The 72,089-nt window shown below is 47.0% G+C and overlaps 1 protein-coding gene across 4 annotated transcripts; it reads right to left on the reverse strand.

The window, feature by feature from the left end:
* Positions 1-28,999: 28,999 nt before the first annotated feature.
* LOC147007721 (serine/threonine-protein kinase MARK1-like) lies at positions 29,000-54,302 on the reverse strand. 4 transcript variants are annotated; one of them, XM_085866535.1, is made up of 14 exons: positions 54,012-54,302; positions 50,251-50,337; positions 45,516-45,554; positions 42,706-42,754; positions 41,435-41,500; positions 36,604-36,677; positions 36,403-36,459; positions 33,610-33,846; positions 32,801-32,920; positions 32,501-32,618; positions 32,273-32,424; positions 30,792-30,878; positions 29,923-30,014; positions 29,000-29,632 (listed from the first exon to the last, which is right to left on the reverse strand). In XM_085866535.1, the coding sequence occupies exons 4-12, from the start codon at positions 42,731-42,733 to the stop codon at positions 30,852-30,854; spliced, it is 879 nt and encodes a 292-aa protein (XP_085722661.1). In that variant the 5' UTR covers positions 42,734-42,754; positions 45,516-45,554; positions 50,251-50,337; positions 54,012-54,302; the 3' UTR covers positions 29,000-29,632; positions 29,923-30,014; positions 30,792-30,851. The 4 variants fall into 4 exon arrangements, with proteins under 4 accessions (XP_085722661.1, XP_085722660.1, XP_085722658.1 ...); XM_085866534.1 differs by lacking the exons at positions 29,000-29,632; positions 29,923-30,014; positions 30,792-30,878 and adding an exon at positions 30,992-31,063; XM_085866532.1 differs by lacking the exons at positions 29,000-29,632; positions 29,923-30,014; positions 30,792-30,878 and having other exon boundaries at positions 30,992-32,424.
* Between the last annotated feature and the right edge of the window lie 17,787 nt (positions 54,303-72,089).

Genomic DNA, 72,089 nt, shown 5'->3' on the forward strand with positions numbered 1-72,089 from the left:
CTGGTCTGAGATTGGTCTTGGAGGAGGGTGAGAGACTGGTCGAGGAGGAGGTGGAGAGATTGGTCTGGCAGGGTGGGAAGACTGGTCTGGGAAGTGGGGGGGGGGGTTGAGATTGGTCTGGGAGCAGGGGGGGGTGGATATTACATGCAGCCTTTGGCTGCTGGTTGCATCATTGTTGGGAGTATAGCTGCGCCGCTGATGCAGTGCCTACTGTTACCAGTAAGCTGGTTCTCATTTCGCCACCCTCAGAAGGATAACAGGATTAGTCAACTTACCTGATGTTATTTAACGCCCAACAGGGGGCTCGAACTTCTGGCCCTAAGATCTTAAGCCAGTCATCTTTCCACGAAAGCCAACAACAATCTTCTTGCATGAGTAAAGACGAATAAAATGTATAACCATCAACAAAGTCTCACAAACCCTGAGAGGTCGAGTCAAAGGTATTGAAGATGAACAATTGATCAAGTTCAATTCAGGAGGCAATGCAGGTGAGGAAATGTTCTCCAAGTTCAAATCCGGAGGAGGTGCAGGTGAGGAAATGTTCTCCAAGTTCAAATCCGGAGGACTTGCAGGTGAGGAAATGTTCCCCAAGTTCAATTCCGGAGGACTTGCAGGTGAGGAAATGTTCTCCAAGTTCAAATCCGGAAGACGTGCAGGTGAGGAAATTTTCTCCAAGTTCAATTCCGGAGGACTTGCAGGTGAGGAAATGTTCTCCAAGTTCAAATCCGGAGGACGTGCAGGTGAGGAAATGTTCCCCAAGTTCAATTCCGGAGGACTTGCAGGTGAGGAAATGTTTTCCAAGTTCAAATCCGGAGGACTTGCAGGTGAGGAAATGTTCTCCAAGTTCAAATCCGGAAGACGTGCAGGTGAGGAAATTTTCTCCAAGTTCAATTCCGGAGGACTTGCAGGTGAGGAAATGTTCTCGAAGTTCAAATCCCGAGGAGGTGCAGGTGAGGAAATTTTCTCCAAGTTCAATTCCGGAGGACGTGCAGGTGAGCAATTGTTCCCCAAGCTCCACTGCTGCTCCTCTCCAGAATTACAATCCATTGCTTTTAATGAGCACAAAGTAAATCACAACAAACACGAAACGAACAAAGTGCGTCTGCTCTCAAAGCTGCAAAGCAAACGATAACAAACTCACTGTGACGTTTTAGCACCATGGTTACAAGAGCAGGTGAGATCACGATCCCATTGTGACATCATATATAAAAAAATATGAATGTAAAACATTGGGATAATGGGAAACTTCTATTGGAATACATGTTGGGTAACCCAATCAAGGTTGGGTAATTTAAAAGTTTTGTAAAACATGAAGAAGATTGTTTTTAGATTCGTGAGGATAAATAAATTAATAAATAAACAATCAAGCCAGAAATACATGAACAAAGTGGAAAAGAGGGAACAACACATAAATAGCAGGGTAGAGGGACAAAACTGAGGGACAAGAGTTCGGGGGGAAGTGGGGATACTGGTGTGGGAGGGGGCGGGGAAAGACTGGTCGGGGGTGGGGGGGGGAGACTGGACGGTGGGTGGTGGGGAATGATCTGGGAGGTGGTGGGGAGAGATTTGTTTGGTTGGGGGAGAGGGTGAGATTGGTCAGGGAGGAGGAGGGAGGAGACTGGTCTGAGAGGAGGGGAAAGACGTGTATTGGAGGAGGGAGAGATTTGTCTGTTGGTGGGGGCGGGGGTGGGGGAGAGACTGGACTTGTGGTGGGCCAGTCTGGTCTGGGGGGGGGAGACTTGTCTGGGAGGGGAGGGGAGAGATTGGTCTGGTTGTGGGAGGGAGGCAAGACTGGTCTTGAAGTAGGGGAGAAACTGGATTGGGAGGTGGTGGGGGTGCAGGAGGAAAGGGACTGGTCTTGATGTGTAGAAACTGGTGTGGGAGGGAGTGGAGAGAGGGCGGTTTGGCAGGAGGGGGCGGGGGAAAGACAGATCAGGGATGTCGGTGGGGGAGACTGGTCTGGGAGGTGGGGGGAAGAGATTGGTTTGGAAGGGGTGGATACCTATCTGGGCGGTGGGGGGGGGCGAGACTGATCTGGGAGGAGGTGGAGAGATTGGTCTGGGAAGCGTAGTGGAAGAGTGGTCCGAGAGGTGGGGGGGGCGTGGTTGAGGGAGAGTGGTCTTGGAGTGATTGGACAAGAATCTTTCAACATCGGAGTACGAACTTACGGAGTATTTTTTCAACAAAGTTTCATGTTGATTGGAAGAAAATGTGGCCGGCATTCCAAAAAGTCTGTTTTCTGTAGGGATGGGTTGTGGGGTGTTTTAGGTATCAGGAATAAACGACCTTGCTTCGCTGAATTAATTGCTGTGGAGTATTTTCTTTGTGATGCAGGAATTGTATTCCGATTATGATGTACCATGCTCTGTTGCAGACCGTCTGTGCTGCCTGGCAAGCAGGGCCAGATTTACCCAACGTGAACAGGGGCCTCCACAACCCAACACAGGCCCCATGGCCTCCACAACCCAACACAGGCCCCATGGCCTCCACAACCCAACACAGGCACCATGGCCTCCACAACCCAACACAGGCCCCATGGCCTCCACAACCCAACACAGGCCCCATGGCCTCCACAACCCAACACATGCCCCTGGGCCTCCACAACCCAACACATGCCCGTGGCCTCCACAACCCAACACAGGCCCCATGGCCTCCACAACCCAACACATGCCCGTGGCCTCCACAACCCAACACATGCCCGTGGCCTCCACAACCCAACACATGCTCCGGGGCCTCCACAACCCAACACAGGCCCCATGGCCTCCACAACCCAACACAGGCCCCATGGCCTCCACAACCCAACACAGGCCCCATGGCCTCCACAACGCAACACATGCCCGTGGCCTCCACAACCCAACACATGCCCCTGGGCCTCCACAACCCAACACATGCCCGTGGCCTCCACAACCCAACACAGGCCCCATGGCCTCCACAACCCAACACATGCTCCGGCGCCTCCACAACCCAACACATGCTCCGGCGCCTCCACAACCCAACACATGACCCGGGGCCTCCACAACCCAACACATGACCCGGGGACTCCACAACCCAACACATGACCCGGGGCCTCCACAAGTCAAGGGCTCATCCATGATTAAGCCAAGCCATGTCGGCCGACCAACACATCTGTGGAATCATTATTCAGTATTCAAAATCGTTCTGCCTTCCATTTCAATTTTCCCTTCAGTGCAAAACAAGGATTATAAAATAGGAATCGAAAGGTTGCAGCCGATAGCAGTCACTCGCCTTGAGAAGGCCAGAGCATGAATGGGTCTCAGGCCTCGAACATCTTGTTTCCCAGAAGTGATCATGTTGTTGTTGTTGTTGTTGTTGTGAAGATAAGGTGGAGGTAATATTTTTTTATGGAGGCATTCCTGTTTTTGGAGTTGTAGTTGTTGTTGTGAAGGTAATATTGTTGTGGAGCCGGGTGTCGGCGGCGAGCACGACCGCAAGATGGAGCAGTGGAGTCGGCTCCACCGAACACCCAGAATTAAAAGGTCGTCACCCCGGATAACTCCGGAGCCGACGGGTCCCTTATCGGACCGAAGATCGCCAATAGGTCGACCGTGTGGGATAGTGTCGATTGCCAATTTCGATTTACCTAAATACCCACGTCGTCCAAACTACCGGGGAAATTCACCCTCGGCGGAGCTCGAGGATAACGAGCCGTTGGCGTGCTCGAACCGTGCGTAACCCGAGCGGATGGTTACCGAGGTCCGTCGGTCCAAATGCACAATTTTCCACTTGCAAATTTCCAAACACACACCATGCTAAACCAATAAAAAAACACAGGAACGAGCTGAAACATTTTACAGGAGATTTATTTATAACGAGGGGGGGGGGCGAGGGGGAGGGAACACAAAAGGAGCAGAATTAAACCGACTAAGAAATGCAAGTATGTACAAGGAACTTAAACAATTCTACTTCAACAAGACAGACCCGTACACAGACACCCAAAACGAAAAATGACCCGATGGGTCTTCAGTCGGTCGAGCCGGCCTGGGGTACTGTCCCACCACGTGTGGTCATGCCAACCCGAACCTCCATGGTGGGACTTGAACCCATGACCTTGGCGTTGCCAGAACCAAGACTGCAGGCCGCTATTGCCACGATCCACCAGAACACACTCTTGTCAACAACCACTCACTGGCTTTGGATGCCAGGTTGGAAATGTCTCGATTGAAATGTCCTTTCCCACAAGAAATGTCTCACACACGATCACAGGCTGCTTGACAAAAAAACGCCACGATCTCCGTCTGCCGCCCTCTCCTGAACGCTGGTCCAGACAACCACACCCTCTCCTCAGGAGGGAGGGGCTTCTTCTCCTGGCCACTCGCCTCCTCATTGGTCAGACCCATCGCACGATTCCCTGGCCGTCCTCCATTGGACAGGCCCACAGTAGGCTGGGCAACTCCCACCCCTCTGGGCGGAGTCCCGAGCGGAGGTTTTGTGGCTCCGCCCCCATCCTCGCCTTCGGCCATGTGCATAATGGCGATCGTGTTGGGTCAGAAACGGGGCGGGTGAGACGCCGCTCCTTACCGATTGGCTGAAGATGGACGCCATCTCTGTTTGACTCTGCCCATGCGCGCGTTTTCCGGCGATTGCGCGCGAGCAGAGTGGTGTCGTGTGAAAGTGAAGGTGGGCGTTGTTGTCCTTGATGTAAAAAATCCTAACTCTCATAATAACTCCGCAGCGCATGAACATTTAATCCCCATTAGATTAGGGACGGGAACCTAACGACAAACACGTACTTACCGATATGACTGTTCTATCGGGACCTGAATGTTGAGTGCAGTGAACTTCCAGATTCGTAACAACATTGAGGTAAATATTTATTTCTACCTCTGCCACCGAAGGTGGAAGGAAGTTATATTTTCACCCATGTCTGTCTGTCTGTTTTTCTGTCTCTGGTTGTTTGTGTGCAGCATATCTCAAAAAGTTGTGGATGGATTCGGATTAAATTTGGTGGACATGTTGGATGTGTGACAAGGACGAACTGATTCGATTTTGGTGAAGACCCTAATCCGGATACGCAGGCCCGTAGCCAGGGCTCAGTATTAAGGGGGGCATATGAACTGGATGGGGGGGCACAATTATTATATTTCATATTTTTGATAACCCGGTATACTTTTGTATTCATGCAGCATTGACACATCTATACTGAGGTTGCCGTCGCATACGAACCAAATTGATCTCAGCTAGATTTAATATGTTCCGATGTTTTTGGCCTAAAATAATTCGAATGCAGGAGAGCCGCAACAAACTGGCACATTCACAATGCAGATATTCAATGATTAGACAATTGGCACCAATTCAGCTGCACTTATACAAGGTGTTGTCAAGAATTGGCATTAGAAAAATCAATATACCAGAGATACAATGACTAAACGGGGGAGGTTGGCACCAGAATCAGTGCACTTTGAAATAAGATACAGTAGGCTATGACCTGCGATCATCACGTTAAACTATCAACAGCAAATACGACCGGCCTGAAGATACCACAAGGTCCGCATTTAAAGCAGTCAATTACACAGAGGTAAGGTTATGCACAAAGCACTAGATATGGGATATGCAAAGCACCAAACACAACATTTAACTTCAACATTGGAAGTACAAAGCAGCCGACCACGGCAGGTGCTGACCACAACCACACTGCAACCACAACTACATACGCATCACCAGCAGTCACACACACAATCTGAACCCCTCGTATAGTTTTTATACCACTGTACTCGCTGTCAGAAGAGCTGCAGGCGACGTGTCTCGGTGTGGAATCTTCTGAGGACCTTCTTACATTCATTCAGGTATTTACGTGTGAGGTCTCTCTCGAAGACCAGCTGTACCAGTTGTGCTTTGCGTGCATGGCGCATGGACCGTCGATGGTCAGTGAAGACATTCCTCAATGTTGAGAATGAGTTTTCACACATGGCAGTGGACGCACCAAATGTTTGTCCAAGTCTCATAGCAGTCACTACACTTGGCATGGCTTCCAGCATTTTGTGGTATGTTGAGAGGAGTTTTTGTGTTGTCCATCTCTCGTTTGGCTGCTTTTCTGTCTGTGAGCGAATAAACTGCTTTGCAACCACACACTCTGTTTCACTGATGGTTGACTTTGTTCATGTCATGATGTGCTGGAGCAAGTGGGGATCCAAAAACGGGCCATTTTCAGGATTCAAGTCAGCGAGTGAACGGGCGAGTTGTGTGTCGTGCTCACTGAAGCGCTGAGTGATCTCTCCAAGCACAGTGTCAATTGCGCTGTAAAAACCCTCTGCAGTTCCGTCTTGTCATTGTCATTGTTTTGTCCTGTAGTCTCCAAAACTACAAACTGTTCCAAGTTCTGATGCATTGTGCGTCTCCGTTTTGGTGGTGCAGGTGTAGAAGTGCGAGCATCGTCGGCCTTGTTCCACAGATCAGTGAACTCATCCTCAGAAAGGAGTTTCTTCACACACTCTGTAGCACTCACCACCAGTTCCAACCCCGTTAGCAAGTCCATGTGCTCTGCCTGCAAGTCTGTTAGGGCCATCTAACAACATCAGCAGTTTTTGTACAAAGATAGCAATGAACATGAAGGCAGGCCCAGAGACTTCCTGCAAAAGCCCAATTGCCTCCATTCTCATCTCTGCACCGTCGGCGCGCTCTGCATCAATCTCCGACAGTAAGGATGTGATATCCTTAAAAGATCCTATGATCACAGACACGGTGGCTAAATGTCCCGTCCACCTTTGATCAAGAAGTCGTTTTAACCGCTCACCTTTATACTGTGCAGCAACAGTGGGCTTTCTGAAGAATTTGTACAGGCAACAACAAACCTCGAGGAAATCAGTGACAGCTTTCTCTGCTGCCAGTGCGTGGATAACTCCCAGATGGAGTTGGTGATTTAAGCAGTGCACATAGGGGATTTCTCTTTCCAATATCTCTTGCAACAACTTTTGCACCCCACCGTGCTTCCCCAGCCATTACCAAAGCCCCGTCGTACACCTGACTTAATATTTTTGATGTGTCAAGTCCTGTTTTTGTCAGCTCTGCAATTATTAGGTCTGTCAATGTTTTTGCATCTCCAGCGTCAGCTGTAGCTATTGTGAGTAGATGATTGATTTGTTGTCACATTCAGTGGGGTCCCTCGTCCCACCCACCTTGATGGTAAACCACGATGTGCCTACTTCTTCCACGATGGCATCCGTCACAACATTACTCAATGTGCAGATCAGTTCATTCTGCATTTCCGGACTAGGATAGCTTGTGTTTCGTGGGATATGGTTTATTATTTCGGCGAGCTTGGTGTCTTTTTTGAGTGTGTAGTTTAAAAGCGAGAGGAAGAGCCCACTGTGCCTGTCTGACATATCTTCAAAATTATCAAGGCTCCCTCGTAAAGGTATTTGGTTTTCGGTGAGAAATCCCACAACATCTATAAGAGCAGACACATAGTACCGGTTTCTATTTAGCTGGTCAGCATTGAGGAGTGTGGAAATCCCCTCACCACAATCGATGCACCTCTCATTCTCCTTCCACCTCAAAACACAAGTTAAATGTTCCTTTGAAGTTGCGTGTTTGTGAAACCCCCTGCCTTTCTCAACGGCATGTTTCCAATTCCGGTCGCCTCGCACTGTGAAAGTAGAGTTCACTGGGCCACGTGCGGTGTTAAACTTCCTACATGGATAGCGGAATGGTGCATCTGTGTGCACACTGTATTCCAGCCATTCATTAGTCTGGTACCACGAGGACACCAACGAGCGACTCTTGTTCTGCAACAGATGGCCAGGGTACCGCTGTAGAACAACTCGATTAGGTCTCTCACTTCCAAGATCATCGGGAAGCGGCTTGACAGTCACACCCGGTCCCGAGGCCGCCGCCGAGCCTGGAAACTCGGCTGTCTGCGCTGGGGCTACAGCCGCAGGGCTGACGTTACTGGCTTGGCCAGGTTGGCCAGCTTCTGTCGGTATTTCATCGACATGATCGTCTTTTCCTCCTCCTCCTCTAACTCCTCCCACAACATGTCTTTCATCATCTTCTTCATTTTCGTCGGTTGCATTTTTTCCTTTTCTGAGCCATTTTCGTAAATCCATCATCCACGTCCTTTTCTCCTGCTGCGAGCTCGTGCTCTGTGATTGGTCCCTCGTGGTTCGCGTCACTAATCTCGCGACTCGCGAGATTTCACGGTTGACGGTTTTATTTATTAAATGATCCATCCATCAAAAACAGGTTTTACCTGCATAATTTCAAATGTCAGCACGATTGTAAACATACATATTTTAATTTTTATTATAAAATTACTTTTGCAAGATGGAGGGTTGACGGGTTGTGAAGGTCACGTGGTGCACGTGCACTTCATCTTTAATAATGTAAATTATGTCTTTTCCTAAATCATATTATCATGTTATGACTATATTACAATTATACCTAACTTACAACCAATCAGGTAACCTGCTCAACAGGGTCTCCATATCGATTACGCTGATTGGCTATTCCTTAAAACTAAATGATCCACGATATATATATATAGAAATATAACCACCCACAACATCGACATTCGACACGAGGTCTTGGCTGCTGGCGTTGGTGCTTGCGTTATTATATTTTATCTTGTGGTCTTGGACTGTATTGTCTTGCCAATTGCTTTTGGAGATGCGCTGGGAAGCGCACACTTATCTCTTGACTGTTATTCAAAGAAGGAAATTATTAAAGAACAGTTTATCCAAGAAGGCCTTATTATTCACCACGTTGAACATCTGGAATAAGGGTTTTAGTTCACACAGGTGAACTCTCAAACAGCAAGGAGTTCACAGTGGGCGCTCGTCCTTAAACACCAAGTTGTTCACAGGGTGCAACAGGGCATTTTTGGGTGGCGTACAAGTGGGGGGGGGCACCAGATGCGCCATGGGGGGCATTGCACCCAAATGCCCCCCCCTAGCGACGGGCCTGCGGATGCGGCTTCTCCTTTTTTTTTTGTACACCTTGTCGAGGCTCGTATGAAAGCGAACACACAACGCACATCAAGGGGGCACGAGACAAGAGGGGCGGGAGTGGGATGGACAAAAGAGTGGGGAACAGGGACATTCGGTGATCTGTGAAAAGGGAGGGGCATGGGGCGGGCAACATGGGGAATACAAGATGGACATTACAGGGACTTTCAGGAAGAAAAGCAGGGAATTTGAAGGAGAGTTTGGGGTGGATTTACGGGGGTAGAAAAGATCGAGGATTTGGATGGGGGATGATAAGAGGTGGTGGCGAACAGCTATTTTGAAGGCCAAGAGGGAAGAATGGGATTGAATAGAGTGAGGGAGTTTATTCCAAAGACGGGAAAAAAGAGGAATGAAAGAGTGAAGGTGAGTAGTGATTCGTGATTTTGGTGGTTTTACCAGAAGGGGGTTGTTGGCGGACATTGAGCACCCTGCGGAAATATGGTGGGGACAAATCGCAGACAGAGCAGGGGGGGGGGCGAGTCCGGAGAGGAGATGATAGAAGACAGAAAAACCACTGACTTGCCTGCAGTGAGAGTGAGAGGCCCTATACACTCATCCTCATCGCGGGAGATGCCAATGATCCGAACTGCTTTGGTTTCCACAGCGTGAAGCCAAGAAAGGTGGGAGGCAGGAGCACCAGCCCATCGGGAGAGCAGTACTCCATCAGGCTGTGGATGAAAGCTTTGTAAGTGCTCAGGAGCTCAGGTGGGCCGAGGAAGTACTTTGCACGACGGAGGATTCGCAGTCGGTGACTGGCTTTGGAGGCCAGTTTGGAAATGTGGCTTTCCCAGGAAAGATCATGGCCGATAGTGAGACCCAGAAGCTTTAAAGAAAGGACTTCTTCCATAGGATTGTTGAGAAAGTGGATGGCGGGGGGGGGGGGGGGTTAAACGGTCCTTTCGGAGAGACATCGTGAGAGTGTGAGATTTGTCCAGATTGAAAGACATGTTCCACGTGTTGGACCAGTTTGTGATTTTACCAAGATCTCCAGTGAGCGAAAAAGCTGCTGCTTGCCGGTCTGAGGTATGACACATGGTACGGCAGAGGGTGGAGTCATCAGCAAAGAGATAAAGAGGATTTTCCAGCGAGTCCGAGAGATCATTGATGAAAACCAGAAAAATAACTCCAGGAACTTGAGGAACTCCAGCCTGGACAGGAAGAGGGGATGAGAGAACTCCATTTTTGGCCACACGTTGACTGCGACAGGAGAGGAAGTCTGTGAGCCATGAGTGGAGATGGACTTGGATTGCATGGGAAGAGAGTTTCGTGAGCAGGGCAGGGTGCCAGACCATGTCAAAAGCACATGATATGTCTCGGGTTATGGCCCTGATTTCATGTCCGGCATTGAGGACCTCCATTCATTGTTGGGAGAGAAGAAGCAGCATATCCAGGGAAGAGTGACCTGGTCTGAAACCAATTTGATGATCGGAAATCAGGCCTTTCCAGAAGAGGAAGGATTTAATGTCTGAAGTCATGATGGATTCCATAACCTTGCTGATGATTGGGAGAATGCAGATTGGTCTGTAGTTGCCGGGATCTGTTTTTGCACTTTTTTTGCAGGGCATGATGTTTGTTGATTTCCACTCAGATGGCAGATGATCTTGAGCAAATGAGAGGGTGAATCGAACAGGGAGAGGGTGAGCAAGAGTGGAGGAGCAGGTTTTACAGACACGTGGGCTGATGCCGTCTGGACCGGTTGCAGAATCTGAGTCGAGGTTTGACAGAAAGAGTCCAGGGACAGTTGGTTGTGACTGGGTAAGGTGGGTACAGAAAGCGATAGGTTTTGGATTCAAGATTTAGATACAAATGTCGAGATCAGGTTCCACCGCTGATTGAGATCTAGCAGTGTCCACACTGATCATGGTAGAAAAGAGCCTTTTAATTCACATCAAACACGGCCATGGAGAGAAAGACACAGCATACATGCAGTACACCAGCTCAGTCAAAACTCTCTGGCTTTCTCAACAGTTTCGCTTGATATATATATATACATATATACATATACATATATACATATACATATATACATATATATACATATACATATTGTTGTGGTTACCAAATTCGCAAACCACCATTCAGGTCCCTTAGGTGAGATATCTCGGTAAGTACATGTGTAGTTCGGCCCAAACCCGTTGTCTAATGGGAATACATGTCATTTATGCGTGCTGCGACTCTTCAGGATAGCCGTTTTTCTTTTGCTATCTTTATTTTGGACCAACCGCCATGATTACCACCACAACCACAACATCAACCACCAACCACAACGCCACTTCACCACAACCGCCACGACCTTCACGTCACACCTCGCAACCGTCGCATCGCCACCGTTCTTGCGCTGCCTGTGGGTACCGGTGTTGGACTCGTGCAGGGCGCGCGCCGAACAGCGTGTACAAAATCACGGATTTTGTGCTTCAAAAACGGATCAAAAACGACACACGCCCACTTTTTGCCGTCCAATCGGTGAGCGAGGGGCGATTTGGCCCCGCCTCCAGGGCGTTGGAGGGCGATCGATATATGCAAATTTATGGATCAAAAAGCATTCACGCCCACTTTTTCTCGGGCCAATGGGGAGCGAGGTGAAAGGTCGAAGGGAGGGGGTCAAAGATGAGAGGGCGAAGCCACGGGGCTGATATAAGCGACCGTGTTCGTCAGTCCAGTGAGTAGTAGAGTCGAGAGGGAACAGAGAGTTAAGACTTCGCGGGCGGTGGAGTTGGCAAGAAGGAGCTGGTCGTCGTCGTGTGCGTTGGAGTCGGAGCGGAGGGGACGGAGCTGTGGAGAGGCGGCGAGGGCAGACGAGGGGGTGCTCGCGTCGTGCAGGGAGCTGCACCCCAGGGAGGCCGACAGCGCGACCTGGCCGAGGTGGAGACGCTCGTCGCGGGACTCGAGCCAGAGTAGGAATCCTCAAAACCCCGAGCATCAGCAACCCCCTCCTGTTTCCCCCCGCGCTGAGATAGTGCGACCAAGGGGGCCCCTTTCCCACCCCCTACCAGACTCTGTCCGCGAGGCCCGCGGAGTTGAGGCACCATCGCCGCTCCGCGTCTCATCACCAGACGGGTAGGCCCGACCCGGTCTCGGCCTCAGGCCCGCCTCATCCTTGAGGGTATTCTTTCCTTGGTTTTGGGTATGTGTTGTCGGCGCCGTCTGTGAAGTAAAATTGTATAAGTGTTGCCGTGTGCTCGGTAGTCGGATAGCTCTGCATTGTGTTTCTCTTTTATATTTGCTTTTTGTGTAATATTGTGTTTTTCTTTTCTGTGTGCTTTTGGTGGAATTGTATATGTGTGCTTTCCGTTCATCGCGAATAAATGTGCTTTGTGTTGAACTGTTTCCCGCTTCGCTTCGTCATTTCCTTCATTGAATCCTCATCTTGCTTCACGTAAAGGGTTGGTAGTGGGCTGAATACGCCCGATAATTAATCGAACCGTCGAGGTCGACGATAACACCGCTCGGTTATCCCGATAGTACGGAACGGGTCGCTTAAGTGGCCCGTGTCCGAAGTCGACCTGCGGCGAGGTGCGATCGCCCGGTCTACCCTCCGCGTGGGTACTTAGGTAGGTCGAATTTGGCGAGCAACCCTATCCCACGCCGGGGCTGATTGGCTCGATCGCGGTGAGACCGAAAGGTCCACCCGTGACTGGTTCCCGGCGTTAGTCCGAGAGGGTCACGACTGGATTGTCCGTCCGGTGGGCGACGTGCCGCGATTCGAGTTACGTGGCCGTCAGCACGCCGGCGGGCGCGAATCCGCAACACTGGTGTCAGGAGTGGGATACAAATTCATCGCCCTCCTCGCGGCACTGGTATCGGAGAACAGGAAAACGGGCTCTCCTGCCTCCGGCTAAATTCACGGGAATCGGTCCAGGGGTGAGAGAAGCGACCCCCGATTCCCTCCAAATTACGAGCGATTCAAATTTACCCTTTAAGAGAAGCAAGATGGCGTCTCAAGGCGAGCGGGAGCCGGGGGTATTAGAAATGGATGTAGAATGTGTAGAATCCATGGCTCAGGATGGAATCCCCGTGCAGGAAATGTTGATTGTGCAGGAACATGAACTCGCCCAACTGAACCCAGAGCCCGAAATGGGTGCGGCAGCGGCCGCGGTGTATGACACCTCCCCCCCCCTCTCCACCAAAACCCTTCCCCAACCCCTGCCGAAACGGCTCACTCAAGCGCACCCGACATGGCCCAGCTATGCGCCATGCTGGCGGCAATGACAGCGAAGATGAATGCGAACATGAACAAGCAAATGGACGAAGTAAAAACGAGGATGGATGCGAATACACAAAAAATGAACGAAAAGATGGATGCAAACGCAAATGAATTTATAAACGAAATGAAAAGCATGGGCAAGCAAATGAAAAAAGAAATGAAAGAACTAAGGGGTGAGACGCAGAACATGGGCCGATGCCTGCAGGCGGGCATGAAGGCCGTGACCAGGGAGCTGGGAATGGCGACCCCACGTGTGGGAGTAAACGAGCTGGAAGGGGGTGCAACGGCTGACAGGCCCTCGGTGGAGGCGGGTAAAAAAATAATTCGGGGGGCGTGTTGGGCGAGGGTCGTGACGATGACCGAAAGGGAAAAATTAAATGGGGAGACCAAAACGTGTGAGACGAGACACGAGGTGACGACAAAGGAAATAATAATAGTTGAGACAAGGGAGGTAAAGGGTGAAGAGTTGGCAGAGACACGGGAGATAGGAACGATAGAGGAGAGACAACACGATGAAGACGGGGTAAGTGACGCACACACACACACGGAGGTAGTGGAGGATAGTGAGGTTGAGCTCGCGGAGCGTGTGGGGACCCAGTGCGAGCACCTGGATGGCCTCCTCCAGGAACGAGGGGAGGGAGTATGCCCCCTTGAGGCGAGTCACGACCAGGTGAGTTCGGTCGTGCTTTGCGAGGTTGAGGGGACGAGTGCTGTGGACAGGTGCTTGGAGAGCTTGGGGGGTGTAGAGGCCCCGGAGACCCTTGTGGGGACACGAATCCCCAGTGTGGTTGTCCCTGTGTGTGTGGTGCAAGGTGTGAGTGCGTCCCCGTGTGTGGAAGCGACCCCGTGTGTGAGTGGTGTGGTGGCGATGGAGCCAGAGTACGTGCTTCCCAGCACGCCGTGCGTGGGTGAGGTACCGTGTGTGGATGAGGCACCGCGGTTGAGTGCCCCCGCGTGTATGAGTGAGGCACGGTGTGTGGATGAGACACAGCGGTTGAGTGCCCCCGCGTGTGTGAGTAGTATGGTTTGTGTGAGTAGTGAGGCACGCGTGAGTGAACGGCCGTGTGCAAGGTCGCTGTGTGCAAGGGAGACCGTGTGTGTGAGAGAGCGGTATGTAAGGGAGATGTCGGTTGGCATGCGGGAGCACGCAGCCGCATCTCCCGGTGTGAATGTGATGGAGTGGACTGTGTGCGTCGTAACACGCAGGTATGCGTGTGTGAAATGGAGACGGAGACGGCGACAGAGGAGAGAAAGCCGAGTAGCGGCTGTAGCTGTTTCAGGGACCGTGCCGGGTTCACCCAGCAGTGAGCACGAGGTTCGTGCTGTGCAACGCACGAGACCGCCACGTGCTCGCTTGCGAGAGTGAAGTCCCGGTCCGGAAACGCACGCGGTGGATTTGCCGATCCCGCGGACGGACAAAGTTTAGGCAGGTAAACGGATTTGGACCGGACGGGTTCTCCACGCGATCGTGTGTGTTAAGCTCCAATGGGCAAAGCACATGTGTTCGCGTGGGGAACCCCTCGAGACGTGGGGCTTGTGTTTTTTTTTTTTTTTTTTTTTGCGCACGGTGACGTCATGGCTGTACGTGTGGTTGGAATCCGGCAGGAGGGGTATCTCTGCCGGATGGTACCGTCCAAGGAGGGACGAGGAACACGTGCAGCTGCATGACGTCACGGGCAGGTGCAAAGTGCGCGAGTTGCCGCGCAGGTGCTGCGCATGAAAAAAAAAAAAAAAAGCAAGCCTCACTTTCGGGTGCACAGGATTCCTGGGCAAGGGGTGAAAGACCCCCTTACCTGGGCACAGGATGGAAACTAGTTAGGGGGAAGGGTTAGCTTAGTTAGACCGACTCCATGGGGCAGGGGTAAGTCCTCATGGAGTCCGTGGAATGGATTAGTTAGAGGGATTTAGATGAGCTTTAGGTTGGGAAATAAAATGATTTATTTGAGGACAGTGACAGACTTGTGGATGTGTAGCGGGGACGTAGCTTAGCTACGTAGGTTAAAAGGAATGTGCTACTAGTTTAAGGGACGACGTGGGAGCACGAGTTAGAAGGATGGCAGAGTTCAGTGGTGTGTGTGTTGAAGAGTTGGTGAGTGAAGTGGAAGCATGTGCTTGGTGAGTGAGTGAGGCCAGCGGGTCTGTGTGTGTGGAGTGAATGGGGAATGCATGGTGCGATGAGTGATTGGGGGGAGGAGTGACTCCCGCTCAAGGGACCCCGGGGTCAGTATAAAGTGAGTTAGCTGGGTTAGTCAAATTGAAAAATGGAGGTCGTTTTGTTGTTGGTGGGAAAGTAGGCTCGAGACCCATTTGGAGGGGTGCAGGAGCCCTGTTGACGGGCTTGGGAGCGTGGCTGCGAAAGGTGAGTATCGCTGAGTGGGTACCCCGGGCACCAGGCTAGTCGGCCGTGGTAGGCCAAGGGCCCGTGGGGGGCCGGGATAGCGTAGTGGGCACGGGTGCGCCTGCTTGGTGCGGGGGCCCGGGGCGCCATTAGCCGTGTGGGCAGTGTTGTGGGCACGGGTGACCCTCGGGAAGGGGCCCGGGAAGCCAGCCTGCCACGTGTGCGTTTCAGGGGAGGTGCCATGGGGGGCACTCCCCGGTGTTAGGGAGCTGGTAGGCTCGGAGGCAGTGTAGTGCCCGGGGGTGCCATAGCGGGAGATTCGGCAGAGGGTCGTGCCTGCCAAAGGGAGCCACGTGTCCCAGCCAGGAGACCGTGTGAGGGCACGGAGAGAAAATTGGGGGGGGGGGCGAGGCCCGAAATTGTGAGGACACCAACACAGGCGACGGGAATCTGGGTTGTTAGAACCAATAGTTTAAGCGAGAGGCGCTTGTTGAAAGCCCCGGGGTAGTTTAACAGTTAAATGGATAGGGTAGATTAGGAAGTGTACCCCTCCACACCATCCATCCCCTCGCTGTCGTTGTGGGCCGCTGGACCCACTTTGGTTATAGATCGCTGAACTCTGGGGAGGCCATTCTGAGGCTTCGTTGGGCCTCGACACAGGACGTTAGCTCTCCCTTATTCCCCTCTGGGAAGGGAACGTAGGGGTTGGGAGTCGGCTAGGTGACAGGATAGTTTAGCCGAACAAGGACGATAAAGGGGGTGAGGGGACGATTTATAGTGGGGAAGTAAAAATAGAAACAACAAAAAAATAAGTTGGGGCTAAACTGGGGTTTGACAAATTAAGGGAGTGGGTATGTACAGTGACAGGCAAAGGCGATAGGTGGGAGGGAGACAGGTAGGTAGGTCCGAGCCCGCCTTCCAAGTAGCCAGCACCACCGCACTCCCTCTACCAACCTCCACTGAACGGCAAAGGCTGGCCAACTTCATCTGCTGGCTGCGTTGCTGCAAGGCAGAGGCCGGCCAACTTCATCGGCAGCTGTTGTTTTTGCTGCAAGGCCTGTGCCGGCTGGATCGTCAGCAGCTGCTGTGCTGCGAGGCCTGTGCCGGCCCACTTCATCTGCCGGCTGGCTGTTTTTTTCTTCAAGGCCTGTGCCGGCCAGTTCATCTGCGGGCTGTGTTTGCCTGCAGCGGCCTTCTTCTGCGGGCTGTGTTGCCTGCACCTTTGCCATGCCATGCCCACTGCCCATGTTCACCAGCCCCGTTCAATTTTTGCTTTGCCCCCCCTGTTCATTTCCATGTGCGCCAGGATCAGAAAGCAACAGTTTGCAAGCTGCGAGAACTGCCCTGTTGGCGGCTACAACACGGGCCTGCAGTGGCGGCCCGTGCACCGTTTTTGTGTCCATCCATCCATTCGTTGTGCTCATTGCGTGTGCCACTTGAGCTGGCACGGAGACTGCGTTGTGCAGCCCATGCACCGTTGTGGTTCACTGCGTTCAGTTCAAAAGGGAAGGCCTTGGACTGCGTGTGAGCAGCCAGCCACGTTCCCTGTCACCTGCATTGTTTTGAGCCAGAGACTGCATGCGAGCAGCCTGGCTCCCTGCTAACTGCTTTCTTTTTGCAGAGTTCAATGATCCTGGGCCATGGTTTAGTGTAAAATTTGTAAGTTAAGGTTAAGATGTACTGTAAATATGAGTGCGCCCCCGGCATGTCTGTCTAGCGCCGGCAATTTTATCTAAGTCGTCCGTGTGAGTGAGTTTGTTTAGGTAGTTACGCAGCCCTCAGGTTATTTATTTTGGGGACACGAATACCATGAATGTCGCACTCAGGGATCCGTAGGTAAAATGTACTAGGGGAAAACTACACATGATGGCACACGAAAATTTGACGACTCGGGACGAGTCTGTAAAAAGGGGAGGGGGTAGTGTTGTGGTTACCAAATTCGCAAACCACCATTCAGGTCCCTTAGGTGAGATATCTCGGTAAGTACATGTGTAGTTCGGCCCAAACCCGTTGTCTAGTGGGAATACATGTCATTTATGCGTGCTGCGACTCTTCAGGATAGCCGTTTTTCTTTTACTATCTTTATTTTGGACCAACCGCCATGATTACCACCACAACCACAACATCAACCACCAACCACAACGCCGCTTCACCACAACCGCCACGACCTTCACGTCACACCTCGCAACCGTCGCATCGCCACCGTTCTTGCGCCGCCTGTGGGTACCGGTGTTGGACTCGTGCAGGGCGCGCGCCGAACAGCGTGTACAAAATCACGGATTTTGTGCTTCAAAAACGGATCAAAAACGACACGCCCACTTTTTGCCATCCAATCGGTGAGCGAGGGGCGATTTGGCCCCGCCTCCAGGGCGTTGGAGGGCGATCGATATATGCAAATTTATGGATCAAAAAGCATTCACGCCCACTTTTTCTCGGGCCAATGGGGAGCGAGGTGAAAGGTCGAAGGGAGGGGGTCAAAGATGAGAGGGCGAAGCCACGGGGCTTCCGTGTTCGTCCGTGTGTAAGCGACCGTGTTCGTCAGTCCAGTGAGTAGTAGAGTCGAGAGGGAACAGAGAGTTAAGACTTCGCGGGCGGTGGAGTTGGCAAGAAGGAGCTGGTCGTCGTCGTGTGCGTTGGAGTCGGAGCGGAGGGGACGGAGCTGTGGAGAGGCGGCGAGGGCAGACGAGGGGGTGCTCGCGTCGTGCAGGGAGCTGCACCCCAGGGAGGCCGACAGCGCGACCTGGCCGAGGTGGAGACGCTCGTCGCGGGACTCGAGCCAGAGTAGGAATCCTCTATACCCCGAGCATCAGCAACCCCCTCCTGTTTCCCCCCGCGCTGAGATAGTGCGACCAAGGGGGCCCCTTTCCCACCCCCTACCAGACTCTGTCCGCGAGGCCCGCGGAGTTGAGGCACCATCGCCGCTCCGCGTCTCATCACCAGACGGGTAGGCCCGACCCGGTCTCGGCCTCAGGCCCGCCTCATCCTTGAGGGTATTCTTTCCTTGGTTTTGGGTATGTGTTGTCGGCGCCGTCTGTGAAGTAAAATTGTATAAGTGTTGCCGTGTGCTCGGTCGTCGGATAGCTCTGCATTGTGTTTCTCTTTTCTATTTGCTTTTTGTGTAATATTGTGTTTTTCTTTTCTGTGTGCTTTTGGTGGAATTGTATATGTGTGCTTTCCGTTCATCGAGAATAAATGTGCTTTGTGTTGAACTGTTTCCCGCTTCGCTTCGTCATTTCCTTCATTGAATCCTCATCTTGCTTCACGTAAAGGGTTGGTAGTGGGCTGAATACGCCCGATAATTAATCGAACCGTCGAGGTCGACGATAACACCGCTCGGTTATCCCGATAGTACGGAACGGGTCGCTTAAGTGGCCCGTGTCCGAAGTCGACTGCGGCGAGGTGCGATCGCCCGGTCTACCCTCCGCGTGGGTACTTAGGTCGGTCGAATTTGGCGAGCAACCCTATCCCACGCGGGGGCTGATTGGCTCGATCGCGGTGAGACCGAAAGGTCCACCCGTGACTGGTTCCCGGCGTTTGTCCGAGAGGGTCACGACTGGATTGTCCGTCCGGTGGGCGACGTGCCGCGATTCGAGTTACGTGGCCGTCAGCACGCCGGCGGGCGCGAATCCGCAACAATATATATATATATATATATATATATATATATACATATACATATATATACATATACATATACATATATACATATACATATATATATATATATATATATATATATATATATACATACATATACATATACATGTACATGTACATGTACACATATATATATATATATATATATATATATATATATATATATATATATATATATACATATACATACATATACATATACATATACATATACATATACGTATACATATATGTATATGTATATGTATATGTATGTATATGTATATATATATATATATATATATATATATATATATATACATATATATATATACATATACACTTCGTTCTGCTCCTCTTGTGCTGTCATCTGTTTTCATGATTTTCCCAATTTCATCATGTTTCTATTTGAAAAGCCATCCTCAGAAATCATTTTCCTTTGAGGTAACAGAAACAGAAACTCCCCCCCCCCCCCAGCACTGCGTTCCATCTTGATTGATCATTTTCATTTGATCTTTTTATTTTCATTTGATTTTCAAAGCATTGATCTTTTCATTTGCACGAAGACCTGTTTTTGGTTAATGTGACAGGCAAATCGTTATCACAATATATATTATCTTCTCATTCTGCTTGCCAGATGTTTCATTCTGAAGATGAATCAATAGAATGAAAACAACACCTTTTTATACTTTTAAAGGTTACTTTTGATCGTTTAAAGTATTTTCATCAATAATGGCTGTTTTCAGTGTTGGAAGATGTTCAACAGCTCCACACAAACACCTAGTTTAAGCATTCAGCCTTTTCACGTGCGGTATCAGCAGTGCGGCCATTTGAGGTGAGGGAGCGGATGGAGGGGGAACATACACCAGAAACAGATTTGATTAGACGCCACCAGGATTTGGAGGAGGGAGAGAGGTTTGAGAGTTCAGACTTGAGATTAGAAAGATGTTGTTTTCTGGCTCACCTGAGGGTAGATACACACTTGTTCCAAGCTTTATGGAAGGAACTGAGATTACCCTCAGTTGGGTTTGCTTTCCATGAGGCAAAGGCAAGTTGTTTCAGGACAACTGCCTCGCCACAAGCTTCAGTGAACCAAGGGCGGGAGGAAGGGTTGGACAACTGAAGACGAGAGGGGATAAACCTCTGCATGAGAGAGCAAGTTTCTTTGAAAGAATTCCCAGGATGAGTTGATGTTGGAGAAAGTAGCAATGGGAGACCAGCCTCGAAGTTTAATGGCTGCTTGGAGACCCTGCCAGTCGGTTTGAGTGAAATGCCAGACTCGACGGCGGTGAGGTGATTCTCTGATAACAGCCAGAGAGATGCCCAATTTGACAAGCACGTAGTCAGAAGATGGAGTGAAGGAAGAACAGCAGATATTTTCAGGGAAATTTGTCAAAATCAGATCCAGAAGAGATCGAGAACAATTGGTTGAGATCCGGGTCGGGAAATTGATCGATTGAGTCAGTCCCAATGAGTCACAGAAAGCTTTTGCTGAAGAGCCATGACAGGTGAGAGAGGTACCCACACCCAGCCAACTGGCATGATGACAATTGAAGTCACCACATTTGAGGAAGAGAGAGTTTAGATGAGAAGATAGAAGTTGGTCCATGTTTTTGGATAGTGAGGTGTAAATGGAGTCATATAAGCCTGGTGTTGGCTTCGTGATTAGGGTGGCAGCTTGGGATCCTTGGGTCCTGAGTTTAAGCCCCGTTGGCTGCTGAATTAAAATACACCAGGAGGTGGACTCAGCCTGTTATCCTTCTGAGGTCGGCAAAATGAGCACCAGTGTACTGGTAAGGGGGACACTGCATCAGCGGCATCGCCGCATCCCAACCAATGATGCAACCAGCAGCCACAGGGTGCACTCGATCGAGAGAATGCAGTCATCACTGTTCGGTGGACGGTACAGTACACATATAAACACGAGGTGGGAGCGGAGGGGAAGCCGTAGCCAGAGGTATTCCTGGGGGCGTGGGGGAGTGAGGGCAGGGCATGGAGAGTGAAGAATAGTCTTTCATGAAGAGAGCAACTCCTCCACCAGGACGAGTTTCAGGTCTGTCACACCGGAGGAGGGAGTAACCAGGGAGAGATACTTGGGACTCAGAGACGTCTTGAGGGAGGAAAGTTCTGTTCGGCAGACTATGTCTGGTTTGTCAGTGGCAACTTGAATGGAAATATCTGAAAGGTTTGACCGAAGGGTGAAGGCTCCGGATATTTGAGGTTCACACTGTTAATGAAGAGGGAGTGGAGGAATCTTTGGGTGCAGGGGATGGGAGGGGAGGGGGAAGGTAGGACAAGGGGGGAGGGTGGGGGGAGCTAAGGAGAGTTGTTGAAAGAGTGTGGGGGATTGCAGAATAGCGTGCGGACGGGGGCCCAATGAGCAGGAGAAAAGGCTTTGTGGTGTTGTGGGAGATGGGGGTAAGAGAGGAGGCAGAAGGCAGTTGTGGATTTGTGGAGGTGGAGTGATGAGATGCAGGTGAGAGGGCAGGGGAAAGAGGCAGTTTTGTGGATGACAAGGGGGTGGGGGGATTTGAGAAGGGTGAGTGAGGGGGGTGAATGGTGGGAGAAGGGTGACTGGGGGGGAGTTGAGTGAGAAAGGTGAGGGGGGAGTTTTTGAGAGAGGTGAGAGAGAGACTTGGAGGGAGAAGTGTGTCATGGTTGCTTTGAGAGGGAGGGGTGAGAGGGGCGAGTTGGCACTGTCGTTGGAAAAAAAAGGAATGGTTGATGGAAAGTGAACACTCATTGCAAACTGGGTTTTAATTTTTTTTAGGTCAGAGATGTGATTAAAGACGTTTCTTGATGGAAGCAATAAAGGCAAATTAAGAGAACGGAGAGAAGAAATGCTGTAACAGTTGGATTTGTTAGTCAAGGGATGAAGGAAAGGTCGAATTTAGAGCAGTCTGTTGAAATGGGAGAAGAGTAGTGAGGTATGATACAGTAAAGAGAACCACACGTGTGAAAGAGGAAGATGAAGCATAAAAGAGATCGTTGTTATTTTCATTATTATTGAATGAGCGAGTTTTCATCAGATTCGGTCATGGAAAGGTTGTAGATAAAAATCGTGATGTGAATGGTGAATTTGGATTGGTAAACGTAGAGGGTGGAAACAGATCACGTGGTTGCGGGAGAAGCACGTGACTCTGGGAGGTGTGTAGTCAAAAGTGAATTTACTTATTTAAAATCAGGATTGCGTAACATTCGGAAAAGGGAAGTTTGAAGTGAAATCGTGGAGGTGTATGGTTAATTTGGAACTATAAACGCAGAGTGAAGCTGCTGGGTCGATGAAAAATACCAGTAAGAGGGTGGAGAGAGACACACGTGGTTGCAGGAGGTGTATAGATCGAAACGATACAAGGTAGATTATTAATTTTTGATGTATTTTTGAAGATCAGGTTGGATTCGGGAATGGGAGGTTGTAGGAAGAAATCGTGATGGTTCTGGCGAGAGTGGATCAGCTCAAGTGGAATAAAGATGGTGTGCTGGCAGTATGAAGAAGAAAAAGAAGAAGAAGGATCGGGACTCATGGGTTTGCAGGGAGAAAGGTAGTGTTTTTTTTGGTTTGTTTTTTGTTTTGGATACAAGACAAGAACCAGAGTGGTTAGATTTGGAGGGATGGGGGATGTTGGGAAAGTGGGGGAAATAGAAATTGAAGATAATTGGGAGAGAATACAAATAAACACGATCGTACACTGAGAGGGGAAGGCCTCAAGGAACACGTGAAGACAGGTCGTCGAAAACTCACAAAATAGCACGATTTTTGAAACAAAAACAAACTAGGAACACACAGTGACATGTAGATGAGAAAATAAACAGTTAAAACGGGACAGATAATGACCGGAAACTTGACTTCGTGAAAGTCAGCAGAGAGCCACAAGAGATAGTGCAGTAGACAGCAGAAAAATCCTGCAAATTATGATACAAGCATCAAATTTGGCATTTCTGTTCTGCAGGGCTTTCTGATCAAATTCGCCCGATTCGCCATTTGAAAATCCAAATTTTGAAAAATTTGAAAAAAAAAAAAAAAAACATTTGAAGTCACAGCTGGCTGAAATTCTTGAAGCAGAAGTGAACATCCCAGACCAGAAGTGAACTGGTCTGGGAGGTGTCCAAGGCATGGCCGATGTGAGATGGAGTTTCACCCTTCTCTGAACACCTTAATATTGTTACGAATATGGAAGCTTACTGCACTCAACATACAGGTTCTACAGCGGTTATTTCAACAAGTAAATGTGGATAGATAGCTCCCTTTCCCTTGTTTAATGGGTAATTAAATGTTCATGCGCTGCGGAGTTATTTTGAGAGTCAGGGTTTTATTTTATTTTTATACCACCAACATCAACTACAACAACCACACAATCACCCTCACCTTCACCTCGCTTTGGCCGACGCCAAGGTGGGCGGAGTTCAAGGAGGAGCCTCGCAGTGGCCCGCGACCAATCAGCGTGCTCTAAGTGAAGTGGCCGCCGATCAGCCAATCAGACCCCGTGATGGTGAGAAAGGTGATCCGTGTGACGTCACCACCGCTCCCCCCCAACCCCCCCTCCCCCGGGGCCAATCGACGGACTTGCCGCTCGTTTGAGCCAATGACAGGGAGACGAGCGCATTTTGCGGCCAAAACCGTCCAATGAGGGAGAGCGGGGAGGGAGAAGGCGTCCCTCTCCCCCCCCCCCCCCAGGAGAATGTTGAATGAAGTTGCGGCGCGATCGGACGAGGAAGGAGAGTTTTTGAAATAGTTGATGACCATCGAGCAGGCGAGGTTGTGGTCAATCTGATGGGCAGGTTGAACAAGTGTGGAGTTATCAGCCCTCGCTTTGACGTTCAACTCAAAGACTTGGAGAAGTGGCAGAGAAACCTCCTGCCGTCTAGACAGTTTGGGATACAGAGGAGAGTTTTGGTTGCCGGGACGAGCGCTGAAGGGAGCTCTGGATTCTATTATCACATCTCAACGCTGGCCTGGTTCGCCCATGTTAGCCAAACCACACAAGGTGGACAGATCCATGTCCGTGTGTGTTTGTGTGTTTGTGTGTTTGTGTGTTTGTGTGTTTGTGTGTTTGTGTGTTTGTGTGTTTGTGTGTTTGTGTGTTTGTGTGTTTGTGTGTTTGTGTGTTTGTGTGTTTGTGTGTTTGTGTGTTTGTGTGTTTGTGTGTGTGTGTGTGTGGTGTGTGTGTGTGTGTCGGAAGGCCCGTATGTAAGTAGGAATGGTTTAAGTGCTTGTGTGTAAATTTGCATTCTCCATTAGTCGTGATAACTCACGTACTTCCGTCGTTTCCCCGATTTACTGTGAATAAATACCCCATTTGTTAAATCTATCAGTTCGTTGCTGTGTTTCTTCCATTGGTTTAGCATGGCGCGTGTTGGTGAATTACAAAGGCTGTTGCCGCTGTAAATGTACATTTGGACCGACGGGACTTTGGCAACCATCCGCTCGGGTTGTGCACGGATCGGGCACGCAAACTGCTCGACTCGTATGAGTGCCGTCGAGGGTGTGAATTCTTGGTAACTCGCCACGTGGATCTCGAGGTATTTTGAAGATTGGCAAATAACCCTGTACCACGTGGTGGAATTATTGACGGTATGGTAAGGGACCCGCACCCTCGGAGTTTTCCGAAAGGTACGATCTAGATTCCGGGTGTTCGGTAGAGTTGACCCTACTGCCTTACCTTGCGGTCGTGCTCGCAGCCGATACCCGGCTCCGCAACAATATGTCCATTTTGACCTCCATACTCAGGCTCCTAATCTTATTGGGTGCACTATCTGGAGGATCATCGTATTGTTTGTGTTTCTGTATCACTTTTGCACTTCTCTGACATGTTGATAAAGGGCAAAAAAAATTCCAGGAATTCCAGCTCGGCTCCAACAGGGAATCACGTCAGCAACGTGGCACCAAATGCTGGCTGTTGTTGCCAGGACTCTCAGCGTCCGAATGGAGGAATCAGCCAAACAAAGTAGGCCAGCTATTCATATGTACCGTGAATGTTCATACGTCAGAGGATATTTTTTCAGTATTGTGTCATGGGATTTCGTTCATAAGAACTGTTGTTCGTAACTTGGGGTCCGGCAGTACATACAAGAGATGATGTGGTCAATAATAACTGCACATATCATATTACTTTTCCACAAAATCTCGAGAAGGATCCGTGCGTTTCTGTCACTGCTGCAAGAGCTTAAACATCCCACTGCGGGAGAAGTCTGTTCCAAGACTGCAACCACCTGCACGTGGCTACGTGGACTGCCTCATCATTTTCATAGTGCTGGCCTCTCAGGTGATCTTTCATTCAAGGGCCCAAACAGATTGCAGGAGGTCAAGTCCGGACTGTATGGGGGTGGAGGAGCACTTCCCAGCCATTCTTTGAGATTTCCTCCAATATCAGACGTGCTGTGTGAGGTCTCGCATTGTCATGTTGAAAGAGGACAGCTTTTTAAATCTATCACTTTTGCTGAAGTGCACGATTCAGTTTCTTGAGTGTCTACACAGAGTGAGATGCGTTGATGGTTTTCCCCTTGGGCAGGAAACCAACCAGTATACATTCCTCAGCATCCCAGAAGACCGTTCCCATAACTTTGTCTGTGGAGGGTACTCTCTTGGTCCCCTTCTTTTTTGAAGATGTAGATTGTAGAGCGATGCCATTCCATGCTTCTGCTGCTTGGTTTCTGGGTCAAAATGGAGGAACGAGCTTTCCTCACCAGTCGCAATACGGAACAGGATGTCATCGCCCTTGGCAGCGTGTCATTGAAGCAACTGTGAAGACACATCCATGGGTGTGTTTTTGTGTTCGTAAGCAAAAGGGGAACCCAACGAGAACAAAGTTTCCCATATTCCAAGATCGCTATTATCTCCTGTACGGCATGGTGCCCTCTGCCGTGCTGTGCTGCGATCTCCCGAACCATTACCGTTCAATTCTCACTGATGAGCACATCAACTGTCAACTAGTTGCGTTCAGTCGTGGGGCTTCTCAGCCGATCACAGCGTGGCTGCTCGGTGATGTCTGTGTCTCTGTCTCTTAAGTGTTTCATTCACCTTCTGATACTGCTCACACCAATGCAGGCATCTCGGTACGCCTGACTCAATCGGCTGCAGATATCTGCAGCTGAGTTGTTCTCCTTCACGAGGAATTCAATCACTGCACGTTGGTGAAACAATGTCATTTTGTCACAATGGATTGTAGGAACTTTGGTGCTGTGCATGTGAGCCTGTGTTTATATTTGAGTGGATGGATGGATAGATGTCACAAACAGTTTTGTGTGCTGCGATATTTGGGACAAACGTGTGGAATCCATTGATGCTCATGACTGGGTACGGTGCTCGTGTATAGCATCTCCAAGGGTCGAGTCACGCTTTGGTGGAGAACAGACGATAGATGTAAATGTTCTTGAGATGCATGTTTCTGGTTCCCATCGAGGTGGACTTGGACGCCATAAGCAGAGAGTTTTGATCCTAATTTTGGAGGTTTAACTCAATTCAACCCCACAGTTATAACCAATCTACGTGTAAAAGAAGCCATACATGTGTCACGTGTGCATGCCACACCCATTGATTGGACAGTTCACTTGACTCTGCCCACAATTTCCATATTTTATCCTTTAGAACATCAGAATTTTCCTTTTCGGGTTTAGAACATTTTATTATAATCATTTGGATCCCTTTAGAACATAGGTTCCCAAACTTTTTTGTCCATGCCCCAAAATTTGAAATCACATTTACTTCGTGACCCAAATGTTACCGGAACCTACTTGGTTCCAGAACCGTCCCTGAAAATTGAAAGCGAAAACACTTTTGACGTGAAAAACCATCTCAAAAACTGGGATTTGTGAAAAGTTGGAAAACTACCAACATTTGGATATGGTGTATCGCTGGAAGATCAAGCGGTGCCGAGTCATCTGCGACCCATCAGAAGGCCCTGGTGAACCAAGTTCGGATCGCGATCCTGGGTTTGGGAATGCCTGCTTTGAATTACCCTTGAGAACCCTCAAGAATCACCACTTCGAACCCCTTAATATTTACTCTTCAGAACCCCTTGGAATCAACGTTTAGAACCCCTTAACATTTACTCTTGAGAACCCTCTGGAATCACCGTGTAGAACCCCTTAACATTTACTCGAGAACCCTCAAGAATCACCACTTAGAACCCCTGAATATTTACTCTTCAGAACCCCTGAACATTTACTCTTGAGAACCCCTTAGAATCAACGTTAAGAACCCCTTAACATATACTTTTGAGAACCCTCTAGAACAGTGGTTCTGAACCTGGGTTCGGTGAGTCAGTCTCAGGGGTTCGGTGAAAGCCCTCCGAAACACATTGCCATTTTGCTGTAATTTGCTTTCAGTCTCACTTAATTTGATTTCTTTTTTGTTTCAGGATCAGGATGTCAAGTAAATTTAGTCGCGTTGCAAATTTAGTTGCAAATTTAGTCGCGAGTCCAACGAAATTCAGCCTTCAACTCGAAGAGACCACCGACATTTCTAATTTGAGCCATCTCATCGGATTTGTGAGTTGTGTCAAGGGAGACTAGATCACGGAAGAGTTTCTGTTCTCCAAGCCTCTCACAACAACGACTAAAGCAGCTGACGTGAAGAAACTTGTGGACGACTTCTTCAGAAGCAACGGTCTTTCCTGGAACGTGGTGTCTGCAGTTTGCTCGGACAGGGCTCCAGCCATGCTGGGGCACAACTCTGGTTTTGGAGCACTGGTGAAGGCCGATGCACCACACGTCATCGTCACGCACTGTGTCCTGCACAGACACGCGCTGGCATCAAAAACTCTGCCTCCAGAACTGGCCAATGTTCTGAAAATCGTCGTTGAAACTGTGAATTACGTGTGAAGCAGTGCTCTGAATCATCGCATCTTCAAAGAGCTGTGCAATAAAATCGGCTCTGAATTCGAAGTCCTTCTCTACCACTCTAACGTTCGGTGGTTATCACGAGGGAAGGTACTGAGGCGCATTTTTGCCTTGCGTGTAGAATTAGCCCTGTTTCTGCGAGAGCACCAGCATCGCCATGCAACTCATTTCGAAGAATCAAAGTTCATCCTGGCATTGGCGTGCATGGTTCACATTTTCGACGCACTCAACCATCTCAATTGCCAGATGCAGGGCGGTGGAGTGAATGTCGGCGAAGCTGAAGAAAAGCTGAGCGCTTTTCGAAAGAATTTACCATTGTGTAGGTGGCGAACAGAGAAGGACATCTTCGCGAATTTCTCAACGTTTTGGTGCCGCCAAATGGAAGGGTATCCTCTCATCGCTAAAATTGCCCTTGAGATCTTCACGCCGTTCGTCACAAAGTATCTCTGTGAGCATGCATTATCGAAACTGCTGGACATCAAAACAAAGAAAAGGAGCAGACTTGCATGCGAAAGTGATATGAGGGTGGCCCTTGCCAAAACAAAGCCACGCATTTCCCAGATCTCCTTAAAAAACACAAGAACAAAAATCGCATAAATATCCAATTGTTATTATCCAAATATACTTTTGAATTTTGATGCAGTTTGATTTTTATTTTTCTATTAATTAAAATTGAATTTATTATCTTGCCAAAACGAAGTTTTTGCAAGATATGTTAGTCAGCTTGTAATGTCCACCTTGGCTTACCCATGTTACCCACCCCATCCCTCTTCCTTCCACATATCTCCTAATGTCTCTTTTCCCCACTGTTTTGTACTTCCCACTCCCGCCCCTCTTGTGACATGCCCCCCCCTCTTGCTATGCATTGTGTGTTCGCTCTCATACGAGCCTCGACAAGGTATACAAAAAAATATAAAAAAAATCCACATCGATGAACATGGACCATGCTCGGGCCTTCCGTTTTAATAACTCTACCTTACATCACACACAACACAGCCCCCCTCCCCCTTGGTATGACACTCCTGACAAGATCAACCTGAGAGGTAGGCTTTGGCACTTAAAAATTCAAATGCTAAATATATTACCCACGAGCAAATACCACCTGTAAAGAGGGGGCAGAGAGATGGGGGGCAGGAGGTGGGGAGAGGGATAGAGAGACAGAGAGCGTTTGGGGTCAGAGAGGGTAGGGAAGGGGATGGAGGGGGTGGGGCGGGAGAGGAGTGTGCAGAAGGAGAGAGACAAGTGGGAGACAGGAAACAAGACCAAGGCTTACCTTGCCGTGTTTAACTCCCTGGGGATCTTTGACTGGTCGAGGGTTAAACATGACCATCACCGCCGCGCCTCAACACAAAGTGCCATTTCCTGTGTGTTTTGTATTTTACGGCGATGGCCCCACTTCACACAGGGGCGACAAAGGTTTCATAGGCTTGAACTGTGTCCTCCTGAACCAGATAGAATGGACAACCGACTGAAGTACAGCACTCACTGACTGTGAGATCGGAGGTACGGGAGGGCAGAATGCAGTCATTGTTGCTGTTTCCTTCTGGTCTTGCTTTCTGCTGTTGAGGAAAGGCTGCCCTGGATGCAGCTTTCGCAAATTGTTTTTGGGCAAGTTCGCTTCTTGTACATTTCCTTCTTTTGGTGGGAGCCATCTTCCTACAAAATAAAGGAGGGAGACGGGGGAGGGGAAGGGGTGCGAGGGAGAGAGCGAGAGAGGGAGAGAGTGAGAGAGGAAGAGAGGGACAGAGTGAGAGAGGGACAGAGGCGTTGACAGAGAGAAAATGTTGTGCTTTCTGAACTATAAACGCACGCACGCACGCACACACACGCTTTTGACCTTGAATATGACAAAATTCAGAGAAAGAGGAATGGGTGTTCGCCCATTCCTCTTTGATTGTCTCAACTCCTTTTTCACACCATTGATGTGTGCATGTGCATCCACATACCTCTTAATATCCTCCTCATGCTTCTCCAGGTTGTCACACCACCTCTCCAGCTCACCGCACATCTCCGCAGCCACTAGTGTCCCGTGCCATGTCTGTAAGTCCCATTAACATCAGACCTTGTTGCTTCAACACGCATGTTCAAGCTTACATGATCGAGCAGTGTCCCTCGGTGAGTGAGAGTGAGTGAGTCTATAAATACTTAATTCATTATGGCTTGAACTAAACACACGATTTTGTTGAAACTTGACCACAACCTTCATCACTGATGACCACAACCGATGAAAAGGCCTGAGATAACCGGTGCATAACTGCTTGTTGAGGCATGGGTTTCAACCCCTCCATTCATCAGCTTCATTGTGTCCGATGATATCCTCACCAACTTCTCTTTGAACTCACATCGTATACATCACCAACATAAATATGATTCTTCATCCTTTTCTCTAAAAGCGAGGTTGAGGCTCAGCGAAAAGCAACGATTCTGTGCAACATGTCAAACATTATAAGATCCCTCATACACGAAAACATTTTGATGGATGTAATTCATGTTGATCAGGGGACAATGTATGATGTCAAAGAACTTTGTTTCTGAAGGCACCATTCCACACATGCACAAAAAAGTGTCAGGGCAAAAAGACTGGTACCCATTCAAATAAAAATGAGGATCATGTGTGCATCATATGATTGATGCTTTTTATTCCGTGAGGGATAAAGTCTTGAAGATATAAAGTCAACGTCTGAATTTGGGGTTTTCCATTTGTTGTGAACAAAATTGTCATTTGTGGATAAAGTGAAACTTGAACCGGACGAGATCATTACAAAAGAGCTGGTGCCATGCACTGTTACACAAGATGTCCTTTTGTGTCACTTACCTCACTGTTCATGTCATTTCAGATCTGAGTATGGTCGCATAGTTCGGTGGATGATTGGGTTCATGTTCTTCTTTTTGGGGATTTTCTCTGCAAGGTGTGAAAACAGGTTACACGTGCACTGAATCGTATAAACCAACTTTGTGTACTTTTTCTTACTCGTATACATTTACTTGTGTCAAACGGCACCCGAGTCGACCGACCTGACTGATCAGCGCTTGTGATCAGTAAGAATCGTGAAATGATGATGTCCTGGTAGGTCTCTGTTCCATCTCCTGAAAGCCACCAACATGTGGAGATTGCAGCCAAAACAGCGTGCACATATAATGGAGATAACACACACACACACACACACACACACACACACACACACACACACACACACACACACACACACACACACACACACACACACACACACACACACACACACACACACACACACACACACACACACACACACACACACACCTGGAATAGTGACCATCATCCCCTGTGCCACACCAGCACTTGCTGATCCACACAAGGTGCCTCTGCCATATCCACTCATTACCAGGTCATAAGATCTTTAAGTTGTTGATGGCAGGATAGATCTCAAAATTAATTTAAAAAAAAGGTGCCCTGGCTTGGTTGCGGTCTGCAGGAACCCCTCCTCCCCCTATAAACAAAACAAAACTGCCCACTGTGTAAAACAGCTGTTGCACTATGAACCACAGCATCAGTCAACGTTCATGGCTTAAGATACTAGAAGTTCCAAACCTGCAACAAATAGTTCCAAACCCTCTGCTGTTTCCAAAAAAAAACCCATCTATTTCTGATCCTCTCACCATTCCTCACCATGTACTCCTTGATAATCACCTATTTCATGTGTTTCTCTCTGGTGTGCTTCCAAATCTGATTTACACACAACTCCCTTCTTAAACTCGAAGGAGCCGAAACGATTTCAGAAAAAAAAAGACAATGGCTTCAGCACGATGCATTGTCACTGCAAACGAAGGCAAAACGAATATGATGCAAACGAAGATGAGCACAGAAAGGGAGCATCCCCACCATTTCGTTACAATTCCCATGATTGCCAAGAGAAGAGAGTGAAAGTATAAAATGTGCTTCACATGCAGGTTCCACGATAAAGCCCACGGCCGTTTCAAAGGGGACGTTCAGTCGCTTGTCTGCATCTGCAACCATTCACTTGTGGATATGATCGTGCTCTTCGTACAGGGCAGGCCATTGTTTGCTCATCCAGATACCCTTTCCAAATTCCAGTTTGCTGCCGTACACTAACTGCTAAGAGTTTGATTTGTTTGCATCTCGTCTGCCATTCGGAGGGATGGGTATACAGGTGATGAAAAAGATGCACCACTCAGTTTAAAAAGTACAACCGCGTGGAGAACCATACGGGACCTTTTGCACAATCGCAAAGCAACATACACATGATATCTACCAGGAAACGACCAATCACCTGGCAAGCATCCAAAATTCATCACCTGTCTTTTCATGTTCTTGTCAGTACTCTGCTCTCCACTCGAACTTTCATCATTTTCCCGTTTTCGCTTTTCTTTCCGACTGTTCTCTGCCATTTCAATTTTGAGACCATTGCTTGGAACGCTGACTTGCCCACTTCTCTTTGGTGATTGCTCTGTTGTGAGGTTCACAAGAATTAGTTGATGTTTTAAACAGCGGATTGACAGCCAAGACAGAGCATCAATCGGTACCTTTGTATTGACGAAGACGTTTGCTTGGTGTTTCATCCACATCCACAATTAAAAAGTCATGTGAACGTTTCCTCGGCCCATGAGTCTCCTTGTTCATCCATGGATGCTCCAAGATCTCCTGCAAAGCAAAATAATTTGGTTTATCCAGATCCGTAAAATTGCATGATCACCTTTAGACTCCATCTCATTTGATGATCAAGAAGCACTTACTCCACAAAAAGTGAACTTTTGCAGTCCTGGTTGAACCATTGTAAATTAAAATCAAACAAACAAAGCAGAAGCAGCCAAATGATCACACACCTTCATTGAAATCCTCTTGGTTGGATCCATGCAGAGCATGGCTTTCAAAAGCGCAGTGCACTGGTGTCCAACAGAAGTGGGAGGATCATATTCGTAGGGATAATTGATTGATGCCAGTTCCTGTAAAGAGATCGATCTGTTAATTCACCAATTCATTAACCGCTGTCCAAATCCACAGTTGGTGGAGCAATTAAGGTTAATTCACACACTAACCCACAGGATGCCAGTCCATGGCATATATCTTTGCTTTATCCTCTAAATGCTGAGCTAAAGAGTGATATTGGGATATTGCTCTATCCGGTAAATGCTGAGCTGAGCTAAAAAATATGCTCTATCCACTAAACGAGGAGTCAACATGTACCATTTTTAGTGTTTGCTCTGAAACGACCAGGTTCACAATTCGTCTCGCCACCTTGCCGACCCTGAGTGGATAATCCAATCACAATGCCTCTGAGTCTGGTCACTCCAAACCTCTTGTTATTGTTGGAAATTGTTCTTATTATTTGCTCATTTTTACATTCTGAATTTATACCAAGGATAAAATAACATTCAGTGAACAAATTGTACAATGCTGCTGCTTTCTCCATTGCAATGGTGACGTGCTCCCGTAAAATCATCGTTTCTTCACAGTTACTGTTCTTTCATTGTAACGAATTTACTGACCTGGGCTGATGTTAAATCTGATGAGGATACTCGTAACTATGAATTACCATGACAGAGACATTCCCTTTGATCATCACGATGAAGATCATCGCGATGAAGATCATCGCGATGATTCGGACCATTGTGAGGAGGGAGAGAACACTCACCTTCATGATCTGGCACTGGAATGGGAAAGATCCCTGCATTGCAGTATGCATGAGAATCCCAAGAGCCCACACGTCGACCGCAGGACCATTGTAGCCATCGTCTCTGTACATCTCCGGAGCCATATATTCAGGTGTTCCACATCTTTCAAACAGGAGTGTGCCAGGTGTAAACACACGTGATAGCCCGAAGTCGCTGACCTTAAGGGTACCGAGGTCATCGTACATGATGTTCTCGAGCTGTTGGGAGGGGAAAAGCAGAGGAAGATAAGAGCAAAGTGTGGAAGATATAAAGTTTGTATTTTCAGAAAGGAATCTTTTATACCTGCTTCACTCAACTCGTATCACCATTCCTTTACAAAGCGCACTCTTTATTTACTCTTTATCACATGAAATGTAATCACCAAAAAAAAGTCATATCACCTGAACTGTAAATAAACACACCACAAGATCACATGGTTTGAGGACATTGAGTGAGACAAATACAACACTGAATGTTTTAACAACAATGTTACTTATTGCATGTACATTATCAACTCAAAACATAAAAATGTCTGACAGGTGAAAACTGATATCTCCACGTATGAGATCAATTGGCCCATCATGCCTGTGGCATATCAACCCCCCCCACCCCCACTGTAACATAATCAAGCAATGAATGAGCACAACTTGGGCAAATGGGGGGAGGGGAGGCCATGCAATTAAGTGAAGGTTATGTTAATGCAGACATGTTGATGCTTCACAACACCCACAACCCACAACAGTAATATCTCAACATACTCAAGAACGAGAAGTCCTATTGGACCACAACAACCATTACCCCATCACTTATTGTTCAACATTTCAATTTATTTATGAACCATCAGGCAACAGGGTAGTCGACGTGCAAATTTGTTCCTGAGCTCAAGAAACTCTCAAATTTTCTGCGAGTTCGGAAACACCCCGGAGGACGTGCTCCGTGACCTGCTCGTCATTGGTGTGACGGACAATCGGGTGCGTTGAAGCCTGTTAGCCAATCGGACATTCGAATTCACGGCAGCCAATGACATTGCCATGGAGGGTGCGGACATCAACGTTGCTGACATCAAAATCACTGTTCATCTGGTCAGGCTCCGACCAACCTCGCTGTCATATGGTCGATCATCCCAGCACCAGAAAAAGAAACCCAGACGTCCACCATCAATTACCTACACCAGCAACATGTGTTAGCGCTGTCATGCTGAGCATGCACTGGATGAATGTCACTTCAAGAATTGCACATGCAATGTTTGTCACAAGAGGAGCCAAAATCGCTCCAGCCTCAGTCCCAGTCCCAGTCCCAGTCCCAGTCTCAGTCTCAGTCCCAGTCTCAGTCTCAGTCTCAGTCCCAGTCTCAGTCTCAGTCTCAGTCTCTCTCTCAGTCTCTCTCTCAGTCTCTCTCTCTCAAACACAAGGAGAAAGCAGCAGAACAAAGACATCTCATCAGTTCATTGTTGCATGTCGACGAGGCAAGCTTCACTTTTGGTGACACCTTTAAGATGTATGATCGATTTTACATCATCTCTGACACCAAATCTGAACCTCTGCTCGTTCTCATGGGTATTGATGTTTGGAAATGGAGGTCGACACCAGTGTCACTGTTTCCCTTGTCAGCTGAGCTGCTTTCGCCAACCCGTGCAGTGAACCTGACCGATCTGAACTGCACCAGGTGTCCTATCGGCTCTCTACCGACATGGCTGAGCAGATCAAACCATGTGGAACTTGTGATATTACCTTCTCTTACGGCAATCGTTATTGGTCTTGCCCTTAATGGGATGCAAGACGATTGCAATTCCCGTCTGTGAGTGTGTGCATGTGTGTGTGTGCGTGTGTGTGTGTGTCCGCATCTCTATATTTAAACTTTGAAAATGTTTTTCTCTGCAACCGCCTGACTGATCGATGCGAAACTTCAAACATCGGGGAGAGACTCCTCGTGGAGAATATTGTTTCTGCGAGCTCTGACATCATTGGTCACATGGTATGGCAGCGCTATTGGATTAAAGGGAAAAAAAAACTCCACATAATTTTCTTCGAAAGCACTCAAGGAAAAAAAAAACTTGAAACTTGGCATACGTTCTCAACTCCCCATGGGGCATATTTGATGATGATGATGATGTCATCAGTGAAGTGGTATTCCAGCAATAATTGAAATCCTTATCCAAAAATGGTTTTCTCTGAAACGACTTGTCCAATCGATGTGAAACTTTAAACATGGGAGAGACTCCCCATGGAGAATATTTTATTGCTAACTGTGATGTCATAGGTCACACATTATGGCAGACATGTAAGGTTAAAGGAATAAATGTGGACGTAATTTTCTCCAAAACCGCTCAACAAAGAAAATTGCAACTTGACACATGTCATCTCCCCATGCGATATGCAGGGTGTGGTGGAAAATAACTCAATTTCCACAAGTTGGATCAGCATACCAATGGAGAATGTTTAATTTCGTATATACGGAGGAAGAACAATGAATGCTTGACTTGCGTTGTTTTGTGTGTTTTGTGGAATAAAGTGTTTTATAGTGGCCGGATTGCAAATCCTGGCACCGACCTCCGAGAAAGGTCCCCAACTGGAAGAGGATGTCCACAGACACAGTTGGGCACCAGATATGGATGGCCGTTGGCTTACAAAGATCTCTGAAGGGCGAGTCACACTGTCATATCAATACCATTCACACATCCACATACAATGACAGAAACCTCTCCAAATCCTGGTCTTTAACTGATATCCTTCTCCGACTGCATGATCATCATGTTTTGTGTAGATTCATTTTACCTTTATGTCTCCATGTATGACATTCCTGCTGTGCATGAAGCTGAATGCAGAAGCCGCCTGGAAAGAAAGGACTGACTTAATGGGTGGTTACACAAATAGGAGTTTCCAAAAAAAAAATCTTATTTTTTTTAAATATCCCGTTTTTAAACCACACGATAAACATCACAAATAACGAATGCCATCAACATCGGCTCAGCTCACCTGACGAATAAGGGGTCGCGCCTGTTCCTCAGTCATGAGTGTACCTTTATCATTGATATAATGATGCAGATCACCTGTGCAGATAATCAGATACCATGAGTGACTCAAACCTTTCAGTGAAATCTACACATTCGCCAACAATCACGTGTAGCACTCGGGATTTTGGAGGATCACCGATGAGAGAGAAGAGTTTGTTGAGTGAAAAAGAGGGAAGAGTGGTTTGGGGGAATGGGTTGGATGGTCACACTCACTCTCCATGCTAAAATCACCAAAACAAAGACATGATTTATTTTTCAACATTATGGCTTCTCAAAGGCCAAACAAGCTGTTACAAGTTACCACCACTTTCATGGCTCCTGAAGCTTGTCTCCCTGGCTCCGTGATGAAGTAAACCACTTTCCTATAAATGGGGAACTTCATTATTTTATTAATGTGTAAAATTATTACCCTCGTCAGTTCAAAAAATCTTCTTCGCTGAAGTGGCTGAACAGATTGAGGCAAAACTTTACACGTCTTACCGTCTCTCCATGAGGAACAAAACGTTCACACACATGACAGCATCGGTCACATGGTTTGGCAGCGATATTGGATTTACCCTGAAACCTATAAAAATCTTCTTCTCCAGAACAGCTGGACAAATCGAGGGGAAACTTCACACAAATGTTCCCCAAACCATGTGTATACGAGTTTAAGACATAATTGATCAATCACATGGTTTGGCAGCCATATTGGATTGAAGGAAATACTAAATAATGTTTTCTCTGGAACCGCTTTATCAATCGATGTGAAACTTCAGATTTATGATCTGGTAGTGATAGAGAATAAATGTTTTAAATTTCAACTTGATCGGACACGTGTTCTGGCAGCCAGAATTATTTATTTAATTTTGATACGAGTTTAAAAAAAAAAACTCACTTGCTGTGCCTGAGGGTAGCAGGCACAGCAAGTGCTTAAGACAAGCAAAGTACTACATATACATATATTGAACTCTGATGATTAGATGGAAGACAATGTAATGACAAAACTTGGTATCATATGCGAGCACAGTTCTCACAAGAGAGCAATAAAGGAAGACATTTCTATCATCGCCGAATCAGTCCGACAAATTACAATTTGATAAAAGGAATAGTGATAAACAGGTAAACATAATTTTCGAATAATTCCATTTCAAACAAAATTGGGAATTTCAATTCTCAGCAATTTCAACAAATGAATTTTCCTGAGTGATAATGAATAGTACCTGGCAGTTACTAAAATTGTATAGCCATAAATGGTAGACGAATTTCTTCATATAAATGGGAATTATAATTCTCGACAATCTCAAGCAGTGCTTTTATGCTGCAAATTAGCCTATCTTAACAAACAATAGGATTTTTGCAGGCATTGGGTGAGGTTTTCTTCCAGCGACAATCTTCCCACACTTAACCCCAGACATCCGGCATGAACATGTTGATTTGGCACACTTTTGGCAAGTACAGGAGACAGACCAGTGGAAATCAAGATTTTTCCAAGAACTTGCAGGCATGAGGTGACCCTGATCATACACATATCCATAATCTTCAGGCTTCAGAGACTCTGTTTCATGATCCAGATGGTTCTCCAGGGCGTGCATGATGGTATAAGCGGAATAAAACCCACGCTGAATGTGAGGATGTTGACCCTGACTAGTCGGTGGTACGTTGTCCAGAGAGCTGTTTTTGCTGCAGTGAAAGATCTCTGCTCTGAGGGTGATGAAATCGTCAGCGTCGCTTCCTCTTCTCAGCACTTTCACCAGATATCGTTCAGCATTGAGAGCTACGGCAGCCGATAGGAATGGGGATGTGGCGAAATGCTTGAGGAATCTCTTGGGATCCGCCTTTAGTGCAGCCTTCTTGGTACCAACTTTGCTGGTGATGTCGCATCCTGTAAGGCTGTAAAGAGCTGGCAGGACTGCACATAACTGTTGACCCAAGTTCTGGAAAAGTGTATGAAGTGGCACATATCGAGTTGTATCCCCCAGACCAGCTCGAACCCATAACTCCTACAGGTTGTGTTGCAGAAACACTTGCATGTGATACAACAGAGCAACAACGACGTCGGTGTCATTGGAGACCACAACACACACGCTGTATCTGGAGTCCAGAGCATCAAGAATATGGATAGGGATGCGAAGATCAGCTTTCTCAAATGTTGACTGGAGATGATCTAAAACAGTCTCTGTGCCCTCATGAACCTTGATGCAATGCCAGTCCTCGTCTTCTCTCGTCACTTGGCCGACCACAGTGGGGTAACGTCGAACAACTCGAGACGCATTTTCATGAAGATGAGAATAGATCAGCTTTTCGAGTTGAATCTTGTTACCATTTCAAGGCCAAAAGGTTGCCATCTCTTTTGGCAGAGGTGTCCCTGGCTCGACGCAGCTGAGCTTGATTGGTGCAGTGTCAGTACGCCTTATTCTCTCACTGTCCTTCACTGAGCCGTCTTCAGAGTACATATCGAAAACAGTCACATCGCCCAAACTCATGGTATATGTCTGTAAATGTTGAAAAGGCCGTAATTAATTCTTGAAAAGTTGCCACTCTGGTGAATCGAACTTTGCGAACATGAGCCGTAACGTGTATAATGAAGTTTGAGTTTCTCTGATGCTTGTATCAGTAGTTGTCTGGTTTTAGGAAAATCTCCAATTCTTTGAGAAGTTGGCTTTTATCAGGCTTGGTCATCAGTCCCTCCTCGTCAAAAAGGAGTGGGGAGGGTACAACATGGTAAAGTAGTAAAGTTTCTGAAGTGAGTCCACGGTCACGGGCGATCTCGATGTTTTTGTCAGCTCTGTTGAGCTCCTTGATTGTCTTTTTGATAGTCTTCTGTGGCGTACTGCAGATCGTTTTCATGGATTTGGGAGAAGAATGATGGATTACTGCACTCAGTGTTGTAGTTTTGTTGATGAATCGCTCTTGCCTAAACATGATACATTTCGCCTTTCCCTTTGAGATACAGTTCATCATGTCCTCGCAAATATCATCTGTCATAATCTCTCTGGTGAAAAAATTGTGAAGAAGGGCTGTGTTGATCGATGACAGGGGAGAGCCTTACTCTTCAATACATTGTATCATGGCCTGAACGTGAGATTCGTTGCGAGTTGTGATGGTCTGTGAGGACTCGTGGTGATTTGAGGACTCGTGAGTGTTCTCCCTCACACTGGCGTACTCGCACCACACCCATTATGTCTCGGAATTTAGCCCAGTAACGGATGTTTTCATTGCTGGATGATCGGCTTTGGATAAAGAGATCAAAGTCATTGGATAGATTGGTAGCAGTGGCCCCAAACTCTGTCATATATTTCTGAGCATCGCTGATATTCTTCTTAGTGAAACTGGACTTGAGCTTTGCGAGGATAACAAGCTCTGATGCATACGGTAAGATGCCCTTCTCTGCGAAGAATTCCTCATTGAGAAGATGTTGGAATGATTCAGCCAGTAATTGGATGCCTTGAAGGGAGCGGCTGTGGTGACCTCCATTGAGAACAGAGTTCTGAATGACAGTGGGACCGAAGACACCTGCCTCCAGCAAAATGTTGCCAGATCCACTTATTGGACCAAAACTACGACTCCTCTGAAAATAAACTGTTGAAGATAAATTCCTCCCGTTTACATCTAAATTGTTTGTGTATAAAATACTTGCAAGGTTGTTTTGAATCTCATTGGGTCCATTTGAAACGATAGTTAGGTAATAGCACTGTCTGGAAACTGAGGTATGTTTCAAACCGAATGTGATTGCATTGAAAAAATTGGCCAAAATACAGCAATTTATTATTATTGTAATGAATTTAGCGTAACAAATCGCAATAGAAATTAGTTAATTGCACTCCAAAAATCAAACCAGAGCAAAATAAACGTGTGTGTGTGTGTGTGTGTGTGTGTGTGTGTGTGCGCACATTGGGACCATACTCTGTGCAGAGCATTGGTGCTGCTGAAGCATTCTCAAGAAACAAAAGGTTTTTAATCTCCTTTTCTTTTATATCAGAAATTGTGCAGTCATTATAACTTTCCTCCAAAACGATAACAAAATACTTCCTCAATTGAGTTGAATTGTACAAGCAGCAATGAATTAAATATTTATTTGTTTATCACATTTGATGGAATGTTGTGGAAAACAACAGGGTGATGGGTGATAAGATTGTGTGGGAAACAAGAACATCACTCATGACAGGATGGCATCACAAGCTCCTCTCAACGGAATGCCGTGATGTCATCCAGAATGGCAAGCCTGGTGTTGCCTTAACCGTGAGGGTGGCTGGCTTAAAATCTTAGGGCCTTGAGTTCAAGCCCCTGTCTCTTCATCATTGAATTAACACCAGGCAGGTTGACTCAGTGTGCCATCCTTCTGAAGTCGGCAAAATCGGTAATGGGGTGGCATTGCACAGCCGTGCTCTCAGAAAATGATGCAGCCAAGCAGCCAGAGGCTGTGCACGAATAAATAAATAATCCAGCATGGCAAACACTTTGAGAAAAGTGTGCTTTCAGCCAGACTAACCGGAATAGAAGATGGAAGTAAATTGACATGCCATAATCAGAATTGTAAGACATTGTTATTGATGCCGATGAAGTTTGGTGACCATCCATGAAGTAGTGAGAGAGGAGATGGGAAACATAAATAGATATCGTGGTGTTATTTGTATCGATGCACATTGTGGAATATGCTTGAACAAGCTTCATCAGACCTGGCACTTCCCAAAAGGTTCACTCATTACATGAATGACACGGTAAAGCCATGCAGTGAAAAGCCACATATAATCCACAGTGAATTAGGAACAGACATCACACCTGAAGAACAGAAGAACGATAAAGAAACATACCTCCACGTGCAAGTTCCATCACCATGTACATCATTTCCTCCGTCTTGTTAACATCAAACATTCGAACTGGGTGGGGATGGCAGAGTGCAGCATAAAGTAAACTATATAATGAATAAAATGCACAATTACAAAATTGATATTACATTGAAAACAGTCAAGTGAACGGTAACTTTGTGATGAGAACCACAAGTTATGGTGAGGCCTTCAAATGCCCCTCTCTCCCCCATCCCCTTTTCCTGTGAATGATGTAGCTGATCTGCTGAGATACTCAGCGTTAAGTTCCACATAAAACATGTTCTGGACATTCCTTGAGATGGGAAAGCAGCTTGCATTGGGACAACTCGTGCACCTTGGTATTGAAATGTCCTGCTGTGGATCTATTGGATGCAGAGTGACTATATCTTAAGACCCATGAGATCATGAATTATCATGGTCTTATAATGATCATGTGACCCTGAGTCCTTGGAACACCTGTGCAGAGCCATTATCATGAGACCATGGACCCTTTAACACCCCCAGTGCAGACCAACTGTCCTGAGACCCCTGAGAGGTGTGTACAATCCAACGTGGCCGACTTTTTAGAAAGAACCTCAGGGTCTACAACCCAGAAAGGTCCTCAGGGTGGGTCCGCAGGACCTGTAACCAGACTATTTGGGGCAACGGTTAAAGTGTCCACTCTGAGTGTGGGAGGTCGGTGGTCGAAACCCGTCCGAGTCATACTAAATATTTTAACAATGGTACATGCTGCTTGCTTTGCATTCAGCATTTAAAAGGACAGAGCATGGATAAACAGCCACAGGTTGGCAATACTAGTGGTCTTTAACATCCTTCGGTCATGCAAGCAGACAGGACACTTGGCATAATATGTATCCGAGGGGAGGAGAACTTCATGGTGCAGCACCCTGCCTACGAAGCATCTATCGTACAGCATATAATCATGTCGGGAATCGAACCCAGACGAGGTGGCTCCAATGTAAGTGACCAGCTTCTGCAGCATTCCGTAATCCTATTACTTTTTGAGAAAAGAGGTTGCTGAACCATGGATAGAAGTAGACTCGTCAGTTGAGCCATTTTTAATGAAATACACCAACAAATGAACACAAACCCCAAAAGATTTAATCCATATTCTCTGCAATCATTTCATGAAAAAAACATTTCAAAGACCACTGCTTATGAAGTCCACTTGTCAGTGAACACCAGTGATGATACATGCAGAACATCATCAAAATGATGTTCTGCAATTTGTTCATTGGAATGAAACCCTCACTTACTGATGTTTGGATGATTTAATGAAGACATGATTGAGGCTTCATTTGAAAACTGCAAAAGAGAGAGGGAGAGAGAGAAAGAGAGAGCAATGTTTGTAATAAAGTAACAACATGTGAAATTAAATGAACTCATCTGACAGCCCATGCCCTCGTGTGTCGGCATCGCTCAAGTTTCATGCACCGTGTACACACAAAGATGTTTGAATGACTCGATGAGGTGTCAGACCAAATACAATGGGACAGTTTGCTTTGTGGAATGGACTCTTGATCCAACTTTGTGTGAGAAACCAGCAATCCTGTTTTTTAAACACACAATTTATCGACTATATGACCACAACTACAACTTCCTCAATTATTCCCACCTCATTGCTGGGTCGGCAAGGGGAAGTTTTTGACCAAGTCTTTCTCGAACCGGATGGCGAAGCCTGACGTTCCGCAAAAGGTGAGAGGAGTTCGTAATTTGTTCAGGATGCCGGTGATAATTTGTCTCCTCTTTAAGAAAAACACTGAGGGGTCATTAATGTCCACAAACAAGTCGTGCTCGCAGATGGGACAGCCAGCGTCACGTCCTTCCGATGGACCGTGCACACATTGATGCCTTACCCTGCATGTGAAGCACCAGGATGACAGTTTTTGGTTGGAGCAGGATTCAAACCCAAGCGAAACAGATGAGAGGTGAGTGCACAAACCTCTGGAGGCAAGGCTGTAAGGCCAGTCCCCACAACTGAGATATGAACCCCGTGAGAACATGACATGGAACTGTTTAATCTCCTTTGAATATGGAACATGAGAAGAGTTTTTCTAAATACCGTTCGTTGTCAGAAATATTTATATGATACCGAAGAAGCAGATGAAATTTTAATTAGTGCCATGAACACGAGATCAGTTTTGGGAATACATTTGTTTTCCACCTGCAGGGAGGTGCAAATTTTCATCTCAGATTCTGCAACCGGTCCAGACGGCATCAGCCCATGTGTCCTAAAAACCTGCTCCTCTGCTCTTGCTCATCCTCTCTCTGTTCTATTCACCCTCTCATTTGCTCAAGGTCATCTCCCATCTGGTTGGAAATCAGCAAACATTACCGCTCCTGCATAAAAAAGGTACAAAAACAGATCCCTGCAACTTCAGATCAATCAGCCTTCTCCCAATCATCAGTAAGGTTATGGAATGCATCATCGCTTCAGACATTAAATCCTTCCTCTTCTCCAATGGCCTGATTTCCGATCATCAATTTGGTTTCAGACCAGGTCACTCTACCCTGGATATGCTGCTTCTGCTCTCCCAACAATGGATGGAGATCCTCAACGCCAGACGTGAAATCGGAGTCGTATCCCGAGACATATCGCGTGCTTTTGACATGGTCTGGCACCCTGCTCTGCTCACCAAACTCTCTTCCGATGGTGTCCAAGGCCATCTCCACTCATGGCTAGCAGGATTCCTCCCTCCTGTCACAGCTAAAGTGTGGCCCTAAGTGAAGTTCTTTCATCCCCTCTTCCTGTCCAGGCTGGAGTTCCTCAAGGCAGCGTTCTGGGTCCTGTTCTTTTTCGTGTTTTCATCAACGATCTCTCCAACTCTCTGGAAAATCCTCTTAATCTTTTTGCTGATGAGTCCACCCTCTGCCGTACCATCTGTCATCCTTCAGACCGGCAAGCAGGAGCTTCTTCGCTCACTGCAGATCTGGGTAAAAATCACAAACTGGTCCAACACGTGGAACATGTCTTTCAATCCTGAAAAATCTCACACTCTCACGACGTCTCTCTGAAAGGATCGTTTGAAACCCCTCCACTTCCCCCCCCCCCGCCCCCGCCATCTATTTTCTCAACAATCTTCTGGAAGAAATCCTTTCATTCAAGCTTCTGGGTCTCACTATCTGCCATTATCTTTTCGGGGAAAGCCACATTTCCACGCTGGCCTCCAAAGCCAGTCGACGACTGAGAATCCTAAATCGTGCAAAGTTCTTCCTCGGTCAACCTGAGCTCCTGAACAGAGACAAAACTTTCATCCGCAGCCTGATGGAGTACTGCTCTCCCCTCTGGGCTGGTGCTCCCGTCTCTCACCTTTCTCGGCTTCACGATGTGGAAACCAAGACATTTAGAGTCATTGGTATCTCCTGCGATGAGGCTGAGTCTTTGGGCCTCTCACTCTCTCACTGCAGGCAGGTCGGTGGTCTTTTTGTCTTCCACCGTCTCCTCTTCTCTCTCACCCCGCCTGCTCTCTCTGCGATATGTCCTCCCCCACCCCCCCCCCCCATATTTCCGCAGGGCAATCAAGGTCCACTCGCAATCCACTTCTGGTAAAACTACCAAAATCACGAATCACTGCCCACCTTCACCCTTTCATTCCTCTTTTTACCGACTTTGGAATAAACTCCCACACTCTCTTCAATCCCATTCTTTCCTCTCGACCTTCAAAACAGCTGGTTCACCACCACCTCTTATCATCCCCCATCCAAATCCTCGATCTTTTCTACCCACGTTCATCCACCCCAAACCCACCTCCTTCACATTCCCTGCTTTCTTTCCTAAAAGTCCCTGTAATGTCCATCTGCTCTTCTCATGTTCCCCACCCAATCCCTCTCCCTTCCATAGATCTCCTAATGTCTCTGTTCCCCACTGTTTTTGTTCTTCCTTCTCCCCTCCCCCACATCTTGTCTCCTCCCCCCCCCCCTCCTTGTTGTGTGTTGTGTGTTCGTTCTCATACGAGCCTCGACAAGGTATATAAAAAAAAAGAAGAAAATCATGAACGTAGGTTAAGGATAAAGTCACATGATACTGTGATGTACACTCTAATCCAGTTCATCATGAAACACTCACATTGATCCAGTCACCATTGTGGGAAACCTTCACAGCAAACTAGAAGAGACAGACAAGTAAAAGTTTGTCATCAATAGGTACGGAGCTTTGAGGGATATTATTTACAACAATTGACTCCTCACAAGTATCGTGCACATCTTGCAAAATCACAAAAACATGGTGACATATGAATCGATGGTAACAGTCAAGCATGGCATCAGGTTCTGTCAATAAAAGGTTCAGGGAAGTTTATCAACAGGAGACGAGTTTGTAAATACACGAAGGTTTAACAAAAAAAAATCCCGGTGAAGTTTACAACATTTACATTCATTTGAATGCATTTCACAGTCTGTACGAATTTATGGGATGGACTTGATGGTAAAGTGTTAACCTCATTATACACCCCCCCACCCAAACCCCCCACAATGTTGAGTGGAAAGGACATGGTCAGGGTGTGCGAGCAGGAAATTTGATTGCTCATGATGATGTAAGATTCTGTTATATTTTGTCCAAGTACGGTTCAATGGAATGCCTTTATAAATGCTAAAAAGGTAATTTGTGTTCTTCAGAAAAAAAAAATTTAGACATTTCCCGCCATTGATGCAGCATCTTTTACAACACCTTGTTTAATACATTACATTTGTTCTTCGTGTCTGTTGTTTGTGTCCTTTTTGACGTCCTTGAAAACACTACGTTTCCTGTTTGGAATGATTTTTAATTCTGTTTGACTGCCAGACAGGCAAAGAATAAAAATGAAATTGCTCATTGAGCAAGGAATTGCCGGAATAACTTTGTCATATCTCCGTGATCTCTGGAAATCAATTTGGTCCTTTTTAGTCGATAGTGCTTCTGTTTAACGAGTTATAGCACTTAGTTTGGTCATGATCGTAACTTGGAAGTCAATCGGACTTGAAATGGCGTCTTTATCGCAATTTGAAAGTTTTGACCCGACCCCTCTGACATTCGACCCCCGACCGCTAAGAAGGGTGTTGGTGTGGCACCCAAATGAGAGATAAGGTTGGATTCAGTGTTGGAGGATGCACATTTTAGATTTGGTTTGAAGTCGATACGTCCATTTTAGCAGACGTTATTGCGAAAATAAGAATTTAGTTTTTTTGGTGACCTTGACCTTTGACCTCGATTCACCAAAAACGACAAGTGTCTAAGTTGGACCATTGCCAACGTCTGTACCCAGTTTGGTGATGATCGCTGAAACGGTGTGGCTGCTACAGGGTAAACAAATACACAAACAGACAGACACACAGAATTACACACACAACCGACCAACATAATTGCCGAAATCGGAAGGATTCCGGAAATTAATGAAGTGATTTAGTTTATCATTTATAATATGAAATAGGGAAAGCCAAGAAACAAATGAAACCCTTTAGAATTACCCTTTATAATAACCCTTGAGAATAACCCTTTAGAATTACCATTTATAATAACCCTTTAGAATTACCTTTTGGAATAACACTTTTGAATAACCCTTTAGAATTACCCTTTGGAATTACCCTTTGGAATTACCCTTTAGAGTAACCCTTTATAATTACCCTCCAGAATAACACTTCAGAATAAACCTTTAGAGTAATCCTTTAGAATTACCCTTGAGAATAACTCTTTATAATTACCCTTTATAATAACCCTTTGGAATTACTACTTATAATAACCCTTTATAATTGCCTTTTAGAATAACCCTTCAGAATAACCCTTGAGAATTACCATTTATAATTACCCTTGAGAATAACCCTTCAGAGTAACCCTTTAGAATAACCCTTTATAATTACCCTTTATAATAACCCTTTCTAATTACCCTTTGGAATCACCCTTCAGAATTACCCTTTATAATAGCCCTTGAGAATTACCCTTTATAATAACCCTTTATAATAAGACATGGAAAGCTTCTTCTTGTTCGTTTTTGACGGATGGCTGAATGGACAGAAGGAAGGACAGAGTGGAATATTGAAGGAGTTTCACCGTTTAAACTGGATCTCCCTCGTGTGTGCGCATGTGTGATTGGGATGATTTCAAAGCCAAAGGAAGTTTTGCTAAACTGCAGGTTCGTGTTCTCGTAGACATGTTAAGTGCACAAAATAGGGTGTTGACTTCAAATCATGATGCAAAGGTCCCCTTTGGCATGGAAGTTCCTTAGGGTCAGAGAAACAAATTTATCCAAAGACACACGTCATATCTCAAAATACAAGTTTAGAGCCGTCGACCATTTTAGAAAACATGGCCCAGTCATAGCTCATGAACCGTTTGTCATCGAAACTATTATGATACATGTTTTCTAACTAACTTGAGGTCGCTGAATTCATTTCCGGCATCAGCTATGCATTTCAGATGCATTTAAAGGTGAAATCCAAAAAATAATACAAATTATAACAAATTTTATTGTTTTTCACATACTGAAAATTTGAGGTAATTACATCGCACAATGTTGTAATTACACAAGTTCTTCCTCTTCTCCTCTCTTGTCCTGCTACATCCTGCCAGTGTGGGCGCACGAACCTTGACATCTGCAGAGAAGCATACAGCGCTGTCTCTGCACGCAGCACTTACAAGGAGCTTTACATTCAGTCTTGCACTTGCAAATGGACCACACAGTCTTCTTCCCCATCTCATTTGGATTGAGGATCTCATCAAGATTCGCAACTTGTTGTGTGTCTGACAAGAAGTGCTGGTGAATGATGACGCATGTTCCATGGAGGGCTGATGTTGCAGTCGTCGTAGAGGATGGATTATGGTCAATGTTGTCAAAACCACCTGTGGTGAAAACGTGTTTAACTGCCTGAGGGGGGACCACCACACCAACCTGCTTCCAGTGACCAATGACTGAATTCGCAATATCTGTACTCAGCACTTTCAAATGGTCATACGAGATGCACAACCCTCGCTGATGCAAATCATCGATTCGAAATTCACGGCCAGTTTGAACATGTACTTTCATAGCCATATACAGCGAAGCTGGTGTTTCCCTTTCTCTGTTGTGACGTGCAACACTATCACGTTTTTTTGGATCTGCATGCAACCGAGTTGAAGATGATCTGCTACCCAATTGATGTTGCAACCTTGGACTTCTTAGATCCCGGAGATGGCTGATTGATAGATGGTCCATCAAGAAGCATGTACAGGAATGAACGCAGAGTGGTTGGAATTGATTCAGCTTGTTGGAAAACAAGAGATCAGCAACGGTTTATCTTTACTGCCTTGATGTCAGAAATCATGCGCTCAATGTCCTCTCTCTCAGGCGTGTTGTATTGCATTTGATGTAGGGAAAGCCGAGAGCAGCAATACGCTCATCATAAAGGGTCGTCGAGTGAGCCATTGCTTGCGACCTCCCTGAACCACGGTTATCTTCAATAAAGTCAAGTAACTCATTGAGAACATGTGCTCGCATCACCTGCGTGTTATGACTATCAGTGATGTGAAATCCGACCGTCTCCACTTTCCTATACAGCCGAGTCAGGCACGCATGATGATAGACGGCATTGATGGCGATCAAGTCAACAGCGGACAGTTTAGACAACAGGCGTTTGTCACCCAACAGCTGAGCACAGTCATTGATTTTTTTATCTAAGCCAAGTGTAGCAGCTTTTCTGAGCTCTTTCTTGTTGCCCACTTCATCACAAAAGAGACACGGAGTGTCAATTGGTTCGCTCAAAGATGCTGAGGTTGATGTCTGTGTGACTGACCTGGCTGCACGAGTTTTTACCGGGCTAAATGACGCTTGTCCTTGATGCTTATTCCTGGCTCTCTGCACTTTCTGATTGTCGACAACATTCCTGCAAGCTTTGTGCCACACTCCATGATTAGACATCATCAGCTGCACTATATTCTGAGTATCACTGTCACCAGTATTCTCTACGAGCACAAAATCAGGCAGCTCACCTAATTCATTGAGTTCCTGGATATTGTTCACAACTTGTCTGTAGGTGGCTGAAAGTCTTTCAGGATTGTTTCTCAATTTAACAGATGATGAGGGATCCGAAGTTGGATTATGAGTCTCGTCTGATTGACATATAAAACATAGGCTCCAGTCCATCGTGGCAGGCGTGCTGTCACAGTTATCGGAACTCATTTGGATGAGTCACTTTGAATCTGAAAGCAAAAATTAAAAATTTAAGGTCACATAACATAGATACATCATGTGGCTAACTCATGTGTAGTTAAATTCGGCATGAGAAAACCATTTCTGAGTTGGGTCTGACCTAACCATCATATAGTAGACATGTTCAGTCATGTCTCATTCTCACAATTTTTTTTTCTCATACATTTCAGAAAAAATGGAACATTTATGTATTTTGTCTATGATTTGAGCTTTAAATACATCAGAAAGCAAAATTGTCACCGAAAATGAGTTCAGTGACCTCAGGTTCGTTAGAAAACATGTATCATAATAGTTTCTTTGACAAACGGTTCATGAGCTATGACTCGGCCATGTTTTTCAAAATGGTCGACGGCGGCATTCTTGGATTTTGAGACATGACGTGTGTCTTTGGATATATTTGTTTCTATGACCCTCAGGAACTTCCAGGCCAAATGGGACCTTTGCATCACGATTTGAAGTCAAATGTCAATAAACAAGTCTGCTATTCCAATTCACTTTTAAATTGTAACATTTAATTTAAATTAACTCGTTCTTCGATCGTAAACTCACATTTGCAGGTACAGGTGGAGTTGATTTTTATTTTTTAACCTTCATCAACATGAACCACCTTTACCCTAAAAGGCGGCACAGGTAACTTTTCCGTACCTCTTGGTTGGAGCAGACATTCCGTGCCTGATAAACGGCTCCAAACCCTCCTTGCCCGAGCTTCTTGATGAGCTCATAGTTGTGGATCTAAACACAAAGTGAAAGTAAATGTCATGTTTCAGTAAAACACCAGTTAAAGAGAACGTTAACAACGTTTTTATAAAATATATATTTCTCAATATCATATCACCTTTATAATCCAGTTGTTATGTTGAAAGAAACTTGATAAATACTCCACAGAGAAACTTTATCAATCAAATGATTTGGTCACATCGAACACTCCCAAGTGTAGGGGATGTGATCGAGTGATCATGATGGGATTTGGGAACTTCAGGCCCTAAGATCTTAAGCCAGTCATCTCAACACAAAAGCCAACAACAATGTTCTTGCATGAGTAAAGACGAATAAAGTAGATAACCATCAACAAAGTCTCGCAAACCCTGAAAGGTCGAGTCAAAGGTGTTGAAGATGAACAATTGTTCAATTTCAATTCAGGAGGCAATGCGGGTGAGGAAATGTTCTCCAAGTTCAAATCCGGAGGACGTGCAGGTGAGGAAATGTTCCCCAAGTTCAAATCCCAAGGACGTGCAGGTGAGGAAATGTTCTCCAAGTTCAAATCCCAAGGACGTGCAGGTGAGGAAATGTTCCCCAAGTTCAATTCCGGTGGACTTGCAGGTGAGGAAATGTTCTCGAAGTTCAAATCCCAAGGACAAGCAGGTGAGGAAATGTTCCCCAAGTTCAATTCCGGAGGACTTGCAGGTGAGGAAATGTTCTCCAAGTTCAAATCCCAAGGACGTGCAGGTGAGGAAATGTTCCCCAAGTTCAATTCCGGAGGACATGCAGGTAAGGAAATGTTCCCCAAGTTCAAATCCGGAGGACGTGGAGGTGAGCAACTGTTCTCCAAGTTCAAATCCGGAGGACGTGGAGGTGAGCAATTTTTCCCTAAGCTCGATTCGGGAAGTAATGGAGATGAGGAATTGTTCCCCAAGCTCCTCTGCTGCTCCTCTCCAGAATTGCAATCCATTGTTTTTAATGAGCACAAATAAAATCACAACCAAACACGAAACGAACAAAGTGCGTCTGCTCTCAAAGCTGCAAAGCAAACGATAACAAACTCACTGTGACGTTTTGGCACCATGGTTACAAGAGCAGGTGAGATCACAATCCCATTGTGACATCATTAAAAAAAAATTATTTATGTAAAACATTGGGATAATGGGAAACTTCTATTGGAATACATGTTGGGTAACCCAATCAAGGTCGGGTTATTTAAAAGTTTTGTAAAACACGAAGAAGATTGTTTTTCGATTCGTGAGGATAAATAAATTAATAAATAAACAATCAAGCCAGAAATACATGAACAAAGTGGAAAAGAGGGAACAACACATCAATAGCAGGGTAGAGGGACAACACTGAGGGACAAGAGTTCGGGGGGAGGGGGGATACTGGTGTGGGAGGTGGTGGGGAAACACTGGTCTGGGGTGGGGGAGACTATGGGTAGGGGGACTGGTCTGGGAGGTGGTGGGGAAAGATTTGTTTGGTTGGGGGGAGGTTGAGATTGGTCAGGGAGGAAGAGGGGGAGACTGGTCTGAGAGGAGGAAAAAGACTCGTATTGGAGGAGGGAGAGATTGGTCTTTTGGTGGGGGGGAGACTGATCTTGTGGTGGGTCAGTCTGGTCTTGGAGGGGAGAATCTGGTCTCCAGGGGGGTGGGGAGACTTGTCTGGGAGCGGCTGGGGAGGGATTCATCTGGCCCGGAGGGGGGGGGGTGGTGAGACTGGTCTTGGAGGTGGGGGAGGGACCTCGTCTGGGAGGGGGTGGGGAGGAACTGGTCACGGAACTGTGGCGGGGGGGGCTCGTCTGGGAGGAGGGGGAGAGATTGGTCTGGGAGGTGGAGAGGGGAGATGTCTGGGTGGGGGGAGCATGGTCTTGGAGTGATTCGACAAGAATCTTTCAACATAGGAGCACTTAATTATGGAGTATTTTTTCAACAAAGTTTCATGTTGATTGGAAGAAAATGTGGCCGGCATTCCAAAAAGTCTGTTTTCTGTAGGGATGGGTTGTGGGGTGTTTTAGGCATCAGGAATAATCGACCTTGCTTCGCTGAATTAATTGCTGTGGAGAATTTTCTTTGTGATGCAGGAATTGTATTCCGATTATGATGTACAACACTCTGTTACAGACCGTCTGTGCTGCCTGGCAAGCAGGGTCAGATTTACCCAACGTGACCAGGGGCCTCCACAACCCAACACATGTCCCGTGGCCTCCACAACCCAACACATGCCCCGTGGCCTCCACAACCCAACACATGCCCCGTGGCCTCCACAACCCAACACATGCCCCGTGGCCTCCACAACCCAACACATGCCCCGTGGCCTCCACAACCCAACACATGCCCCGTGGCCTCCACAACCCAACACATGCCCCGTGGCCTCCACAACCCAACACATGCCCCGTGGCCTCCACAACACAACACATGCCCCGTGGCCTCCACAACCCAACACATGCCCCGTGGCCTCCACAACCCAACACATGCCCCGTGGCCTCCACAACCCAACACATGCCCCGTGGCCTCCACAACCCAACACATGCCCCGTGGCCTCCACAACCCAACACATGTCCCCGGGCCTCCACAAGCCAACACATGACCTGGGGCCTCCACAACCCAACACATGACTCGGGGCCTCCACAACCCAACACATGACTCGGGGCCTCCACAAGCCAAGGGCTCATCCATGATTAAGCCAAGCCATGTCGGCCAACCAACACATCTGTGGAATTGTTATTCAGAATTCAAAATCGTTCTGCCTTCCATTTTAATTTTCCTTTCAGTGTAAAACAAGGATTATAAAATAGGAATCGAAAGGTTGCAGCCGATAGCCGTCACTCGCCTTGAGAAGGCCAGAGCATGAATGGGTCTCAGGCCTCAAACAACTTGTTTCCCAGAAGTGATCATGTTGTTGTTGTTGTTGTTGTGAAGATAAGGTGGAGGTAATATTTTTTTATGGAGGCATTCCTGTTTTTGGAGTTGTAGTTGTTGGTGTGAAGGTAATATTGTTGTGGAGCCGGGTGTCGGCGGCGAGCACGACCGCAAGATGGAGCAGTCGAGTCGGCTCCACCGAACACCCAGAATTTAGAGGTCGTCACCCCGGATAACTCCGGAGCAGACGGGTCCCTTATCGGACCGAACATCGCCAATCGGTCGACCGCGTGGGATAGCGTCGATTGCCAATTTCGATTTACCGAAATACTCACGTCGTCCAAACTACCGGGGAAATTCACCCTCGGCGGAGCTCGAGCAGAACGAGCCGTTGGCGTGCTCAAACCGTGCGTAACCCGAGTGGATGGTTACCGAGGTCCGTCGGTCCAAATGCACAATTTTCCACTTGCAAATTTCCCAACACACACCGTGCTAAACCAATAAAAAAACACAGGAACGAGCTGAAACATTTAACAGGAGATTTATTTATAACGAGGGGGGGAGGGAGAGGGGGAGGGGGAGGGGGAGGGGGAAGGGGAAGGAGAAGGGAGGGGAAGGGGGAGAGAAGGAGGGCGAGGGGGAGAGAAGGAGGGGGAGGGGGAGAGAAGGAGGGGGAGGGGGAGGGGAGGGAACACACAAGGAGCAGAATTAAACCGACTAAGAAATGCAAGTATGTACAAGGAACTTAAACAATTCTACTTCAACAAGACAGACCCGTACACAGACACCCAAAAAGAAAAATGACCCGATGGGTCTTCAGTCGGTCGAGCCGGCCCGGGGTACCTGTCCCGCCACGTGTGATCACGCCAACCCGAACCTCCATGGTGGGACTTGAACCCATGACCTTGGCGTTGCCAGAACCAAGACTGCAGGCCGCTATCGCCACGATCCACCAGAACGCACTCTTGTCAACAACCACTCACTGGCTTTGGATGCCAGGTTGGAAATGTCTCGATTGAAATGTCCTTTCCCACAAGAAATGTCTCACACACGATCACAGGCTGCTTGACAAAAAAAAACGCCACGATCTCCGTCTGCCGCCCTCTCCTGAACGCTGGTCCAGACAACCACACCTTCTCCTCAGGAGGGAGGGGCTTCTTCTCCGAGCCACTCGCCTCCTCATTGGTCAGACCCATCGCGCGATTCCCTGGCCGTCCTCCATTGGACAGGCCCACGGTAGGCGTGGCAACGCCCACCCCTCTGGGCGGAGTCCCGAGCGGAGGTTTTGTGGCTCCGCCCCCATCCTCGCCTTCGGTCATGTGCATCATGGCGATCGTGTTGGGTCAGAAACGGGGCGGGTGAGACGCCGCTCCTTACCGATTGGCTGAAGAGGGACGCCATCTCTGTTTGACTCCTCGCACGGGCGCTTTTTCTGGCGAGTGCGCCCGAGCAGAGTGGTGTCGTGTGAAAGTGAAGGTGGGCGTTGTTGTCGTTGATGTAAAAAATCCTAACTCTCATAATAACTCCGCAGCGCATGAACATTTAATCCCCATTAGATGAGGGACGGGAACCTAACGACAAACACGTACTTACCGATATTACTGTTCTGTAGGGACCTGAATGTTGAGTGCAGTGAACTTCCAGATTCGTAACAACATTGAGGTAAATATTTATTTCTACCTCTCCCACCGAAGGTGGAAGGAAGTTATATTTTCACCCATGTCTGTCTGTCTGTCTGTCTGTCTGTCTGTCTGTCTGTCTGTCTGTCTGTCTGTCTGTCTCTGGTTGTTTGTGTGCAGCATATCTCAAAAAGTTGTGGATGGATTCGGATTAAATTTGGTGGACATGTTGGATGTGTGACAAGGATTAACTGATTCGATTTTTGTGAAGATCCGAATCCAGATACGGCTTCTCTTCTTTTTTGCACACCTTGTCGAAGCTCGTATGAAGCGAACACACAACGCACATCAAGGGGGCACGAGACAAGAGGGGGGGGAGTGGGATGGACAAAACAGTGGGGAACAGGGACATTCGGTGATCTGTGGTAGGGAGAGGGATGGGGCGGGTAACATGGGGAATACAAGATGGACATTACAGGGACTTTCAGGAAGGAAAGCAGGGAATTTGAAGGAGCAGAGTTTGGGGTGGATTAACGAGGGTAGAAAAGATCGAGGATTTGGATGGGGGAAGATAAGATGTGGTGGTGAACAGCTATTTTGAAGGCCAAGAGGGAAGAATGGGATTGAATAGAGTGAGGGAGTTTATTCCAAAGGCGGGAAAAAAGAAGAATGAAAGAGTGAAGGTCAGCAGTGATTCGTGATTTTGGTAGTTTTACCAGAAGGGGGTTGTTGGCAGACATTGAGCACCCTGCGGAAATATGGTGGGGAAAATCGCAGACAGAGCAGGGGTGGGGGGGGGCAAGACCAGAGAGGAGATGGTAGAAGACAGAAAGACCACCGACTTTCCTGCAGTGAGAGAGTGAAAGGCCCATAGACTCATCCGCATCGCGGGAGATACCAATGATCCGAAATGCCTTGGTTTCCACAGCGTGAAGTCGAGAAATGTGGGAGGCAGGAGCACCATCCCAGTGGGGAGAGCAGTCCTCAATCAGGCTGTGGACGAAAGCATTGGATGTGGTCAGGAGCTCAGGTGGGCCGAGGAAGTACTTTGCATGACGGAGGATTCCCAGTCAGCGACAGGCTTTGGAGGCCAGGTTGGAAATGTGGCTTTCCCAGGAAAGATCATGGCCGATAGTGAGACCCAGAAGCTTGAAAGAAAGGACTTCTTCCAGAGGATTGTTGAGAAAGTGGATGAGGTGTGTTTTTTAAACGGTCCTTTCGGAGAGACAGCATGAGAGTGTGAGATTTGTCCGGATTGAAAGACATGTTCCACGTTTTGGACCAGTTTGTGATTTTACCCAGATCTGCAGTGAGCGAAGAAGCTGCTGCTTGAAGGTCTGTGGGATGACAGATGGCACGGCACAGGGTGGAATCATCAGCAAAGAGATAAACAGGATTTTCCAGCGAGTCAGAGAGATTATTGATGAAAACCAGAAAAAAGAACTCCAGCAACTTGAGTAACTCCAGCCTGGAGAGGAAGAGGGGATGAGAGAACTCCATTTAGGACCACACTATGACTGCGACAGGAGAGGAAGTCTGTGAGCCATGAGTGCAGATGGCCTTGGATACCGTAGGAAGAGAGTTTCCTGAGCAGGACAGGGGGCCAGACCGTGTCAAAAGCACACAATATGTCTCGGGTTATTGCTCTGATTTCATGTTCGGCATTGAGGACCTCCATCCATTGTTGGGAGAGAAGAAGCAGCATATCTAGGGTAGAGTGACCTGGTCTGAAACCAATTTGATGATCGGAAATCAGGCCTTTCCAGAAGAGGAAGGATTTAATGTCTGAAGCGATGATGGATTCCATAACCTTGCTGATGATTGGGAGATTGCAGATTCTGTAGTTGCAGGGATATGTATTTGCACCTTTTTTATGCAGGAGCGGTAATGTTTGCTGATTTCCACACAGATGGCAGATGACCTTGAGCAAATGAGAGGGTGAATAGAACAGAGAGAGGGTGAGCAAGAGTAAAGGAGCAGGTTTTACAGACAAGTGGGCTGATGCTGTCTGGACCGGTTGCAGAATCTGAGTCGAGGTTTGACAGCAACAGTCCAGGGACAGTTGGTTGTGACTGGGTTAGGTGGGTACAGAAAGCGATGGGGTTTGGACACAAGATTTAGATACAAACACCGAGTTTAAGCATTCAGCCTTTTCACGTGCGGTATCAGCAGTGCGGCCATTTGAGGTAAGGGCAGGGGTGGAGGGGGAACATACACCAGAAACAGATTTGATTAGACACCACCAGGATTTGGAGGAGGGAGAGAGGTTTGAGAGTTCAGATGAGCTCAGAAAGATGTTGTTTTCTGGCTCACCTGAGGGTAGATACACACTTTTTCCAAGCTTTACGGAAGGAACTGAGATTCCCCTCAGTTGGGTTTGCTTTCCATGAGGCAAAGGCAAGTTGTTTCAGGACAACTGCCTCGCCAGAAGCTTCAGTGAACCAAGGGCGGGAGGAAGGGTAGGACAACTGAATACGAGAGGTGATAAACCACTGCATGAGAGAGCAAGTTTCTTTGAAAGAATTCCCAGGATGAGTTGACGTTGGAGAAAGTAGCGATGGGAGACCAGTCCATAAGTTTGATTGCTGCTTGGAGACCCTGCCAGTTGGCTAGAGTGAAATGCCAGACTCGACGGCGGTGAGGTGATTCTCTGATAACAGCCAGAGAGATGTCCACTTTGACAAGCACGTAGTCAGAAGAACCGATTAGAGCGAAGGAAGAACAGCAGATATTTTCAGGGAAATTTGTCAAAATCAGATCCAGAAGAGATCGAGTACAATTGGTTGAGATCCGGGTCGGGAAATTGACCGATTGAGTCATTCCTAATGAGTCACAGAAAGCTTTTGCTGAAGAGCCATGACAGGTGAGAGAGGTACCCACACCCAGCCAATTGGCATGATGACAATTGAAGTCACCACATATGAGGAAGAGAGAGTTTCGATGAGAAGATAGAAGTTGGTCCATGTTTTTGGATAGTGAGGTGTAAATGGAGTCATATAAGCCTGGTGTTGGCTTCGTGATTAGGGTGGCAGCTTGGAATCCTTGGGTCCTGAGTTTATGCCCCGTTGGCTGCTGAATTAAAATACACCAGGAGGTGGACTCAGCCTGTCATCCTTCTGAGGTTGGCAAAATGAGCACCAGTGTACTGGTAAGGGGGACACTGCATCAGCGGCATAGCTGCGTCCCAACCAATGATGCAACCAGCAGCCACGGGGTGCACTCGATAGAGAGAATGGAGTTCACACTGTTTAGTAGATGGTACAGTACACATATAAACACGAGGTGGGAGCGGAGCGGAAGCCGTAGCCAGAGGTATTCCTGGGGGTGTGGGGGAGGGAGGGCAGGGCATTGAGAGTGAAGAATAGCGAGTCTTTGATGAAGAGAGCAACTCCGCCACCACGACGAGTTTCAGGTCTGTCACACCGGAGGAGGGAGTAACCAGGGAGAGATACTTGGGAGTCATCGACGTCTTGAGGGAGGAAAGTTCTGTTCGGCAGACGATGTCTGGTTTGTCAGTGGCAACTTGAATGGAAATATCTGAAAGGTTTGAGCGAAGGGTGAAGGCTCCGGATATTTGAGGTTCACACTGTTAATGAAGAGGGAGTGGAGGAAGCTTTGGGTGCAGGGGATGGGAGGGGAGGGGGAAGGCAGGACAAGGGAGGAGGGGTGGGGTTGGGAGAGTTGTTGAAAGAGTGAGGGGGATTGCAGAATAGCGAGGGGACAGGGGCGCAATGAGCAGGAGAAAAGGCTCTGTGGTGCTGGGGGAGAGGGGGTAAGAGAGGAGGCAGAAGGCAGCTTAGGATTTGTAGACATGGATTGATGAGATGCAGGTGAGAGGGCAGGGGAAAGAGGCAGTTTTGTGGATGACGGGGGGGGGGGGGGACTTTGAGAAGGGTGAGTGAGGGGGATGAATGGTGGGAGAAGGGTGAGTGGGGGGAGTTGAGGCAGAAAGGTGAGGGGGGAGTTTTTGAGAGAGGTGAGAGGGAGACTTGGAGGGAGAAGTGTGTCATGGTTGCTTTGAGAGGGAGGGGTGAGAGGGGCGAGTTGGCACTGTCGTTGGAAAAAAAGGAATGGTTGATGGAAAGTGAACACTCATTGCAAACTGGGTTTTAATTTTTTTTCGGTCAGAGATGTGATTAAAGACGTTTCTTGATGGATGCAATAAAGGCAAATTAAGAGAATGGAGAGAAGAAATGCTGTAACAGTTGGATTTGTTAGATCAGGGATGAAGGAAAGGTCGAATTTAGAGCAGTCTAAAGAGTCATGAATTATGATACAGTAAAGAGATCCACATGTGTGAAAGAGGAAGATGAAGCATAAAAGAGATCGTTGTTATTTTCATGATTATTGTTTGAGCGAATTTTCATCAGATTAAGTCATGGAAAGGTTGTCGATAAAAATCGTGATGTGAATGGTGAATTTGGATTGGTAAACGTAGAGGGTGGAAACAGATCACGTGGTTGCGGGAGAAGCACGTGGATCTGGGAGGTGTTTTGTCAAAAGTGAATTTACTTATTTTAAATCAAGATTGCATAACATTCGGAAAAGGGAAGATTGAAGTAAAATCGTGGAGGTGTGTGGTTAATTTGGAACTGTAAACGCAGAGTGAAGCTGCTGGTCGATGAAAAATACCAGGAAGAGGGTGGAGAGAGACACGTGGTTACAGGAGGTGTATAGATCGAAAGGATACAAGGAAGATTATTAATTGTTAATGTATTTTTGAAGAACAGGTAAGATTCGGGAATGGGAGGTTGTAGGAAGAAATTGTGAAGGTAATGGCGAAAGTGGATGAGCTCAACTAGTATGAAGGTGGTGTCCTGGCAGTGGGAGGAAGAAGAAGAAGAAGAAGAAGAAGAAGAAGAAGAAGATCGGGACTCGTGGGTATGCTGGGAGAAAGGTAGTGTTTTTTTGGGTTTGTTTTTTTTGTTTTAGATATAAGACAATAACCAGAGTGTTTATATTTGGAGGGATGGGGGATGTTAGGAAAGTGGGGGAAATAGGAATTGAAGGTAATTGGGAGAGAATACAAATAAACACAATTGTACACTGAGAGGGGAAGGCCTCAAGGATCCCGTGACGACAAGGTCGTCAAAAACTCACAAAATAGCATGATTTTTGAAACAAAACCAAACTGGGAACACACAGTAACACGTCGATGATAAAATAAACAGTTAAAACGGGACAGATAATGACCGGAAACTTGACTTTGAGAAAGTCAGCAGAGAGCCACAAGACATTGTGTAGTAGATAGTAGAAAAATCATGCAAATTATGATACAAGCATCAAATTTGGCATTTCTGTTCTGCAGGGCTTTCTGATCAAATCTGCCTGATTGGCCATTGGAAAATCCAAATTTTGAAAAATTTGAAAAAAAATAAAAACTTCCAAAAAATTTGAAGTCACAGCTGGCTGAAATTCTTGAAGCACAAGTGAACATCCCAGACAGAGAACCAAGGGGAGATGCAGTCACCATTGATGGCTCAGCACTTATCAATGCCCTACCTCCACGCACTTCAAAGATATTTGATGACAATGCAAAAGAAGACATCATCCCAAAGGTGGAATCCTATGGTGCCAGGTAAGAGAGGGTGGACGTAGTGTTTGATGTGTACAAGAAGTCAAGTCTGAAGTCCGAGGCAAGGTCTAAAAGGGGGCAAGGAATCAGAAGAATAGTAAGACCCCAACTAACTGGAGAAGCTTTCTTCGGGATGACAGCAACAAGACTGAGCTGTTTCACTTCCTTGCAGAAAAGATGTGTGAAGCACAGACGACAAGCACAGTCATTGTCACAAAAGGAGAAGATACCATTTGCAACACAAGGAAGTCACTGGATGCTGTGTCTCCATGTTGTCATGAAGAAGCTGACACTCGAATATTTGTACACACCAGGGATGCAACGACGGATGGTAGCAAGTCCATTATCATTAAGGCTAATGACACGGACGTACTAGTCATAGCAATATCTGTACTGCCATCCTTACAGGAACTAGGTCTTGAGAACATTTGGATTGCCTTTGGCGAAGTAGCCAAGGCACAATGGATTCCAGTCCACGAGGTCGTTTCTGCAATCGGGCCTGAGAAAGCTCGTGGGATCCCATACTTCCATGCGTTCACTGGATGTGAAGTCGTGTCTGCCTTCCGTGGTAAAGGGAAGAAAACTGCATGGCAGACTTGGAACGTCTTTGATGATGTTTCTGAAACATTCACCAATCTCACCCAGCATCCAACATTGATTCGTGATCTTGACTTTTTTTAAAGTTTTTTTTTTCAAATTTTTCAAAATTTGGATTTCCAAATGGCCAATCAGGCAGATTTCATTAGAATCCCCTGGAGAACAAATGTGCCAAATTTGATGCTTGTATCATCATTTGCACCATTCCTCTCAAAAATTGCTGTTATCTGCCCCGCAAAGAGACCTGCCGACGCTCCAAACCCAGAACCGGAAGGCTACTCGAATTTTTTTTTTATTATTCTTCCCAATTGAGAGATCGGGCTAAACTAATAAAGAGCTCGATCTCTCCAAAAGCTGTGGACGGATTTGAATGAAACTTGGTGGACATGTTGGGTGTGCGGCTCGGAAGAATTGATTCAATTTTGGTGACGATCAGAATCTGGATCTGGATACGTCTTTTTTAACTTTAAAAGTGATTCTTCACCATTGAGAGATGGGGCTAAAAACGACATATTTATTGGGTCTGATATGTTCTTTTGGATCAGGCATTGTACAGCGGAGGTACGCGCTCCATCGAGTGAACTTCAAGTTCTGGATGCGATCCTGTTCTTGGAGGTGTAGTTGTTGCTGTGAAGGTAATCAGTTAACTTCATGTGTGCTGATCCCTTTATATGTTCAAGAATTCTCACCTTGTCCTTCAAAATCGTCTCGACGGTCGCGAGGACTGGTCTGGGAGGTGTCCAAGGCATGGCCGATGTGAGATGGAGTTTCACCCTTCTCTGAACACCTTAATATTGTGACGAATATGGAAGCTTGCTGCACTCAACATACAGGTTCTACAGCGGTTATTTCGACAAGTAAATGTGGATAGATAGCTCCCCTTCCCTTGTTTAATGGGTAATTAAATGTTCATGCGCTGCGGAGTTATTTTGAGAGTCAGAGTTTTCTTTTATTTTTACACCACCAACATCAACTACAATAACCGCAGCATCACCCTCACCTTCACCTCGCTCTGGCCGATGCCAAGGTGGGCGGAGTTCAAGGAGGAGCCTCGCTTATTATTTATTTATAAATAAATTGGGCTTATTTACCCAATCTTATTGGGTGCACTTTAACGTTAAGTAGCCCGCGACCAATCAGCGTGCTCTGAGTGAGGTGGCCGCCGATCAACCAATCAGACCCCGTGATGGTGAGAAAGGTGGTCCACGTGACGTCACCACCCCCCCCCCCCCCGGGCCAATCGACGGAGTTGCCCCTCGCTTTAGCCAATGACGGAGACGAGTGCATTTTGCGTGACAAAACCATCCAGTGAGGGAGAGCAGGGAGGGAGGAGGCGTCCCCCCCCCCCCGGAGAATGGTGAATGAAGTTGCGGCACGATCGGACGAGGAAGGAGAGTTTTTGAAATAGTTGATGACCATCGAGCAGGCAAGGTTGTGGTCAATCTGACGGGCAGGTTGAACAAGTGTGGAGTTATCAGCCCTCGCTTTGATTTTCAACTCAAAGACTTGGAGAAGTGGCAGAGAAACCTCCTGCCGTCTGGACAGTTTGGGATACAGAGGAGAGTTTTGGTTGCCGGGACGAGCGCTGAAGGGAGCTCTGGATTCTATCATCGCATCTCGATGCTGGCCTGGTTCGCCCATGTTAGCCAAACCACACAAGGTGGACAGGTCCATGTCCTTCTGGGTGTGTGTGTGTGTGTGTGTGTGTGTGTGTGTGTGTGTGTGTGTGTGTGTGTGTGTGTGTGTGTGTGTGTGTGTGTGTGTGTGTGTGTGTGTGTGTGTGTGTGTGTGTGTGTGTGTGTGTGTGTGTGTGTGTGTGTGTGTGTGTGTGTGTGTGTGTGTGTGTGTGTAGGAAGGCCCGTCTGTAAGTGGGAATGGTTTGTGATTATGTGTAAATTTGCATTCTTCATTAGGCGTGATAACTCTGCCCTTACGTGCTTCCGTCCTTTCCCTGATTTACTGTGAATAAATACCCCATTTGTTGGGTAGTCGATGTTGTCGAAAAAAAAAATATTTCTTTTCAATTTTTTTTTTTTGAGATTTGTTCTTCCCTTCTTATCAGTATTTAAAAATGGCGATTTCAGTTAATACAATGGCGATTTCGATGAAACTTGGTTGGTAGGTTCATACCATGACCTAGTTGTGTGGGAATGAGTGTGGGAACCGTGGCTATGGACACCACCGTTGCCGAGCAACCGGACTTTGAAATTTTTGAAAAATCATAAAAAAATTATTTTTACGAAAATCAAAAATCGGGCCACGAGCGACTGTGGGCAGTACATTCAGATATATTGTCAAAAATTTCCAGCCGGATCCTATGAAAACTGTCAGAGAAGATAGACTTTGAATGAACCCTGGTCGAGAACAATAAAAAAAACGAAGTTCATTATAGCTCAGAGACTCCTCTTCTTCTTCTTTCGGCTGCTCCCGTTAGGGGTCGCCACAGCGGATAATCCGTATGATCCGCATAGTGATTTGGCACATGTTTTACGCCGGATGCCTTTCCTGATGCAACCCTGGTCGCCTCTTACGACACAGGGATATGGTACACCAATTTTTAACCGGGGTATAGACCGGCCCAGTACACTGGTACTCATTTCGCCGACCTCGGAAGGATGACAGGCTGAGTCAACCCCCTGGTGTATTAATTCAGTGGTCCAACGGGGCTTGTAACTCAGGATCTTTTGGATCCCAAGCTGCTGCCCTAACCACTGCGCCAACACCAGGCATATTATAGCTCAGAGACTCTGAGTCAGATATAGATGAAACTGTTATGGTAGGTTCATGGTATGTACTAGTTATGTGTGAGAAAGAACCATTGCTATGGACCCCTCCGTTGCCTAGCAACGGCCGAAAAACCTCAATGTGGGGGTATTTTAACGAAAAAACAATCTGCAGCATTAACCCTTGAAGCTAGAATCATGAATTTTCTTGTGCTTAATCCTCAGGTCATTCCCCATCGAACGGGCCCATCACATCAGGTTCTATTGGGTAGGCGACTACGCATGTCCGCCTACCGCCTTGTTTAATGTATCAGTTCGTTGCTGTGTTTCTTCCATTGGTTTAGCATGGCGCGTGTTGGTGAATTACAAAGGATGTTTCCACTGTAAATGTACATTTCGACCGACGGGACTTCGGCAACCATCTGCTCGGGTTGCGTACGGGTCGGGCAAGCTAATGGCTCGACTCGTACGAGTGCGGTCGAGGGTGTGAATACTCGGTAACTCGCCACGTGGATCTCGAGGTATTTTGAAGATTGGCAAATAACCCTGTACCACGTGGTGGAATTATTGACGGTACGGTAAGGGACCCGTACCCTCGGAGTTTTCCGAAAGGTACGATCTAGATTCCGGGTGTTCGGTAGAGTTGACCCAACTGCCTCATCTAGCGGTCGTGCTCACAGCCGATACCCGGCTCCGCAACAATATGTCCATTTTGACCTCCATACTCAGGCTCCTAATCTTATTGGGTGCACTATCTGGAGGATCATCGTATTGTTTGTGTTTCTGTATCACTTTTGCACTTCTCTGACATATTGATAAAGGGCAAAAAAATTTCCAGGAGGAGCTCGGCTACAACAGGGAATCACGTCAGCAACGTGGCACCAAATGCTTGCTGTTGGAGCCAGGACTCTCAGCGTCCGAATGGAGGAATCAGCCAAACAAAGTAGGCCAGCTATTCATATGCACCGTGCATGTTCATACGTCAGAGCATATTTTTTCAGTCTTGTGTCATGGGATTTCGTTCATAAGGACTGTTTTTCATAACTTGGGGTCTGGCAGTACATACAAGAAGTGATGTGGTCAATAATAACTGCACATATCATGTTACTTTTCCACAAAATCTCGAGAAGGATCCGTGCATTTCTGTCACTGCTGCAAGAGCTTAATCGTCCCACTGCGGGAGAAGTCCGTTCCAAGACTGCAACCACCTGCACGTGGCTACGTGGACTGCCTCATCATTTTCATAGTGCTGGCCTCTCAGGTGATCTTTCATTCAAGGGCCCGAACAGATTGCAGGGGGTCAAGTCCGGACTGTATGGGGGTGGAGGAGAACTTTCCAGTCATTCTTTGAGATTTTCTCCAATATCAGATGTGCTGTGTGAGGTCTCGCATTGTCATGTTGAAAGAGGACAGCTTTTTAAATCTATCACTTTTGCTGAAGTGCACGATTCAGTTTCTTGAGTGTCTACACAGAGTGAGATGCATTGATGGTTTCCCCCTTGGGCAGGAAACCAACCAGTATACATTCCTCAGCATCCCAGAAGACCGTTCCCATAACTTTGCTTGTGAAGGCTACTCTCTAGATTTAGAGTGATGCCATTCCATGCTTCTGCTGCTTGGTTTCTGGGTCAAAATGGTGGAATAAGCTTAAGTCACCAGTCACAATACGGAACAGGATATCATCTCCCTTGGCAGGGTGTCGTTGAAGCAACTGTGAAGACACATCCATGGGTGTGTTTTTGTGTTCGTAAGCAAACGGGGAACCCAACGAGAACAAAGTTTCCCATATTCCAAGATCGCTATTATCTCCTGTACGGCATGGTGCCCTCTGCCGTGCTGTGCTGCGATCTCCCGAACCATTACCATTCAATCCTCGCTGATGAGCACATCAACTGTCAACTTGTTGCGTTCAGTCGTGGGGCTTCTCCGCCGATCACAGCATGGCTGATCGGTGATGTCTGTGTGTTTCATTCACCTTCTGATACTGCTCACACCAATGCAGGCATCTCCGTACGCCTGACTCAATCGGCTGCAGATATCTGCAGCTGAGTTTTCTTCACGAGGAATTCAATCACTGCACGTTGGTGAAACAATGTCATTTTGTCACAATGGATTGTAGGAACTTTGGTGCTGTGCATGTGAGCCTCTGTTTATATTTGAGTGGATGGATGGATAGATGTCACCAACAGCTTTGTGTTCTGCGATATTTGGGACAAACGTGTGGAATCCATTGATGCTCATGACTGGGTACGGTGCTCGTGTATAGCATCTCCAAGGGTCGAGTCACGCTTCGGTGGAGAACAGACGATAGATGTAAATGTTCTTGAGATGCATGTTTCTGGTTCCCATCGAGGTGGACTTGGACGCCATAAACAGAGTTTTATTACAAGTTTGGAGGTTTAACTCAATTCAACCCCACATTTGTAACCAATCTTCGTGTAAAAGAAGCCATACATGCGTCACGTGTGCATGCCACACCCATTGGTTGAACAGCTCACTTGACTCCGCCCACAATTTCCATATTTTATCCTTAATAACATCAGAATTTACCTTTTAGAGTTTATTTAGAACCTTTTATTATAATCATTTGGATCCCTTGAGAACACAGGTTCCCAAACTTTTTTGTCCATGCCCCAAAATTTGAAATCACATTTGCTTTGTGACCCAAATGTTACCAGAACCTACTTGGTTCCAGAACCGTCCATGAAAATTGTAAGAGAAAACCCTTTTGACATGAAAAACCATCTCAAAAAATGGGATTTGTGAAAAGTTGGAAAACTACCAACATTTGGATATGGTGTATCGCTGGAAGATCAAGCGGTGCCGAGTCATCTGCGACCCATCAGAAGGCCCTCGTGAACCAAGTTCGGGTCGCGATCCTGGGTTTGGGAATGCCTGCTTTGAATTACCCTTGAGAACCCTCAAGAAACAACGTTTAGAACCCCTTAACATTTACTCTTGACAACCCTCTAGATTACTAGAGGGTTAAAAATTATTATATAGAGTCACAGACGAATCAAACTTTACATTATTTTATGCATCGAACAAGAAAATGAAAATCTACAAACCAATCTGTCTGGTGGAGTCTGTCAGTGTGAACTGCCGGGTCATCAGTCCTGCCACTTGTACACGAAATAGCCCGTTTTCTTGCACTTGCAAGTGGCTCAAATTTATATGGCTCAGGGCCAGAAACTCCATTGTATAAATTCCCATCACCTCCGACTCGTCCTCGGCAATATCAGAATGAAAACACTCAATTTCATCGCCGCTGAAATCACTCTCTGATTCGCATCTCGCTATTGTTCACACGCTGTTTCCGAATGTTCACGAAGTTTTCGGAGAACGTGACGTCATAGCATCTTCGGTAAATTCTGGTCTGTTTTTCCATCACTGACAAAAGTTTTGACTTTAACGTTAATTTTAGCATATTTTGAGTTTCAAATGTAAGAAAATAATTGCCCAACGATTATTAATGTGATTACAACCTTCAAATCACGCAAAGTCATCAGCGATCGAAAACCTGCTCTTTAACGAGAGGGTAAAATGAATTCAAGTGTGAAAAGAAACTTTAAGGTCTGAAGAAGAGTGCATTAAAGGAGACGATGAACTTTCAACATTACCTTGAATGTTTGTGGAAGAGAAAAGATGTTTATTGAGAGATTAATCTATAAGAAATTATAAGCAGGAAATATTCTCAGAAACTGTTAGTAAGAAAGCTCGAACAGCATTTGATGATAAAAGATATATAATGAGTGATGGAATGTTGTTCCCGGTGGATGTCTTGGAACTGACCGTTGGGTGAAGAAGAATTTTGTCTCTCAAGGGACCCTGGATACCATTGACCAGAGTTGCAGGGCCAGGCTGAATGGCAGAGCTGAGCTGTTCAGGGAGCTGAGGCGTAAAACTGTACGTGCACTGAGGGTGGACAAGGAGGCCTATGTGCAAGGAATCTGTGAGGGGGTAGAGCATCACCTGTGGACAGGTGATTCTCGTCCCGCTTACAGGGGAATTTGCGCATTGCGTTCATCCAAGCCCATCCCTCGGAGCACTGCAGTTCGAGCAGAGAGTGGTAGGCTCTTGACAGAGGAGTCTGAAGTGAAGGCCCACTGGGCCGGTTACTTTGAGCGGCTGTACGAGGCTGATCCCCCAGCTGTTGAGTTGGACGTAAGGGGTTTTCAATCACTGTTGCTGACCCTCCAATCAACTGTGGTCCACCTTCGTTTGAGGAAACACAGGCTGCGGTGAACCGTTTGAAATGGGGTAAAGCTCCAGGGATTTGTGGCATCCATGCTGAACTTCTCAAGGCTGGTGGAAATGTTGCACTCATGTCGTTGCATGCAGTTCTGTGCTCTGCCTGGAACACAGGCATCATCCCAACTGACTGGAAGAGGGGCCTTGTTGTCCCTCCCTGGAAAGGGAAGGGTGATCGCCAAGACTGCAACAACTACCGAGGAGTGACACTGCTCTCAGTGCTGGGCAAGGTCTTTGCTTGGATAATTCTTGATAGGGTTCGCCACCATCTACTTGAGCACCAGCGTCCAGAGCACTCAGGCTTTACACCAAAGAGATCAACTATTGACCGTATCCTTGCTCTTCGGGTCCTCACCAAATGCAGGCGAGAGTTTCAGCAGGGGCTGCTTGCAGCCTATTTTGATCTCTGCAAAGCATTTGATTCAGTGAATCGGGATGCCCTCTGGAGAATTCTTGGTCTTCGTGGGGCGCCACCAAAACTGATCGATCTGATGTCTGAACTCTACTCTGGTACTGAGAGTGCTGTGAGATGTGGTGGTACCATCTCTGACTTCTTTCCAGTTGTTACTGGAGTTCGTCAGGGGTGTGTTCTGTCTCCCACACTTTTCAGCACTTGTCTGGACTGGATTCTGGGGAGGATGACGGAGAGATCAAGCTGTGGTGCATCATTTTGGAATGTCAAGATCTCTGACCTTGATTTTGCAGATGATGCAGTCATCTTTGCGGAGACTTAAGATATCCTTTCGGGGGCCCTCGAGGTGCTGAATGTGGAGTCGGAGCCGCTGGGATTACGAGTTTCCTGGATCAAAACTAAGATCCAGGCTTTCAATGATTCTTTGATGCTGTTGTACTGTCTGTGCCTGTTTGTGGTGAGGATGTTGAGGTCATGGAGAGAGTCACTCACCTTGGCAGTGATATTCATGTCTCTGCTGGCTGTGAGTCAGAGGTCAACAGACGTCTGGGATGGGCCTGGGGATGATGGATTCACTGGATCATGGGGTGTGGCGCTGCTGGTACCTGTGCGGGAGGACGAAAGTCTGAGTCTTCAGGTCCTTGGTGCTTCCAGTGATGGATGTGGGATTTTAACTCTGACCAGGGAACTGAGACAAACTTAATTCCTTTGGTACCAGGTCTCTTCGGAGAATCCTTGGCTATCGCTGGTCAGACTTCGTGTCCAATGAGCAGTTGCTGAGAGAGACTCAGATGAGATTTGTTACCTGCATAGTCCATGAGCATCAGCTCCGGCTGTATGGACATGTTGCTCGTTTTCCTGACACTGATCCTGCTCACCAGATTCTCTCAGCGAGGGAGTCTGGTGAGTGGAGGAGGCCAATGGGCCGACCACGTGCCTTGTGGTTGCAGCCGGTTGATCGGCATCTCAAAGAGATGGGGATGGGCCAGGCACCTTCCTGGGGGATGGCCAGACAGAGGCCCCTGGAGTACCGGCTGAAAGTGGATGCATCGCCGCGCTGCTCTGGCGCATGCTCCCGTACCTGACCTGACCTGATGGAATATATACATTGCCTTATGGGTTTAAAGTACAAGTGTTAATTCAAATGGGGTTGTGGGTTTTAACGGGCAACCGCCGCCTTTATTAAAATTGATGAATAAATTAAGTTATTCCTTATTATTAAGTTCGGTTTTGTTTCAAAAATCGTGCTATTTTGTGAGTATTTTTGTCGACGTTCTAACCTGGTGTTTGAGGCCTCGGCCTTGGCCTAGGCTTGAGGCCTACCGGTTCCACTCGGTGTTCGATCGTTTTTTTTTTTTTCTTTTTTCTCCTCATTACCTTCAATTTTCATCCTCCCCACTTTCCAAACATCCCCCATTCTCCCAACTAATCTCTTTCTTATCTCAAAGAAATAAGTAAATAAATAAAAAATATATACCCAACAACAACAACAACACGCTCATCTTCTCCCGATTCTGCTTCTTCCTCTTCCTCTTAACTTCCTCCTCGTCTTCTTCCTCTTTTTTTCTACACTTCCATGACCTAATCTGTTGAACTCTCTCAAACATTAATATTAACAACAAAAACGATCTTATAATGCTTCATCTTCCTCTCTCACACATGTGGTACTCATTACTGTTTCACAATGCACTACTCTTCTGCTATTTTAAGACTGCTCTCATTTCGACCTCTCCTTCATTCCTTGCCTAAAAAATCCAACTATTACAGTGCTTCTTCTCTCCATGCTCTGAATTCGCCTTCATTGCATCCATCAAGAATTGTGTTAAATCGCATCTCTGACCTAAAACTTTTAAAAACCACAGTTTGCCATGGATGTTCACTTTCCATCAACCATTCTTTTTTTCCAACTTCAGTGCCAACTCACCCCCCTCACCCCTCACTCTCACTCTCAAAGCAACCCTCCCACTCTTCTCCCTCCAAGCCCCCCTCTCACCTCTCTCAAAAATTCCCACCTCACCTTTCTCCCACCTTTCATCCCCCTCACTCTTCCTTCTCAAAGTTGCCCCCCCTCTCATCCACCAAGCTGCCTCTCTCCACTGCCCTCTCAACTCCATCTCTTCACTCCACCTCCTCAAATCCTCAACTGCCTTCTTCCTTGTCTCTTGTCCCCCCTCTCCCCCAGCACCACAGAGCCTTTTCTCCTCCTCATTCGGCCCCCTCCCATCGCTATTCTGCAATACCTCACACTCTTTCAACAACCCTCCTTACCTCCCCCCCTCGTCCCTTGTCCTACCCTCCCCTCCCCCTCCACCTCCTGCACCCAAAGCCTCCTCCCCTACCTCTTCATTAAAAGTGTGGACCTCAAATATCCGGGGCCTTCGCTCAAACCTTTCAGATCTTTCCATACAGGTTGCCACTGACAAACCAGACATTATCTGCCTAACAGAAACTTTCCTCTCCCAAGACGTGTCTGACTCCCAAGTATCTCTCCCCGGTTACTCCCTCTTATGGTATGACAGACCTGAGCCTCGTCCTGGTGGAGGTGTTGCTCTCTTCATCAAAGACTCTATTCCTCACTCTCCGTACACTGCTCTCACTCCCCCACACCCCCAGGAATACCTCTGGCTTCGGCTTCCCCTCCACTCCCACCTCATGTTTATATGTGTACTGTACCCTCCACCGAACAGTGATGACTCCATCTACACCTCACTATCCGAAAACATGGACCATCTTCTATCTTCTCATCCAAACTCTCTCTTCCTCTTATGTGGTGACTTCAATTGTCATCACACCAGTTGGCTAGGTGTGGGTACCTCTCTCACCTGCCATGGTACCTCAGCAAAAGCTTTCTGCGACTCATTGGGACTGACTCAATCGGTCAACTTCCCGACCCGGATCTCAACCAATGGTACTCCATCTCTTCTGCATCTGATTTTGACAAATTTCCCGGACAATATCTGCTGCTCTTCCTTCGCTCCAATTGGTTCTTCTGACCACGTCCTTGTTAAAGTGGACATCTCTCTGGCTGTTATTAGAGAACCACCTCACCGCCGTCGAGTCTGGTGTTTCACTCAAGCCGACTGGCAGGGTCTCCAAGCAGCCCTCAAACTTACAGACTGGTCTCCTATCGCTACTTTCTCAAACATCAACTCATCCTGGGAATTCTTTCAAAGAAACTTGCTCTCCCTCATGCACAGATTTATCCCCTCTCGTGTTCAGTTGTCCTACCCTTCCTCCCGCCCTTGGTTTACTGAAGCTTGTGGCGAGGCAGTTGTCCTGAAACAACTTGCCTTCGCCTCATGGAAAGCAAACCCAACTGAGGGCAATCTCAGTTCCTTCCACAAAGCTCGGAACAAGTGTGTATCTACCCTCAGGAGAGCCAGAAAATAACATCTTTCTCATCTCAAGTCTGAACTCTCAAACCTCTCTCCCTCCTCAAAATCCTGGTGGCGTTTAATCAAACCTGTTTCTGGTGTATGTTCCCCCTCCATCCCCTCCCTTACCTCAAATGGCCGCACTGCTGATTCCACACGTGATAAAGCTGAATGTCTAAACTCGGTGTTTGCAGCTAAATCTTGTGTCCTAAACCCATCACTATCTCTACCCACTTTACCCAGTCGCACCCAACTGTCCCTGGACTCTGTATCCTTTTCTCCTGACAAGGTGGAGAGCTTGCTTTCAAACCTCGAGTCAGATTCTGCAACTGGTCCAGACGGCATCAGCCCACGTGTCCTCAAAGCCTGC

Source organism: Eptatretus burgeri, unplaced genomic scaffold, assembly GCF_056783735.1.
Source record: "Eptatretus burgeri isolate ZD-2024b unplaced genomic scaffold, Ebu_testis_v1 Ebu_testis_scaffold_38, whole genome shotgun sequence".
Classification (NCBI taxonomy): Eukaryota; Metazoa; Chordata; class Myxini; order Myxiniformes; family Myxinidae; genus Eptatretus; species Eptatretus burgeri.

Bases quoted from the DNA above. Each gene is read 5' to 3' on its own strand.
- LOC147007721 (XM_085866532.1), bottom strand. From the start codon at position 42,733: ATGTCTTCATTAAATCATCCAAACATCA. The intron at 36,460-36,603 runs GTGAGCTGAGCC...CTTTCTTTCCAG, and splicing joins CGCGACCCCTTATTCGTCAG to GCGGCTTCTGCATTCAGCTT. The intron at 33,847-36,402 runs GTAAAATGAATC...CCCTCCCAACAG, and splicing joins TCATACATGGAGACATAAAG to CTCGAGAACATCATGTACGA.